At 43.9% G+C, this 72,089-nt stretch overlaps 1 protein-coding gene and 1 pseudogene across 1 annotated transcript; one reads left to right on the top strand and one right to left on the bottom strand.

Moving 5' to 3' along the window:
* Window positions 1-16,948: 16,948 nt before the first annotated feature.
* LOC129641153 (PI-PLC X domain-containing protein 1-like) lies at window positions 16,949-25,776 on the bottom strand (annotated as a pseudogene).
* A 23,558-nt stretch (window positions 25,777-49,334) lies between these two features.
* On the top strand, window positions 49,335-49,946 carry CLDN34 (claudin 34). Its single transcript, XM_055565929.1, has one exon. The coding sequence runs from the start codon at window positions 49,335-49,337 to the stop codon at window positions 49,944-49,946; it is 612 nt and encodes a 203-aa protein (XP_055421904.1).
* Window positions 49,947-72,089: the final 22,143 nt, after the last annotated feature.

The raw sequence follows: 72,089 nt of genomic DNA, 5'->3' as shown, positions 1-72,089 counted from the left end.
ATGAAGAAAAGTGAAAGGCAAAGGAGAAAAGAAAAGATGTACACATTTGAATGCAGAGTTTCAAAGAATAGCAAGGAGAGATAAGAAAGACTTCCTCAGTGATCAATGCATAGAAATAGAGGAAAACAATATAATAAGAAAGACTAGAGATCTCTTCAAGAAAATTAGAGATACCAAGGGACATTTTATGCAAAGATGGGCATAATAAAAGACATAAATTGTATGGACTTAACAGAATCAGAAGATATCGATAGTGGTCTTTTTGATTTCTCAGTAGTGATATCCCCTTGCAGTTTAATTTTTCATATCACTGACAAAAAAACCAAATGAGGCACATTTCCAGACGCATCTTTCTTCATTGAATTGCCGTTACCTGTTGATGTTTCCTTCCTGATCGTATGGTTTGTTCTCGTTTTTATTTCGGTGTGCAAACCCTGGCCATTTTGTAAGGGTAGGTGTCATTTATTGCCCGGCCACCTCGTGAATAGGCAGTGTCCATCAGCCCAAGGTTTAAGGTTGCCGTTCCCGAATACGGCCACAAGGTAGCAGCATTTCTTTGGATTCTCCTCTTGTTATCATGGGAATTGCATCTTTAGAGGTATTCGCCATTTCTGATTGTAAATGAGAGTAGAATGAGTTAGAGGAAGCCCCCGAAAGCTTGTGTCTCCTTCCTTCTCAGTTTTATTGTAGTTGATATTTCTTGTTTGACAAAGCTGATGTACAGAATTGCCTTTGTTGTAGCTATACCTATTCTTACTCCCTTACATGGATGAACAGAGGCATTCAGGAGCAGTTTATTTCCTCTGACCTGCTCTCAGAAAGTGTGTAGTACATCAGTCTTGCTAAGTCGGTCCCTGTGGATTATGTATTTGACAGGTATTTCTGGGAATCCATGATTTTCAGACTTCCAATGTAAGCCTTCTTCTCACCCATCCCCTTTGTTAAGCATCAGCGTGTTCCCAGCACTGGGTGTCCATTTCACTTTGGATAGAGAAAAATTCAGAGATCATCACACTGAGTGAAGGAGGGTCGATTCAAGTTACATCATGGGATGTAACGGAGAGGTGGGGTACAAAAATCCACAGCAGTGAGCACCCAGACAAAGGTTAAATGGATATCCAACCTGGCAAGAAACTTATGGGAAACAGAGGACCCTGGTGGATGGAGGGGATATGTATGGAGCCTGGAGTTAATTTCTTCCCAAAGATACGTATAAAATATGGAATCCACGTTAAACTTACTTCAACAAGAGGAGCAGTTGAAATAATTTCTAATCTCATGTAGGTGAAAACAAGCACAGCTGAATAGATCTGGTACTCTCAGTGCCATGGAACAAGAATCTGTACACATAAGACAAAAGCATCCTTGCCAGTCAACTTAAATAGAATAGAAACTTTGAGTTAAAATAAAATCCAAGAGTGAGGAGACACCAGGTTTGGTGGCATTCTCTGGCTCATTCTATTCTAATGTATAACAAGGCTTGACAAAAGCTCCAAGGTGGCAGAGGCCAACCTAAAAGAGGACGGAATAAGGAAACTTTGCAGCATGGAGGCTGTTCTCTGTAACCACAGCCTGAAACTTATCACTGATGGACATCTGATATTCACAAGGATGCTGGACTGGACATGACACCTGTCCTTGAACATGTCAGGAGTCACACATCGAAAAGTGAATAAGTAAATAAAAGATAATAAAAAAAAAAAACGGAAACTCAGAAGAAAACATCAACAGGTAAATATAACTCAAAATGCTTTCCAAAAGCCAAAAGCCCATCAACAGTGCTCCATAGGATTTCTTATCAGAGATACAAAAGCTAAACGGCCATGAGCCATCAACTCTTAGCACTGGAAAAGGCCACCATGGACAACACTCCAGACCAGAAATGGTAGGTTGACATTGGTCAGGGGGATCATTTTATAGTAGTGGGGGGAATATCAGTGGGAGGAGCCAGTATAAGAATCACTGTCCAAGTGCCTTTATAGATAAAAAGAGACAGAAAGTATGACATGGCCTCTCCATTCCAAAGACATCTCAGAAATACACAGATTTTTAAAACCACACGCCCCAGAACATGCACTGCAGGGGCATTCCCATTGATAAGAGATTAAAGTAAAGAAAATACACAGGGACAGAGAGATCAGTGGATCAAGAAATGGGACACAGGTTCACGATGGAATATGACTCAGGTATTGAAACAAGGAAATAATGTCATTGTCAGAGGTACAGACAAGTGTAGTGATAATCAGAGTCAGTGAAGAAGGGCAGATTAGAGCTATGTCATAGGATTTACCGTTCAAACGGGAAAGACAATACTGCTGGCAGTGAGTACCCTGACAGAGGTGAGATGGACACCCAGTGCTGGGAACGCTCTGATGCTTAGCAAAGGGGATGGGTGAGAGGAAGGCTTACATTGGAAGGCTGAAATTCACGGATTCCCACAAATGCCTGTCAAATACATAATCCACAGGGACTGACATAGCAAGAATGATATACTACACACTTTTTGAGAGCAGGTCGGAGGAAATAAACACTGCTGAATGCCTCTGTGTATCCATGTAAGGGAGCAAGAATTGGTAGAGCTACAACAAAGGCAACTCTGTACATCAGCTTCGTCAAAGAAGAAATATGAACTACAATAAAACTGAGAAGGAAGGAGACTCAAGCTTCCATGGGCTTCCTCTAGCTCATTCTACTCTCATTTTCAAGCGGAAATATCACATACCTCTAAAGATGCAGTTACCATGGTAACAGGAGGAGAGCCTAAAGAAGTGCTGCCGCCTGTTGGTCGCTCTCAGGAATAGCAACATTAAACCTTGTGCTGATGGACACTGAAGATTCACAAGGCAGGCAGGCTCTAAATGACACCTACCTTTATAAAATGGCCAGGGGTCATACACTGAAATAAAAACGAGAACAAACTACACGATCAGGAAGGAAACTTCCACAGGTAAATGCAATTTAATGCTCAGAAAGAAAGCTCTGGAAATGTGACTCATTTACTTTCTCATCAGTGATATGAAATTTTAAACAGCAAGGCGATATCAATACTGAAACCAAAAAGGCCACTATCCAAAACTATACAGACAAGAAGGAGTAGTGCAGTATTAGTAAATGGGACCCTTATATTCTACTTGTGGGAGGTAAGCAGTCAGAGCCTTTATGAGCATGACTGTCAAAGGGCCTGGGAATCAAAAATGAGACAGATGATGTCATATGTCAGTGCTATTCCTAGATTATTTGAGAAATCAACAGATCATGGAAAACACAGGCCACCCCCACAAACATGCACTGCAGCAGCATTCACATCGCCTAAGAGATGAAAGGAAAGAGAATTGTTGAGTGCAGACAAAAAGAGAAAGAAATGAGACAGAGATACCCAATGAAATATGACTCCAACCTTATGAAAATGCAAAAAAATGCCATTTTTTCCTAAATGAAATTTAGAGCAAAGCCCAGTAAGCAAAGAAGTGTGGATTAAAGAGATATCACATCATGTACCTTCCAGGGGGGATTAAAAAAAAAATTGATGGCGATGAATACCTAAACAAAAGTGAAATGTACTTACACTCCTGGTAGGAAAATTACGGTTAGCAAAGGGAGTCTGTGGGTGAGAGGCCTAAAGGTGAAAGCTGGAATAAAGCTATATCCACAAATACCTGTGCAATTCATAATCCAGAGGACCTCCTGTATCAAGAGGCATGTGCTTAACAGATTCTGGAACCATTGCTGTGACGGTAACAACAGCTGAATACCTCCAGTTATGTGTGGAACGGAAGGAGAAACTGTCTCCCTGCAAAAACTACAACAGTGTAAATAGTCTTAAATAAAAAACAAAATATCGTTTGTAGACTTAAGGAAGCAACCTAGATGTCCATTGGCAGACAACTGGATAAGAAAGCTGTGGTACATGCACACAATGGAATATTACTCAGCTATTAAAAAGAATGCATGTGAAGCAGTTCTAATGAGGTGGATGAAACTGGAGCCTATTATACAGAGCAAAGTAAGTCAGAAAGAAAAACACCAATACAGTATCTTAACGCATATATATGGAATTTAGAAAGATGGTAACGATGACCCTATGTGCGAGACCGCAAAAGAGACACAGATGTACAGAACAGTCTTTTGGACTCTGTGGGAGAAGGCGAGGGTGGGATGATCTGAGAGAATAGCATTGAAACATGTATATTATCATATGTGAAACAGATCACCAGTCCAGGTTACATGCATGAGACAGGGTGCTCAGGGCTGGTGCAGTGGGATGACCCTGACGGATGGGATGGGGAGGGAGATGGGAGGGAGGGTCAAGATGGGGACACATGTACACCCATGGCTGATTCATGTCAATGGATGGCAAAACCACTACAATATTGTAAAGTAATTCGCCTCCAATTAAAATAAATTTTAAGAAATAAAAGAATATATATCACTTAAAGAAAAGCCTCAAAGAATACAGAGACAAAAGTTTTTGGCGACTTCTTGTGTATCATTTTACTCTCATTTACAACCAGGCCCTGGATAATCACCCAGGTTGCTTTTACCATAGCCACAAGAGGAGGGAATGAAGAAATGCTGCCGCCCTGTGGACATTTTCTCTAACAGCAACCTTAAAATGCCTGCTGATGGACACACTATTCACAGAGGTGCTGTGAATAGTGTGAACCCTTAACGAATTGCCAGGGCTCATATGGGGGAAAAAACTCAAGTAAACACAGGGGAAGCTAACAGGAAGAGGATATGAACAGGTAAACACAATTACGTGTTTCTTTAAAAAAACACATGACAATTTACACATAGGGTGAATTCGAAGATACAAACATGTAAGCTGCAAGGACATTATCACCTCTGCCTGAGCATGAAAAAGGCCACTGTTGAAAGCTGGACCTGGCATCAATGGTAGAGTAACGTTAGTACAGTGGATGCATTAGGGTACTGATGGGATGGACCTGGTAAGAGCCACTATGAGCATGACTAGAAAAGTGCACTCCCATGAGAGATAAATAAATAATTGAAGAGGTAGAGACAGTATGATAAATCAGGTCCTCTCCTGGAATATTTCAGAAATGAACAGATTTCAAACACCACACACCCCAAACCGGGTCCCACAGCAACGTTCAGAACATCGAAGAGATGAAAGTAAAGACAGCATACCTAGACAGAGGAATGGATAGAGAAATGTGATACAGGTCTAGAATGAATTATGAATCAAGGGTTGAAATATGAAAGTGGCAGTCTTCAGAGATAGAGATAAATGTACTGGTCATCATACTGAGTGAAGGAGGGTCAACTCAAGAAATATCATGGGATGCAATCAAGAGGTGGGATACAAAAAGACACAGCAGCGAGCACCCACGCAAAGGTGAAGTGGACATCCAACCTGGCAAGAAACTTATGGGTAGAAGAAGACCCTGATGGATGGGATGGAAGTATTGTAAAATAGTTACAGTAGAATCTAGGTGGGAAGTCTTTGTGTATTAGGTAGAAAATATGTTCAACCTCGTTGTATGTTTGGAAAATTTTATAATAAAGTGTTGCAGAATGTACAGAGCAGAGAACAATGAAAACCAAAATGCACATGAAGCATAATTTCATATTTAAAAATATGAGCTGAAAAAAGATGCCGAGGAGATAGGGTAAAATATTGTGTGCTCAGTCACTCAGTCATGTCTGATTTTTTGCAACCCCATAGACTGTAGTCCACCAGGTTCCTATGTCCATGGGATACTCCAGGCAAGAATACTGGAGTGGGTTACCAATCCCTTCTCCAGGGGATCTTTCTGACCCAGGTTTCTAATTCCTGACTCCTGCATTGGCAGGCGGGTTCTTTACCAGTGAGCCACCAAGGAAGCCCCAAAATATGAACCGTAGTGAGATTAAACATGGTTTTTATTTACTTTTTCACACTCCATGCCCTGACCAAGTTCTTTTCCCAATATCCACAGACTACATTTTCAATAATAAAAGTAGCATCACTTTGCCTCTGGCCCAATGGTGACAGGCCTCCTGGGCAGCATCATCGCTCTGCTTGTGCTCCCCTCCTGGTGATCTTGGCTTTGAGCACCTGTTGGGGATCACAGGGTCCTCCAATCACAGCTCTAGAGACGTGTCCCCACTGGCTTCACAGGTCTGACCAAACCTATGGCTGACTCCTATGTTTGGGACACCAAGGTGCGGCCCCACCCGTCCTGGCTTCATCTTGGCCCATCATGGCGCTAACCACTTCCACTTCATTTTTTCTCTTTATATATGTGTGTGTGTGTGTGTGTGTGTGTGTGTGTGTGTTTCAGGGTAAAGCAAATAGTTCATTGAAAAGTACATATGGAAAGGCATACAGATAAACCCAGAGAGAGTTGCCCCGCCTCCCTGCAATCTTTCAACATACACCCTCTAGTTCCCTGGAGTTTTTCTCAGTTATTTAAATTTCTTAATTCAACTGATCTTTGTCCAATAGCTAAAAAGGGAAAATTAACACTTTGCAGAAAAATTCCTGCATGGGTAAATAATTAATAAACAAGGAATTATAAAATGGCAATTGAGAAATATTTGGAAGAGAGCTGACAAAGGGCACATTTACCTAATTTATGCAGAGTTCAAAAGTTAAAATAAGAAAAGAAGATGAAAAACCCAATAGAAGACAAACACGAAGTAAACAAAGGGAAGAAAGAAATGCAAATTACTCAGAAGAAAAATAAAGATTACCAGAAAACAGGAGAAAATGTTGAACCTAATTTGTAATAAAAGAAATGCGAACCAAAACGATAATGGAATACGACTTCTCACCATGAAAACTGACAAAAGTTCAATGAAAGCATTGAGTAATACCAAATGTTTCCTCTAAATTGAGGATGAGAGGTTGGAAAATGAGTGCTCATGTGTTGTTGTGAAAGCATAAAGTGATGCAACTTTCTGAAGGACAATTTGACAGTATCTAGTAAATTTATCTGGAGAAGGCAATGGCACCCCACTCCAGTACTTTTGCCTAGAAAATCCCATGGACGGAGGAGCCTGGTAGGCTGCAGTTCATGGGGTCGCTAGAGTCAGACACGACTGAGTGACTTCACTTTCACTTTTCACTTTCATGCATTGGAGAAGGAAATGGCAACCCACTCCAGTGTTCTTGCCTGGAGTATCCCAGGGACGGGGAAGCCTGGTGGGCTGCCATCTATGAGGTCGCACAGTCGGAAACGACTGAAGCGACTAAGCAGCAGCAGCAGCAGCAGTACATTTATCAACGCATGGAGCCAATTAGCAAGACCTTGTTTGGAAGTTACATTGCAGAAGTATTTATGCAATTTCACGAAGATTATATATATGATGTTCACTACAATATTTTTTCCCACCATCCTAGAAAAACTCTTGGGCCCCTTCCCCACACTCCCCTTCCCCGATGCAACCCCTGTTCTCAGTTCTATCAGTAAACATTAGCTTTGCCTCGTCTAGAACTTCCTGTAAATGGAGCCTACAGTATGTACACATGTAGTTGCTTTACAGTGTTGTGTTACTTACTGCTGTACAGCAAAGTAAATCAGTTGCATGTATGCGTGTATTTGTATATATATGTATGCATCGTCCCTTTTCAGTTTCCTTCCCATTTAGGTCACCACATAGCACTGAGGACAGTTATCTGTGCTATACAGAGAGTTCTCATCAGTTATCATGGCATTACTCTCCAAAATATACAAACAGCACATGTAGCCCAGGATTAGGAAAAAAAAACACTCAATAAATGGGCAGATCTAAATAGACATTTTTCCAAAGAAGTCATACAGATGGCCAAAAAACACTTGAAAAGATGCTCAACATCACTAGTTATCAGAGAAATGCAAATCAAATCTACAATGAGGTATTACTTCACACCAGTCCAAATAGCCCTCATCAAAAACTCTACAAACAATAATTTGGAGAGGGCGTTGAGAACAGGGAACCCTCTTGCATTGTCAGAGGGCATCTAAATTGGTACCACCGATATGGTGAACTCTATGGCAGCTCCTTAGAAAACAAAAAGTACGATGACCATATGGCCCACTCCGGGGCATTTTCCTGGAGAAAACCTTAATTCAAAAAGATGCATGCACCCCAATGTTCACTGCATCACTATTTACCATAGCCATGACATGCAACATTTTTTTAATTATAGCCAAAATGGGAAAAACAAAACAACCTTGAAGCAAACAGTCTCTAAACAGGGAGTCAAATTTCTAGGTCTTTGTAAAAGCAGAGACTTAAAGATAATAAACAAAGCAAGAATCACGTATCAAAACCAAGTTCTATGTTAACATTCTAATAGCAGAAAAGATGATTTTATAATAAAAGAACTAGCACACCCTCATCTTTTTATCTCCCTGTCCCAGGAACTCAGAATTCTGAGCCAATGTTAAATGAGATCATGGGTGATTTTGTTCTTTCTTTGTACTTTTCTACCAACTTTATATTTTCTGTTATGAGCATATATTAATTTTTAACAAAGTTATACAGTATCATTTTCAACATGTAAAGAATACATCTGGATTTTATACATTCACAATCATTCTTCTATTTCTCCACGAGATGGCAGCATAAGCACAATAAATATTTATTCATACACACAGAGAGGGCAATTGCAACTCATTCCAGTACTCTTGCCTGGAAAAATCCCATGGACGGAGGAGCCTGGTAGGCTGCAGTCCATGGGGTCGCGAAGAGTCGGACATGTCTGAGTGACTTCACTTTCATGCATTGGAAAAGGAAATGGCAACCCACTCCAGTGTTCTTGCCTGGAGAATCCCAGGGACAGGGGAGCCTGGTGGGCTGCCGTCTATGGGGTCGCACAGAGTCAGATATGAATGAAGTGACTTAGCAGCAGCATACATATGAGCTATTTCAAATCCTGAAAGATGATGCCGTGAAAGTGCTGCACTCAATATGCCAGCAAATTTGGAAAACTCAACAGTGGCCACAGGACTGGAAAAGGTCAGTTTTCATTCCAATCCCAAAGAAAGGCAATGCCAAAGAATGCTCAAACTACCGCACAATTGCACTCATCTCACATGCTAGTAAAGTTATGCTCAAAACTCTCCAAGCCAGATTTCAGCAATACATGAACCATGAATTTCCTGATGTTCAAGCTGGTTTTAGAAAAGGCAGAGGAACCAGAGATCAAATTGCTAACATCCACTGGATCATGGAAAAAACAAGAGAGTTCCAGAAAAACATCTATTTCTGCTTTATTGACTATGCCAAAGCCTTTGACTGTGTGGATCACAATAAACTGTGGAATATTCTGAGAGATGGGAATACCAGACCACCTGACCTGCCTCTTGAGAAATCTGTATGCAGGTCAGGAAGCAACAGTTAGAACTGGACATGGAACAACAGACTGGTTCTAAATAGGAAAAGGAGTTCGTCAAGGCTGTATACCATCACCCTGCTTATTTATCTTATATATAGAGTACATCATGAGAAACGCTGGACTGGAAGAAGCACAAGCTGGAATAAAGATTGCTCGGAGAAATATCAATAACCTCAGAAACGCAGATGAAACAACCCTTATGGCAGAAAGTGAAGAGGAACTAAAAAGCCTCTTGATGAAAGTGAAAGTGGAGAGTGAAAAAATTGGCTTAAAGCTCAACATTCAGAAAACAAAGATCATGCCATCCAGGCCCATCACTTCATGGGAAATAGATGGGGAAACAGTGGAAACAGTGTCAGACATTTTTTTGGGCTCCAAAATCACTGCAGATGGTGACTGCAGCCATAAATTTAAAAGACACTTCCTCCTTGGAAGGATAGTTGTGACCAACCTAGATAGTACATTCAAAAGCAGAGACATTACGTTGCCAACAAAGGTCCGTCTTGTCAAGGCTATGGTTTTTCCAGTGGTCATGTATGGATGTGAGAGTTGGACTGTGAAGAAGGCTAAGTGCCGAAGAATTGATGCTTTTGAACTGTGGTGTTGGAGAAGACTCTTGAGAGTCCCTTGGACTGCAAGGAGATCCAACCAGCCCATTCTGAAGGAGATGAGCCCTGGGATTTCTTTGGAAGGAATGATGCTAAAGCTGAAACTCCAGTACTTTTGCCAACTCATGCAAAGAGTTGACTCATTGGAAAAGACTCTGATGCTGGGAGGGATTGGGGGCAGGAGGAGAAGGGGATGACAGAGGATGAGATGGCTGGATGGCATCACTGACTCTATGGACGTGAGTCTGAGTGAACTCTGGGAGTTGGTGATGGACAGGGAGGCCTGGCGTGCTGCAATTCATGGGGTCGCAGAGTCAAACATGACTAAGTGACTGAACTGAACTGATACATATGGGAGAATACATTCAGATTTTATGAAGTAAATTCATAAGCATCCTTCTATTTCTCAATGAGAGGGCAGCTAAAGTACAGTAAATATTTATTCATACCCACACACTTTCGCCACCTGATGTGAAGAACTGACTCATTGGAAAAGTCCTTGATGCTGGGAAAGATTGAACACCAGAGGAGAAGGGGATGACAGATGATGAGGTGGTTGGATGCCATCATGGACTCGATGGACATGAGTTTGAGTAAGCTCCAGGAGTTGGTGATGGATAGGGAAGCCTGGTGTGCTGCAGTCCATGGGGTCACAAAGAGACAGACACGGCTGAGCAACTAACATATACATATGGACTGACATACAGATATGAGAGAACACATCTGGATTTTATAAATTACATTCATAAGCATTCTTCACGAAAGGGCAGCATAAACACCGTAATTATTTATTCATACACACATGTACATATGAGAGAATACATCTGGATTTTATGTTACATTCATTAGCATTCTTCTATTTCTCCATGAGAGGGCAGCATAAGCACAACAAATATTGATTCATACACATATATACTCTGCAGAGTCCCTTGATCTGCAAGGAAATCAAACCAATCAATCCTAAGAGAAATCAGTCCTGAATATACATTGGAAAGATTGATGCTGAAGCTGAAAATCCAATGCTTTGGCCACCTGATGCAAAGAACTGACTAGTTCTTTGACTGAATGCAAACTAGTGCAGCCACTCCAGAGAACAGTGTGGAGATTCCTAAAAAAAAAACTGGAAATAGAATTGCCATATGACATGAACACCGAGGAAACTAGAATTGAAACAGACATGTGCACCTCATTGTTAATCGAAGCATTGTTTACAATAGTCAGGACATGGAAGCAACCTAGATGTCCTTTGGCAGACAAATGGATAAGAAAGCTGAGGTAAATATACACAATAAAATATTACTCAGCAAATAAAAAGAATGCATTTGAATTAGTTCTAATGAGGTGGATGAAACTGGAGCCTATTTTACAGAGTGAAGTAAGTCAGAAAGAAAAACACCAATAGAGTATATTAATGCATATATATGGGAAAAATGGCAACGATGACCATATATGCGAGACAGCAAAACAGACACATAGAAACAGACTTTTGGACTCTGTGGGAGAAGGCCAGGGTGAGATGACTTGAGAGACTAGCACTGAAACATGCATATTACGATATGTGAAATAGATCACCCATCCAACTTTGATACATGACATAGGGCACACAAAGCTGGTGCACTGGGAAAACCCTGAGGGATGGGATGGGGAGAGAAGTGGTCGGGGTTTCAATATGGGGAAGACATATACACCCATGGCTGATTCAACTCAATATATGGCAAAACCCACCACAATGCTGCAAAGTAAGTAGCCTCCAATTAAAATAAATATATTAATTTAAAAGAAAAAGACCCATGTACATGCTGTCTACAAGAAACCCACTTCAGACCTAAAGACACATATAGACTGAAAGTGACAGGATGGAAAAATATATGCCATGCAAATGGGAATCAAAAGAAAGATGGAATAGCTATCCTCATATCATACCTTAAACTAAAGAAGATTACAATAGTTAAAGGACACTACATCGTGACGAAGGGATCAATACAAGATGAAGACATAGCAATTGTAAACATCTATGCCCCCAACACAGGAGCACCTCAATACATAAGACAAAAACTAACAGACATTAAAGGAGAAACTGACAGTAAAACAATCATAGTTGACTTTAACACCCCATTCATACCAGTGGACAGGTAATCGAAACAGAAAATTAATACAGAAACACATCTCTTAAATGACACATGAGATGAGATGAATCTCATTGATATCTTGAGGACATGCCATCCAAATGGAGAAGAATACACCTTCTTCTCAAGTGCACATGGAACATTCTCCAGGATAGACCACATCTTGGGTCCCAAATCAAACCTCAGTAAAATTAACAAAATTGAACTTGTATCAAGCATCTTCTCTGACCACAACACTATGAGACTAGATATCAAGTAGAAGAAAAAAAAAACTGTAAGACACACAAACACGTGGAGATTAAACAACATGTTTCTAAATAATCAACAGGTTACTGAAGAAATAAAAATGGAAATCGAAAACTTTCTAGGAAAAAATGACAATGAAAACACGACAACTGAAAACCTATGGGATGCAGGAAAAGCAGTTCTAAGAGGGAAGTTTGTAGCAATACAATCCTAACTCAAGAAACAAGAAAAGCATCGAATAGACAACCTCAATTGACTCCTAAAACAACCGATAAAGAAGAACAACAAAAAAATAGCCAAAATTAGTACATGGAAAGAAATCATAAAGATCTGAACAGAAATAAATGAAAAATAAATGAAAGAAACAACAGCAAAGATTAATAAACTGAAAGCTGGTTCTTTGAGAAGATAAACAAAATTGATAAACCTTTAGCCAGACTCATCAAGAACAATAGAGAGATGAATCAAATCAACAAACTTAGGAATGAAAAAGGAGAGGTTACAACAGAAAATGCAGAAATACAAAGGATTATAAGAGACTATTATGAACAACTCTATGGCAATAAAATGGATAACCTGGAAGAAATGGACAGATGTTTAGAAAAGCTCAATCTTCCAAGACTGAACCAGGAAGAAATAGAAATTATGAACCACCCAATTACAAGCTCCATATCGAAGCTGTGATCGAGAAATTCCCCAAAGCCAAAAGCCTAGGACCAGGTGGCTTCACAGGTGAATTCTATCAAACATTCAGAGATGAGAAAATGCCTATCCTTCTAAAACTCTTTCAAAAAACTGCAGAGGAAGGAATACTTCCAAACTCATTCTGCAAGGCTACCATCACCCTGATATGAAAACCAGACAAAGACAAGACTAAATAAGAAAACTACAGACCAATATCACTGATGAACATGGATGCAAAAACATCCTCAGCAAAATTTTAGCAAACAGAATTCAACAACACATCAAAAACCACGATCAAGTTGGGTTTATTCCAGGGATGCAAGGATTCTTCAATATTGGCAAATCAATCAATGTGACAGACCATATTAACCAAAGGAAAGCTAAAAATCATATGATAACCTAAATAGATGCAGAAAAAGCCATTAAATTTAAAATTTTTAAATTATTAAATAAAAAATAAAGTTTAAAAAGAAATAAACTAAAAAAAGTTTAAAAAGTGTAAATAACTCAAATGTCCATCAACTGGTGATCGAATAAATAAAACATGCAATGCAAAATTATTTGGCCATCAAATGAATGGAGTTCTTATACAAGCTATTACATGCTAGCGCTCTGAAATGATTATGTTAATTAAAAGAAGCCAGGAACAAAAGGCTGTGTATTGCATTATACTGTTCATGTGAATGCATATGTCCCAGATTAGGTAATGCTCTAAAGACCGAAAACAAAGGAGTGAATGAAAGCTCCCAGATGAAGGGGCAAATGGAAAATGTCTGCCAACTGGAGAGTGTTTCCCATTGGAGGGATGAAAATATTCTAGAATGAGACTGTGGTTATGGTTATTCAACCTATGAATAAGTTACAAATCAATGAATTATACAGCTTAACTAGTAAATCCATGGTACAGGTACAACATGTCAATAAATAAAATGCTTTAAAAAAAAAAAAAAAAACTACTGAAATTAACTTCTACGTCCAGGAATATTATCCTTCAAAAACAAAGGAGAAGGAGATATTCTCATATCAACAAAAATTGGGGAATTCATTCTCAGCAGATACCTTGTCTGTAAGAAATGTTAAAAGAATTTATTTACACAGGATAAGATGATATTGAAGAGAAACTATGAGTTAAGAAAGACTGTTATGTTGAAGTTTGACAGAAAACACCAATATTCTGGAAAGCAATCATCCTTCAATGAAAAGTTAATTGAAAAAGTAAAGGAAGACAAATTGAAATGAAGGGTTTTTTTCTTATTATTAATTGATAAAAGATGAATGCTTGTTTGGGCTTCTCCATCTTTGCTTTTCGCCAATTATGAGTCTTCATAATTAAAGTGGGTTTCACGTATACATGATCTCTTTTCACTCAGTGGTAAAGAATCCGCCTGCAATGCAGGAGCCGTAGCAGGTGCGAATTCCATCTCTGGGTCAGGAAGATCCCCTGAAGGAGAGCATGGCAACCCACTGCAGTATTCTTGCCTGGAGAATCCCCATGAACACAAGAGACTGGTGGGCTTACAGTCCATGGGGTGGCAAAGAGTTGGGAGACGACTGTGCAAGGAAACAACAGCAGACGTATGCCTAACAGAGACTCTGAAGATACTAAAAATAGATGAGAAAATTCTCAGCCTAAACAAAGCAAGACAAACAAACAAAAAAACCTAGATCGTAGAGCTGAATTATGAAAGGTTTTAGGCAGTAAAATGTCTCCCAACAGTAGGGTAAGCAGTGTGTTCCACACAGGAGAGAGGAGTAATTTTTAATACTCACTTAATAGAAAAATATTCCAGTTACATTCATAAATTAAAGGAAATGAAAATGTTCAGAAAACAAACATAGTATAAAATCTACTGATGATTTTATGTCTAATTAAGACTGTAAAACTGTAAGGGAATTTTTAAGAAAAAAAAATCTGTGAAAGTTCAAGCAGCCCCCAATGAAAAGAGTTGGACACGACTGAGCGACTGAACTGAACTGAAGCAGCCCCAATGAACGTAATTTTATTTTCTTTTTTCCCATAGTCTCAAAATAATTGACAATTAACGAATTTCACTTTAAAACATTTTTCAATTTCAGCAGAATATTTCATATTCAAACATAAGATTTTTCATGATAAAAAAGTTTGTACTTTGCAGTGAATATTTTGTTTCACTGATTTAGACATAAATAAAATCACATTTTGTGTCTTTGCCTTGACCATCTTTATGGCATCACTGTGCATTTAGAATCAACTGTTTGAATGTGTGTCTCATATACAGGGTTTATTGTTACCATCTTTCTAAATTCCATATGTATGAGTGAGTATACTGTATTGGTGTTTTTCTTTCTGGCTTACTTCACTCTGTATAATAGGCTCCAGTTTCATCCACCTCAATAGAACTGATTCAAATGTATTCTTTTTAATGGCTGAGTAATACTCCATTGTGTATATGTACCACAGCTTTCTTATCCATTCATCTGCTGATGGACATCTAGGTTGCTTATTTTGATATATGGCAAAACCAATACAATATTGTAAAGTTAAAAAATTAAATTAAATAAAAAAAATGAATGTGTGGACTGTGAAGTTCTCAGGTCATATACTCTTGAAGCCTAGCTTGAAGGATTTTGAGCATTACCTTCCTAGCATGTGAAATGAGTGCAGTTGTGCAGTAGTTTGAAAATTGCCTGGCATTGCCCTTCTTTGGGATTGAAATGAAAACTGACCTTTTCCAGTCCTGTGGCCACTGCCAAGTTTTCCAAACTGGCTGGCATATTGAGTGCAGCACTTTAACAGTACCACCGTTTAGGATTTGAAAGCATTCAGCTACAATTTAATCACCTCCACTAGCTTTGCTGGTACTGCTGCTTCCTAAGGCCCACGTGTCTGCACTACAGGATGTCTGGCTCTAGGTGAGTGATCACACCATCATGGTTATCCAGGTTATTAAGATTTTTTTAACAGTTCTTCTGTGTATTCTTGCTACCTCTTCTTAATCTCTTCTGCTTTAGTTATGCCCATAACGTTTCTGTCCTTTATTGTGCCTGTCTTTGCATGGAATGTTCCCTTGGCATTTCTCATTTTCCACTGTATTGTTTTCCTCTGTTTCTTTGCTTTACTCAAATCCCTTGTGAGTATACTTTGGAAGTGACAAGTAGATTCAAGGGTTAGATCTGGCACACAGAGTACCAGAAGACCTATGGATGGAGGTTCCTAACATTGTACAGGAGGTGGTGATCAAAACCATCCACGAGAAAAAGAAATCAAAAAGGCAAAGTGGGTGTCTGAGGAGGCCTTACAAATAGATGAGAAGAGAAGAGAAAGGCAAAGGAGACACAGAAAGATATAGTGACCTGAAGGCAGAGTCCCAAAGACTACCAAGGAGAGATAAGAAGGCCTTCTTAAGTGAGCCACCAGGGAAGCCCCTTATCTAATAAAAGGGATTTCTCAGTGGGATCGCTATGCGCTCAGTCCCCTCCTATGGACACTGTCATAGTGCCTCCTCCCCTCCCCAGCTGGGGGTCACCGTCTGCTAGTCTCAGTGCCCAGGGGGAGGCGGCCACCCCAGCCTCTCCCATGGGGAAGCCACAGACCCGAGAGCCAACAAACCCGTTGGCCCAGATGAATTTGCCTGTGACGGTGTTGGTACGGCCGGTGGCTGACCCTGGGCACTGGCCCCGCACCCATGCGCAAAAGTAGGGGAGCCCCCACTGGGTCAGCTTCTCCAGGGACTAGGCCGGGTGGACGCGGACAAACTCCAGGTTCTCTGAGTACACTCACCTTTAATCAACACCTCACACCCTGCAGTCACCGAGAGACACACGGAGGACCGAGGAGACCATGGACCCTGCCACCTGGCCCACCTCGGCAGTCACCCACATTCAGTGGACGCGCGGACGGAGGACAAGCCCCAAAGGACAGGGCTGAGAATGGCCTCCACAATGCCCAGCTCCTCAACGTGTCAACGGACAGCCCCGAGGCACTTCCGGTTCAGGCCGGTGACGTCACAGGACGTGACTGAGACGCAGCCTCCATGATACCCAGCTCTACCCATGTGCCGTCCCTCAGCCCCGAAGCAGCTTTCGGTTCAGCCCAGTGACATCACAGGATGTGAACGAGGAGCTGCCTCCGCAAGGCCCAGCTCCTCGGTGCGCCATCCCTCAGCCCCGAGGCGGCTTCCGGTTAAGGCCTGTAACGTCGCAGGACATGACTGAGACGCAGCCTCTGTGATGCCCAGCTCCACACATGCACAGTACGTCAGCCCGAAGCAGCTTCCAGTTCAACCCGATGATGTCGCCAACCCGTCGGCCCAGATGAATTCGCCTGCGACGGTGTTGGTACGGCCGGTGGCCAACCCCGGGCACTGGCCCCACACCCATGCACAAAGGTAGGGGAGCCCCCACTGGGTCAGCTTCTCCAGGGACCAGGCTGGGTGGATGCAGACAAACTCCAGGTTCTCTGAGAGGTTGATGCCGGCCACCATCAGCCTGCCTGGGACAAGAGAGGGGCTGCTGTTCATGGTGCCAGCTGTGGGGTCAGCTGCCCACGTGTGCAGCCACTAACCCATGGAGTCATGTGGCCAACCAAACCGTGTGGGCACCGACTCACGTGGTCACCCACCCATGGGGTCACTACCCCATGCAGTGATCCCTCCACTGGCCACCAAGCCCCGTGGGCACCCACCCATGTGGTCACTAACCTGCGAGGACATGCGCTCACCTGTCCACATGATGACCCACTCACACCGTCACCCGCCCATGGGGTCACCCACTCTCCGGGTCAGCAACTCACATGGTAACCCACCCTGCACTCAGCAACTCAAACTGGTCACCCACCCACACAGTCACCCACCCACGCAGTCTTCAACCAACATGGTCTCCTGCCCATGTGACCAGTAACCCATGGGGTCACCCACCCACACAGTCACCCACCCATGCGACCCCTAACCCATGGGGTCACCTGCCCACGCAGTCACCAAGCTGTGCCATCACTCACCCAGATTCTGGCCTCCGCAGAGGTCAGAGATTCAGATGTCCGACAGAGACCAAAGTTCAGACAGCAGGGGCTCACAGGGGTGTTGATTCATGAATTTCTCCTGTTACAAAGGGCAGGTGGGCTGGACAGTGACCCCAAAGATGTCCATGTCCTGGCCCCGTGTGGTGGACACAATAATGTCCACATGGATGTCCACATCCTGCCTACATCCTGACCCCCTGTGGTGGACACAGTAACGTCCCCAAGGATGTCCATGCTCTGGTCCCCATGTGCTGAACAGAATAACGTCCCCTAATACATCCTGTTCCATTTCTCCACGTGAACCCAAAGCCATCCCCATGCGCTAGGACATGCATGTGGCCAGGTGTCCCGGTTTGAAAGCAGCACTCCCCTGGGTGGCTTCAGCTCTTCATGAGCTCCAGGTACTGGACGAGGTCTCAGGGCTTCACCTGGTTCCCCCACCAATAGGGGATACCGGGCCACAGTTCTGCATGCTGACTCATGGATGCCTCGTCCTTGTACGACAGGATGACCTGCTGGCCGTGGGACCACAGCTGGTGCAGAGTCAGCACCTCCTAGGGGGAGAATCATCCGGGTGCCCATGAGACATGTGCACAGGGGTTATTGGGTGCCCTGTGACACAATGTGTCAGTTATTGGGGGTGTCCGAGAAGCTACAGTGATGTGTGGATTATTAGGGTGTCTATGAGCAGTGGTGGGCTGGTTATTGGGTTCTCTGTGAGAAGAGACAGTCATGGGTGGGTTATTGGCATGTCTGAGTAGAGACACTAGTGGGTCGATTACTAGGGTGTCTGAGTGGAGATGGTGATAGGTGGGTTATTGGGGTGTCTTGAGCAGTGATTGGTAGATTTTGGGGGTGTTTGAGTGGAGACAGTGGTGGGTAGATTACTTGGGTGTCTTGAGCAGTGATGGGTTGATTATTGGGGTGCCTGAGTGGAAACAGAGGTGGATGGATTATTGGGGTTTTTGATAGAAAACAGCAGGTGGATTACTGGGGCATCATGAGGCATGATTGATGGATTTTGGGGGTGTCTGAATAGAGACCAGGCAGGGTGGATTATTGGGGGTGCCTGTGACCAGTGATGGGCTGGTCATTGGGGTGTTTGAGTGAAGACAGTGGTGGGTGGATTACTGGGGTTCCATGAGCAGCATCACCTGGTGCCTGAATCAGCCTCACACAGCGAGCAGATAGTCTGATTACAGTGAGGCCTAGTGCTCCCACCACCCCCGCTTCCAAGAGCATGGGGAGCCTGTGGCCCCTGCTCACACCCCACGGGGACACAGCATGTTCCCAAAGATGTTCTTGATGCAGCCCATCAGGTACTCGTGCAGGTCCTGTATCATGCCCTCGAAGTTCCTGCATGCCAGGATAACCACTTCCTGGGGGTGGTTCTCCAGCCACTCAGATCTCCATGATCATGTCCTGGGTGGGGTGGGGTGAAGGGCCTTGTAGTGAGAAACAGAGGGTCATGGGTGGGGAATTCCCCAAGCACAGCCACTCTACAGACGGGTTGGGGTGTCCTGACACACAAAGACATAAAGCATGTCTTTATGTCATGCTCCCAAGGGACCCAGCCTCTCCTGAGTGGCAGTGGGGAGCCGTGGCATTGCTCTGGTGTGCTGGTGTGTGTGTGTGTGTGTGTACACACTCCAGTAGGTACAGGTGCACACACAGGTGTGCATGTGTTCAGGGTCTGTGTGTGCACGGATATGCATGTGTGTGTGCATGCACAGCAGCAGAGAGCATTGCTTATCATACTGTGTGAAGTCTGTACTCCAGGGAGCGTACGAGGCCAGGAGGGTACATGTACACTGAGGCCCAGGACAGAACCTCCAGACCCCAAGGGTCTTTAGGTTCTGTGGTGGGGGCACTGGGGTCTGAGGCCAGAGTGAGACATTGAGTGATTTGGCCAGCAGCCGAGAGAATGGACTGGACACTCCAAAACTGGACACAGGAAAAGACGTGTCAGGGACCTGGATAGCCAAATTCTGGGAAACACCCCAGAGGCCAGGGGTGCAGTTGTGAGTTCAGAAACGCACGTTGGTCGGGAATTCTGAGTGACTGATGCCAGAGGTCAGCCCTTTCATGCCTGGAGTGGACATGTGTCTGTCCCATTAGAGGTTGTCCCCTTAGAGGTCAGCCTCTCCTGTCTGAAGTGACTGTGTGTCCATCTGAGTGGACGTGTGTCCGTCTGAGTGGATGTGTGTCCGTCCCCTTAGAAGTCAGCATCTTCTAACTGGAGTGGACCTGTGTTGTCCCCTTAGAGGTCAGTGTCTTCTTACTGGAGTAGACCTGTGTTGTCCCCTTAGAGGTCAGCCTCTCCTGCCTGGAGTGACCACATGTCCACCTGAGTGGACGTGTGCCCATCCCCTCAGAGGCCCTCCCCCTCCTGCCTGGACCAGACGTGGGTGTCCCTGGCTGGCGGACCCCCCCCCCCGTCCGTACCCCTGCCCCCACCCCCACCTCCATGATGGCCGTCATGTACACCATGTGGCCAGAGTGCAGGTTCCTCTTGGTAGCCTCCTCCATGTGCGGCATCTGCAGGTCCTCACGCCAGCATCCAGGTGCTTCATGATGCTCAGCACCTGCACACAGAGGTTGGTCATCTGTGCTGGGCACAGAGGGCAGCCCCCAACTCAGGGGCTGGGCATGCACTGAGGATGCCCAACTGAGGGCCACATCGGCCACTGTGAAATCAACCGTGTTGGTGCTGCTGGGGTTGAGGCACTGCTTCTGGGAACAGGGTCCCCAGGGTCAATGGTCATGTGGAGCACAGAGCCCGGGTCGAGATTGTGGTCTTGGGGGGGGGGGTGTTCCTGCAGAGTCCAGCCTCACACTCCTTCAGGCAGTCCCTGGGTGGAAGCTCCCTGTGGGCTCAACGCCAAGGTTCCATGACACCCAAGCTGGACCCTTGGACATGAGGATACACTAGACCCACAGAGATCTGTGCCCACCCCCACAAACAGCACTAGGAAAGGCAAAAAGGAATCAAGGGAAGAGAACAAAAGGACAAAACATCTGTCCATGACACAAATAAGACAGGAAAAAGCAAAAAATAACTTTAACGTACATTGAAAATTGAAAGTTGCTCAGTTGTTTCCAAGTCATTTTGATCCGGTGGACTGTAGCCCACCAGACCCCTCTGTCCATGGAATTATCCAGGCAAGATTACTGGAGTGGGTTGCCTTTCCCTTCTCCAGATCTTCCCAACCCAGGATCGAACCCACATCACCCTCATTGCAAGCAGATTCTTTACCAACTAGCCACCAGGGAAGCCCTAATATAAATTTGTAACAGAAAATGTACTGTGTCCTCTACGAGGAGTCATAATGGAAAAAGAAAAAAAAAAAAACACATAAGGATAAAAAAGTGGGGAAGAAAATAATAGATTCTCTCTATCCAAAATAAAAGAAAAAGCAAAAACTAATATTAACATAAACTAGTAGCAGAAAATGGTACTGTATTCTCTACACAGAGTCATAATAGAAAAAGAAAAAGATATAAGGATAAAAAATGGGAAAGGATGTCACAGCCCCACCCCCAATCCAAATTAAAAGAAAAAACAAAGACTCATATGAATATTGTCAGCTATTGTCAGGCACTTGCCATCCACTACAAGGATTAAATGCAGTGCTGCTGCAGCCGCTGATCTTAAACACCCCCTGAAAGACCACCACCTGTGCCCCCCACCCCGCACACACCCAGGTCTCTTTGGGAGCCATACCACTTGAGACCATGGCACTGAGGTCCCACAGTATGGAGGGGACCCTGCCCTGGAGGGATGCAGAAGAGAGGGACCCAGCACCAAGGGGCCCTCCGAGCAGAGGGACCCCAGTCCTGCAGGACTCCTGGGCTCTGGTGGACCCCCTGCTGCTCGCTCCCTTCTCTGGGTGTGAGCTCTTAAGGCCAGGCTTAGGCACCTGATGCAAGCAAGAATGTAGTTGTTCCCATTCCAGCCCTGGCTCTCTGCCAATCAGATCCCCTGAGGAGGATTCCAGCAACCGGGGACCTCCCAGGAGGAAGCAATCACACAGGTAAGAGCTGTGCTTGACAGCCTCTTGTCCTCTTGGGAGGACCAGCCCAGGAGCAGAAAAACCAGGAATATGAGTGCCCCTCAAGTGCGGGTACAGGAAGGCAGGGGCCATCTGTCCTGCCCAGGTGGGCCCCTGCTCCTGAGGGCTCCTGAGCCCAGATGGGTTTTCTACCCCATCCTGCATCCACCCCCTGGGCAATGTGTGTGCCAGTGACAGGACCACTGTCAATTGGGTGCCCCCTCCGCACAGACAGGGCCCCCGCCATTGACTCCTCTCCATCCTCTACAATGACTGCCTCCCACCCTGGCTTCTCTGTACCCCATAAAACCCCCGATCCACCCAGGAGAAGCACTACAGGGGAGGGGTGTGAATGCGTGCATGTGTTCTCAGTCACTTCAGTCGTCTCGACTCTCTGTGACCCCATGGACTCTAGCCTTCCAGGCTCCTCTGTCCATGGGACTTCCCATGTGAGAATACTACAGTGGGGTGCCATTTTCTCCTCCATGGGATCTTCCCGATCCAGGGATCTAGCCCAGGTCCCATGCATTGCAGGCTGATTCTTTACCATCTGCACCAGCAAGAAAGTCTCCCTGGAGGGGGTGCTGGGGTGCAAACGTAAACCCACCTCAGAGGACATGGAAACTCAGCTATTGCTTATCTGGGACCAGGAAGGAGCTCTAGTGTCAGCTCAGCTGCACAAAGGGTGGGACCCAGCCTCCCCCTTCCCCTCCCAGCTCCCCCGGCCTCTGTGACTTCAGAGGGTGATGCTGTTAGTCCATGGGTCCCTGTTCTGGCTTCAGGCTGGTTCTACAGTAAAGCTGTGTCCTTTCCTACCTTTCTGGGAGGCTCTCTGGGTTGGAAGATCTCCTGCAGGAGGGCATGGAAACACATTCCAGTGTTCTTGCCTGCAGAATCCCATGAACAGAGGAGCCTGGCAGACCACAGTCCATGGGGTCGCAATGAGTCAGACATGACTGAGTGACTAAACAGCAATTCTGCTTTACAGCAGGTTTGTTCTCAATCCCATTTCCCCAAGAGGGATAAGGAAACCGCCCCCTGTGGGGGACACTAGCGGCTGGAGCTGGGTCCAGGGCCCGGGAGTGCCCGCAGACCCTCACCTGGGTGGTGGACCTCTTGAACACCACGGGCAAGGTGACACATGGCAGCACTTTGCCCAGAAGCTGCAGCAGCCTCGACTCCTTGTGAGAGATGGGTGACTTCTTGTTCAGGCAGTAGGTCATTATGCTGTGGCTCCCTGCAGGCAAACCAGGTGGGGGACACATCACCCCCTGAGCCTGTCCTCTGTGCCCCCAAGCTGCCCTAAGGATGCACAGCTATAGCACCGCGGGGTATGGCAGAGTCCCGAAAGTCATATCCACTGAGTCCTGGGAACTGAATCTTGTCTCGAAATGGGGGTCTCTGCAGAAGTGTGAAAGTGAAAGTCAATTTATTTAAGGAATCCCGTTTTGGGACAGGAAAGCCTTAAGATGGCTTTTGATTTTATGGTTTGTTGTTTCCCAGGTGGTGCTCGTGGCAAAGAGCCTACTTGCCAAAGCAGGAGGCATAAAAGATGCAGGGGAGATCCCTGGGTTGGGAAGATCCCCTGGGAAGGGAATGACAACCTACTCCATTATTCTTGCTTGGAGAATCCCATGGACAGAGGAGCCTGGCGGGTACAGTCTATGGGGCTGCAAAGAGTCAGACACAACTGAGCACAGACAGACCCTCTCTAGTTACAAGTGCTTTGAAATTATTCATAGTATTTTCAGGCTCTTTATGACGCCAATGTTGTGGTCATTTATGTGTGGTTTTACTTATTCTTTTCCCTTTTAAATCTGTGTGATCTGTTTCAGAGACAGTGTGGAGAGGTTCATACTTTAGCAGTCACCTGGGGACAATCCAGAAATCTTCCCTTCTGTCTCTGAACATAGGTTTGGACTAGCTTTATTTCTTTCTCTTTTTTTCTTTTCTTATTTATTCTCAGGGTCAAGGGATGGGAAGGAGGATTTACAAGTTCATAATATAATTTGATTTGATGATGTTATGGAAGAGTGGATGGATGGGTGGATAGATAAGTGGATGGATGGATGAATGGATGGTGAGTGGGTGGATGGATCAATCAGTGGATGGGTGGATGATGGATTGGTTTGTGGATGGATGGATGGATGGATGCTGGATGGGTGGATTTATGGATGGATGAGTGGGTGGTTGGATGGATGAGTGGATGGATAGGTGAGTGGGTGGATGGACAGATAGATGAGTGGATGGATGGGTGGATGGATGGATGGGTGGGTCAGCAGCATGTGGTCCATGCACACAGTGGTGTATGAGTCACCATGAAAAGGAGTGAAGTTCTGACACAGGCTACATCGTGGATGGACCTTGAACACACGATGGTCAGTGAGAGAAGCAGACACAGAAGGACACATTTTACCTGTCCATTTATAAGAGATGTCCAGAACAGGCAAATTTACAAAGACAGAAGCAGATGAGTGGTGCCCGGGCTTGGGGGAGAGGCATCATGAGTTATTTTGTAAGGGGTACGGGAAGGAGAGCAGCCAAGGGCCCCTCTGTGGTCCTGAAGACTCGGAAGCCTCCTCCTTGTGGGGCCCCCACAGCTTTCCCCACGGGGAAGCACCCGGAAGGGCCGAGAGACTGGGTCCACGGTTCCCTGTCTGCTCCACACTCTCAAGGGAAGAGCCGTGTGGGGTCCCTCCTCCCAGGCAGGGTGGGGTGGCCGGCATAGAACCCCACAGCTGTCAAGAGGGTGAGAAAGAGTCTAAAGCTGCCTTCCATAGAAAACAGCACTTCCTGTTTGTCCAACTGTCCATGTGCGCTCCCAGCGGGCAGTGTCCAGTGTCACAGAGCCAGGGCAGGGCCCAGTGTCTGCACGGCCAGAGGAGTGCCGGTGGAGAATGGGGCACGTTTGCACCTTGAGGAGGTGAGCAGGGTGCTGTCTGGCAGGGACCCTCCCCTCCCAGGCCACGGTGTCTGGTGGCCACCCCTCAGATGGCCTGAGCACAGCAGTGTCACCCTGGAAGTGCCCGCCACCCTGGTCACCACTGGCCATCCCCAAATCCAGATGCCCGCCTATAGCTGAGCTTTGCAGCACTTTTTGCAACCAAACTGGCTGGAGTCAGAGGTTCCTCATTTTAATTAGGTAGTTCTGGTATCACTTATCGAGTTGTTTTGGGGGCGGGTGGCCCCCTTAAACTTTGGGTCCTCCAGCCTCAAGTGCAGAAGGTGCTGCACAAGCTCTGATGGAAAACGTGGGTGGAAAGGTGAGGGGTCCCCAGGAGTAGGACAGAGTGGCTGAGAAAACACAATCCCGCCCCCCAGGGAGGCCGGCATGTGTCCTGAAGGCAGGCTCTCAGGGGTTCTCGTACCTTCCGGGTTGAATGGGATAAAGTGGACAGACAAGGGAAGGTGCTGGTGTGTGTATGTGTGTGTGTGCAGTATGTGTGCATGTGTGTTTGGTGTGTGTGTGCATGTGTGTTTGGTGTGTGTGTGTGCATGCGTGTGTGTTCAGTGTGCCTGTGTGTGCCTGCATGTGTGCATGTTTGGCTCTGAGGCTTCCCACACTTGAACCCGTCTCGCAGCTGCATCCCCTCTGAGCCGAGCATGCGGGGCCTCACCTGGGATGGAGAGGTGGTGCGGGGGCATGTCCCAGAGCCGAGAACTCAGTGCCGACATCCAGTCTGCGTTCACCTTGGTGGCACAGGAAGGATCCGGGCAAGCTCACCTGCCAGCCCATCGGAGGCCCAGCCTGGGCAATCTGGGGGAGGAAATGGGGTGTTGCATAATTAAAACAGGACATACAGAAGACCCGGTGCTGGTGGCGTGGAGGCGTGGCTCTGAGAAACTTCTCTCTTGGACTTCTCTCCAAGAGAAAGGAGGATGGGGTGGTGGAGAGGGGAGAAGTGCTCTAGAGACAGAGAAACAGACACAGAGAGAAATGGACAGAGACATGAAGAGAGACAGACAGTAGGGCGAGGGGGCAGAGAGACACAGGAGGTTAAGTGGGGGTTTGAGGAGGAGCAAGGGAGCGGGGAAACAGGGACCAACAGACAGACCCCAGCAGCTCAAGTCTGCTCTCCCTGAGGCTAGAGCTGGCGACCCCATCCAGAGGGTCTCCCTTTCTGTCACTGTGCACCAGCCCCCTCCTCTTGGGGCTGAGAGGGGCCCAGTCGAGCCTGTGGGCTCCAGGTATGGGGGCTTCCATCCTAGGTGCAATGGAGCCCAGGCACAAGGTCACACGCCCTTCACTCCCCAGAGGCGGTCTCTCCATCTGGTGGCTGTTGCTGCAGTAAAAGTGACTGCACAGGCTCCCAGGATGAAGCACCCACCTGAGCAGCTAAGAAGCTGGGAATGCCTCCAGTTAGGGTCTGAGTGTCCCCTCTCTCCTGTTATGAGTGGGTGTTCTGTTGGTCTGCATGCCATCAGGACTCCTTTCATGGCAAACACAGGCCTGGACCTTTGTATTTGTGTTTACTGCTCTCCATGGACAGGGGTTGTCTCTATTCTTAGGGTCCCCTCTCTATAGTAATAGTCCCCTTCTGTTGTCATAGTCCCCCCTCTACAGTAATACTCCCCTTCTATTGTCGTACTCTCCCCTGTACAGTGATAGTTCCCCTTCTATAGTAACAGCCCCCTCTAATATCATAGTTGGAGAAAGGCATGGCAACCCACTCCAGTATTCTTAGCTGGAGAATCCCATGGACAGAGGAGCTTGGTGGGCTCCGTGCGGTCAGTCCATGGAGTCACAAAGAGTCGGACACGACTGAACGACCAACACTAATGTCATAGGGTTTAGAGTAATAGCCCTCTATTCTCAAAACTTCACTTCTACAGTAACTGTGCTCCGCTACTGTCGTAGTCGCCCCTCTGTAATAATAGTCCCCCTTCATTGTATTACTCCTCTTCTATTGTCATAGCCCCCCTACAGTAATGGTTCCTCTTCTACAGTGTTAGCTCCTCTCTATTGTCATAGTAACAGTTCTCCCTATAGGGTAACAGTTCTCTATTCGAGATCTAATAGAGTAATGAAAGTGAAAGAGAAATTGCTCAGTCATGTCTGACTCTTTGCGACCCCATGGATTGTAACCTACCAGGCTCTATGGCAACCCACTCCAGTGTTCTTGCCTGGAGAATCCCAGGGACGGGGGAGCCTGGTGGGCTGCCATCTATGGGGTCGCACAGAGTCGGACATGACTGAAGCGACTTAGCAGTAGCAGCAGGCTCTTCCATCCACGGGATTCTCCAGGCAAGAGTACTGGAGTGGGTTGCCATTTCCTTCTCCAGGGGATCTTCCTGACCCAGGGATCAAACCCGGGTCTCCCACATTGTAGGCAGATGCTTTTAGTGCCTGAGCCACCAGGGAAGGCAAGAGTAATAGAGTAATAGTTCTCCTTTACTGTCATAGTCCTCCACCCCATACACTAATAGTCCTGTCTCTATTGTCATACTTCACTTTCTGTTGTAATAGTCCCCTCTCTGCAGTTAAAGTATCTCCTCTACTGAAATAGCCCCCCCTCTAATGTCATAGTCCTACTATATAGTGATAGTCCCCCCTCTATTGTCAAAGTTCCCCTTCTAGTACTGTCATAGTCCCCTCTCTGGAATAATAGTCCTCCTTGATTGTGGTAGTTCCCTTAAACTATAATAGTCTGCCTCTAATATCCCCCTTCTAGAGTAAAAGTCCTCCGTTGCTATAAGCTGCCTCTACATAAACGTCCCCCTCTACTGTCATAGTCCACTCCCTATTGTAATAAGTCTGTCTCTGTGGTAATAGAGTAATCTATTCTAGTAATCTCCCTCCATCTAGTAATCTCCCTCTGTTGTCAGTATTCCCCTTCCATAGTCAAGTCCCCCTTCTACTGTAACAGTCCTGCCTCTATTGTCATAGTTTCCCCTCTCCACTAATAGTCCCCTTCTGCTGTCCCTAGTGTATATTAATAGTCCCTTTTCTATCTTAGTAGTCCCCACTCTATAGTAATAGTCTTCCTCAATTTCAGTAGTCCCTTTCTATTGTAATAGTCCCTGTCTGCAGCAATAGACGCCCATTTATTATAATAGTCCCCCCTAAGGTAATAGTCCTCTTTCTGTTATAATAGTCCCTCTCTCTTTGTCGTAGTCCCCTCTGTTCAGTAATAGCTCCCCTACAATGATAGACCACTCTTTACTGTAATAGTCTCATATATGCTATAATAGTCCTCTCTCAACAGTGAGAGTCCTCCTCTATTGTAATAGCCTCCCTCTATGGTAAGAGTCTTCCCTTCATAAACAGTTTTACCTCTTCTGTAATACAGCAAAGCAGAGACATTACTTTGTCAACAAAGGTCTGTCTAGTCAAGGCTATGGTTTTTCCAGTGGTCATGTATGGATGTAAGGGTTGGACTATAAAGAAAGCTGAGCGCTGAAGAATTGATGCTTTTGAACTGTGGTGTTGGAGAAGACTCTTGAGAGTCCCTTGGAGTGCAAGGAGATCCAACCAGTCCATTCTAAAGGAGATCAGTCCTGGGTGTTCATTGGAAGGACTGATGCTAAAGCTGAAACTCCAGTACTTTGGCCACCTGATGCGAAGAGCTGACTCATTTGAAAAGATCCTGATGTAGGGAAAGATTGAGGTCAGGAGGAGAAGGGGACGACAGAGGATGAGATGGTTGGATGGCATCACCAACTCAATGAACATGGGTTTGAGTGGGCTCTGGGAGTTGGTAATGGACAGGGAGGCCTGGCGTACTGCGGTTCATGGGGTGGCAAAGAGTCAGACACGACTGAGCGACTGAACTGAACTGAACTGAACTTCTGTAATAGTCCCCCTCTACAGAATGGTCCCCCTCTATTGTAATAGTTCCCTTTATTATGATAGTTCTCTGTATTGTCATAGCCCCTCCCCTGTGTAAGAGCCCCCATGGTATCAGAGTCCCTCTATTATAAATTTTCCCCCTCCACAGTAATAGTCTCCCACTACAGTAAGGGTCCTCCTTTATTATGAGTCCCCTCTCCATAGTAGGGCTTCCCTGGTGGCTCAGCTGGTAAAGAATCCACCTGCATTGCGGGAGACCTGGGTTCGCTCCCTGGGTTAGGAAGATCCCCTGGAGAAGGGAAAGGCTACCCACTCCAGTATTCTGGCCTGGAGAATTCCATGGCCTGTATAGAGTCAGATACGAATGAATGACTTTCACTTTCTCCACAGTAACATCCCCCCTACATGGTCATAGCCCCATTTATTGTTGTATCTCCCCTCTATCATATTAGTCACCTCTCTACAGTAATATTGCCCCTACCTTTATGTAAGCATGCCCTCTCTAGAGTAGTAGTCCTCCCTGAAGGACTCTTATCCTCCTGTAATAGTCCCCTTTCCTCTTCACAATAACCCTTCAGAATAAAAGTCTCTTTCTAATCCAACTATTCAATGAGATGCAAGTAGAACACGCAGCAAAACAGTATGTCAGAACCCTGAACACGGCACCATGGGGAGAACCTGTGGGTGTGTGTGCCCCGTCACGTAGGGCTCCTTTGGTGCGTCTGTGTCACCATCCTGGGGACACCTGTGGGTGTGTGTCTGTCTTCCCCTCACAGAGGAGACCTCCCCACAATACAGGTCACCTGCCCACTGGGTGTCCTGTCCACAACTCTCCCCATAACACGGGTCACCTGCCCACTCCTGAGCCCTCTTGTCTCCACATCCCTGGACCTCTGTTCCATCAGAATCCAGGTCAGTGTGCCACAAGCCCTTCATCCTCCCATTTGCGCTGGCCTGAGATGGTGGTGGGTTCACTGTGATGGGAGGAATAACGTCCCATCACCTGTGGACACCAGTCCTGTACTTGCAAGACACTCTCCCTTCCCCCAGGTACATAGGTGTGGGTCACCCACCCTCTTTTCCTTGTCTGTGAACCCAGCTGCCTGGTTTCCAAGTGCAGATTCAGGAGTGCTCGGCAGGAGTGCCACCCAGCCCTGGGGCCTCGGAAAGCACCCCAGGGAGCAAGCCGGGTGCACCTGAACACCCTGGTGGCTTCCGCTCTGCGGGGCACTTCCTCCTGTGGGTCTGCCGCGCCCTCTGTGTTCTCAATGCACTCAGGTGAGCAGGTGGGGTGCATGCCAGTGAGGTCAGGTTCTGCCCCCGTGGGCCCACAGTGAGACACTGGAGGAGGTTCCGTGTCGCCTCACACACATCTGTGGGTGGGGATTGGCACAGAGGAGCTCAGGGAATCATTCTCAGGTGAACGAATGGATGGAGCCATGCAGGGCCACTTCACGAACACCAGGCTCCTAGACCTTTGCTCAGGCCCCCAAACTCACCAGCCCCCTGAAATGCTCACCGGGTCCCCTAAACTCACTGGCCCCCTGAAATGCTCACTGAGTCCCCCAGATACTCATTAGCCCCTGAAACACTTACTGGGTCCCCCAACACTCACCAACCCCCTGAAACACTCACTGGGTCCCCCAAGCACTTTCCGGGCTCCCAAAATGTCCATCCACTCCGACAAGCCCATGGTCCTACCCCGTAAATATAAGGGCAGGACACAAGGCCTGGGTCATCAGGTGTCCTCCCCCAGTGGCACTGGCCAGTACAGGGTCAGCACCAGCTCAGGACTCGTGAGGGGCTTGTCACTGTGCCCGGTGAGCCGCAGTCCAGGGGCTCCCTCAGGGTCCGTGCTCTGACCCAGAAGGACTCAACTTCCACGTGGAGATGCCGAGTGGCCACCTCCCTTCCCCTAGGTGGTCCCGGCCCTCCAGCCCCTTCTATGCACAAACACACACACGCATACATATATGATGCTGGGAAAGATTGAGGTCAGGAGGACAAGGGGTGGGTGACAGAGAATGAGATGGTTGGATTGCATCACCGACTCCATGGACATGAGTTTGGGTAAACTCCAGGAGTCAGTGATCAATAGGGAGGCCTGGACTGCTGCAGTCCATGGGGTCATGAAGAGTCAGACATGACTGAGCAACTGGACTGAACTGAACACAGCTTTTAGAGTTGCTGTTAACAAAAAAATGGCCACAAGGAGTCAGCATTGCTTTTGTGTCACACTCCACTTCTAAATTTCTTTTTATTAAATTAATTAATTTATTTTAATGGGAGGCTGATTACTTTACAATATTGTAGTGTTTTTTGCCATACATTGACATGAATCAACCATGGGTGTTCATGTGTTCCCCATCCTGAACCTCCCACCCACCTCCCTCCCCATCCCATCCCTAAGGGTCATCCTAGTACACCAGCCCTGAGCACCCTGTCTCATGCATCAAACCTGGACTGCAATCTATTTCATATATGGTAATGTACATGTTTCAATGCTATTCTCTCTAATCATCCCACTCTCGCCTCCTCCCACAGAGTCCAAAAGTCTGTTCTTTACATCTGTGTCTCTTTTGCTGTCTCACATACAGGGTCATTGTTGCCTTCTTTCTAAATTCCATATATATGTGTTAGTATGCTGTATTGGTGTTTTTCTCTCTGACTTACTTCACTCTATACAATGGGCTCCAGTTTCATCCACCTCATTAGAACTGATTCAAATGCATTCTTTTTAATAGCGGAATAATATTCCATTGTGTATGTCTACCAGAGCTTTCTTATCCATTCATCTGCTGATGGGCATCTCGGTTGCTTCCATGTCCTGGCGATTATAAGCAGTGCTGCAGTGAACATTGGGGTTCTCATGTCTCTTTCAATTCTGGTTTCCTTGGTGTGTATGCCCAGTGGGATTGCTGGGTTGTATGGCAATTCTATTTCCAGTTTTTTAAGGAATCTCCACCCTGTTCTCCATAGTGGCCTTACTAGTTTGCATTCTCACCAACAATGTAAGAGAGTTCCATTTTCTCCGCACCCTCTCCAGCATTTATTGCTTGTAAACTTTTTGATAGCAGCTATCCTGAGTGGAGTGAGATGGTAGCTCATTGTGGTTTTGATTTGCATTTCTCTGATAATGAGTGATGTTGAGCATCTTTTCATGTGCTTGTTTGCCATATGTATGTCTTCTTTGGAGAAATGTCTGTTTAGATCTTTGGCCCATTTTTTTGATTGGGTCGTTTATTTTTCTGGAATTGAGCTGTAGGAGCTGCTTCTATATCTTTGAGATTAATTCTTTGTCAGTTGCTTCGTTTGCTGTTTTTTTCTCCCATTCTGAAGGCTGTCTTTTCACCTTGCTTATACTTTTCTTCGTTGTGCAAAAGCTTTTAAGTTTAATTAGGTCCCATTTTTTATTTTTGCTTTTATTTCTATGACTCTGGGGGGTGGGTCATAGAGGATCCTGCTGTAAATTTCTTTTTTTGTGCATTCATTGTTGTTTTATTTTGAAGTAGGGTTGATTTCTGTCTGTCCAGCAATCCCTGCTGGAGAAGCAGCATGTACTGATCCAGCAGCACAAGGATGCCAGGGAGCTGAAGAAGAACCTGAACCGCTGGGAGGGCATCGTCTTTGACAACCTTCCTGGCCAGCTACCTGGGTCCTGAGAGCCTGGCAGACTATGAGCACGTCAAGGTGAAGTCAGTGCTCATCATCGAGCAGCACGAGCTGGAAGACAAAATAAACCTGGGTGAGGAGCAGCTGAAGTGCCTGTTGGACAGCCTGCAGCCCGAGAGAGGCAAATGAGGGCACACCCACCCCCCACCCCACCCGGCCTTCCCTGGAGGAGAAGGAAGATGCAGATGGGGTTGGCGGAGTCATCAGCTCCAGTCCTGTGGATGCAGCTGAAACCCGCAGCCTATATTTACCTCCTGTCAATGGGGATCGGGGGATGGGGGTGGGATCCTCTCACGGCCAGGTGGTGGTCAGCAAAGCAATAACTTCCATGTGTGCATTTGGGATGAGTTATTTAATTCTTAGGTTCCCTTTTGAAATGCTGAGCAGAGCGGCTCCCCTTGCCCCTTCCCCGGTGTGGCCCTGAAGCATCCCCACGTGGTGTGAGGGCTCAGGTGTGCCCTGCGTGCCTGCACACCAGGGTCACCCCTGTGGTCTCTGCCGGCCCTTCATCCAGGCACAGAACCCCGTCCTCCGCGCGGGAAGGAACCAGCGCGTCTCTAAGAAGGTGCATGTGGGTTGGGGGCAGGGTGGGGAGGGGTCTCCTGGTGCACACGAGCTGTCCCGTGAATCACGGGAGGCGCCGGGCAGCTGTTCTTTGGTGTGTCCGGAAGTGTTGCGCCGTTCGTTGTGTCTGTCCTGTAAGGATGACCCCTGACCCAGCAAAAAAATCCTGGGGATGAGCATTATTTGAAGTCGCTCAGTCGTGTCCGACTCTTAGCGACCCCATGGACTGCAGCCTACCAGGCTCTGTCGTCCACGGGATTTTCCAGGCAAGAGTACTGGAGTGGGGTGCCATTGCCTTCTCCGATTAGTGTGTTAGAAGGGAGAATAGTTGTCCCTGCGGTTTAAAGACCAGCGGTGAAATGACGAGCATTCAGCGGGCTGGGCTCACTCATGGTGAAATCCCCACTTGCACAGTGTGCATGCTTTAAGGCACAGGCAGAAGGGACATACTGGCTTCTGTTTTTCTGGGATGACACCCGCGTGCAAATGGTATTTTTCCTGCAAAGTGAGATTACCTGATTGAAAGTGTGTCCGGAGGGTATGTGCTTGCGAGGTTGTTTTTTTTTTTCTTTTTCTTAAGGCCCCTGAGATATTTTCCTCATTTACTTTCCCCTCCGCCCCCCACCCCAGAGCATTTCTTTGTGCCCTGATTGTATTTCTGTGTTTATATGATTGTGGATTATAATTGGCAGCTCCTGTCTTGTTGCTTCTCTGGATTAGTTATGGCAGTGTTAAGGCCACGTTTCCTCTAAGAACCCGTGGTTCTGGCTTTCCAGAGGTCCCAGTGGACCACACAACTCCCAGACCTGGTCTTTATCTGCCACAGAGTTGACCACTGTCTGTTCCCTGTTTTATCATTTGATGTTGCAAGGTGGTCCAGAGAGTCTGTTCACTAAAGAAAACACTGTCGAGCTGTTGTTTTCCAGTGCCCGAGTCATGACTAGGAGAAGATAACTTGCAGATCCGGTGTGCTGCATTTGCATCCAGAACATATAAACAACTTTCCAAGTTAACAGTATGAAAACAGACAGCCCAGTTAAAACATGAGCCAGAGATTTAAGTAGACACCTCACGAAAGAGGCTATATGCATGTCAGTAGGCACAATAGATGTTCAGCCCCTCGTGGCTTGGTTCTCATGGTCTGATTTTTAACCTGATCATCTGTGTTCCGTCCCAGTTGGGTGAGATGCCTGCATAATGGCGGGAGAAGTCCTAAGATAACTTCATGTCAGGGTGATATTTGGAGGCCAGATCATGTTACTCCTTGTCTCCTTTTATGTCTGTGAAAGGAGTTTTCCGACAGGTAGGGAGATAGCCCTTTGTCACCAGTGGCCGGCACCTTCCCAAAGGCAGAAGGACACAATGTCTTATTAAAGGACACTACTCCACACGGAGCCAGAAGGACAAGCTGGACTGGCCACGGTGATATCTCTGCAGCCCTGGGGGGAACCGACCTGGCAGGCTTCATTGATTCTGGCAGTAAACATTCCTTTGGCAGCCCACCCATGGCAAAGAGAAAAGCCTTTTCCCCACACTTTTTACTCTTCTTAAATTAATCTGTTCCTGACTTGAAAAACCCCTCTTCTGCCAGTGAAGTGTTGTCCTCCTCCCCATGCTCTATGGTCACTTGCTGTGAAAATGGGTCATGGCAGAAAAGATAAAGCTGCCTGTCCACGGACCGCCCCCCTCCACCACCTTCCTACCTTGGGGAGATAACCACAGTGATGTCAGTGTGTTTTGATTTTCACAAAGCTTTCATCTGTGATTCTTGCCCTTGTCATACAGTATTGTGATCATTTTGATGATACGTCTGTAAAATGTGAAAATAGAGTTTTTGCCTGTAGCCAGCTTTTCAGTGTCTTTTGAGAATGTTGTCTTCTACATAGCAATACACAGGGCACTGGTGTCCTTTAAATGAAGCCCATAGAATCACAACGGTCCTGTCTATTTCCCCATCTGCCTCATAAATGTCTGGTGGTGGGGACATAGAGATTGCAGTGAGTCAGTGTGCACAACTTTGTGTATAGCTATATTACAGCATATGCAAACAATCTGGTGCTAACGTTTCTCCCGTGGCATTCCTGGGTGGTGGCTGATGGCTCACCCCGGGTCATTGCTCAGCTGAGAAGTGCTCTCTGTATCTCGAGGTTGCAGTCAGGGACCTTGCCGCAGACTTTGATCATGCCGCCCACCATGGAAGATGTGTACCAATTTCATGCTCAACACTTAACATTTACCTCTCAACAGATCATCCTGCTTGACCTTAATAAAATAAATGGTGTATTTCAGTGAATGGAGCGTGTCTTTGTTTTTCATATTTTTTAAGAATTGGAACTTCTTTCCCGTGTGTCAGATCCTTCAGCTACTGATAAATCATGGGGTTGAATCTGTGTATGCAGGTGTTTGACTGTTTCTGCCTGTTGAGTTCAGGCCAGTCAGTCTGCAGCCGGGAAAACATCAGGGACACAGGTTGTATCAGTCAGCTGTTGCCACAGCCATGTTGTGTAACAACCACTATAAAATCGCGGCAGGGTGCATGGAGGAGTACTCCTTTAGAGTAGGAATTTGTAGATCATTCTGCCCCTCGTGCCTGTCATCTGCTCTTCGGGACCCATGCCTTTGGCTGGGGCACATTGATGGCCAACGACCAGAGAACAAGCCCAGTCACAATGGTGCTTGCCCTGGGTGTGGTTACGGCGCACCTACTCACCTTCCATTGCTGCACGTGCTAATTTCCATTGCTGCGGCAAGTCCTGCAGCCCAACCCGGAATCCAGAAGGTGTGGCGTGTGCTCCACCCCATGACTGCAGGGAGCTGTGAAGCATTGGAGCCATTGGTGGAGCCCTGTCATCTCCCAGGCCAGTTGCTGATATGGAGTAGCACCATGCAGTCCAGGACCTGAAGCCAAGTTCCTGGATCAAAGCCACCTCTGTCACTTGAAGGTCGTATGGCTGTGAGCAGTCGCTGGCCTCTGCACCCCTCAGCTTCCTCCTTCCCAGCCCTTGGGAGAGCAAGTGAGCTGATAACATCAACGTGCGTGGAACCCACGCCGGGTCAGAAGAGTGCCACATGGAGGGAGGTGTTCACACCTCTGGTGCTGTCACTGCAGCCTGGGTCTGGAGGAAAAGCGTTCTCTGCACCGGGATGCCCCTGTTGGAACCAATGGAGGACAGATGACAGCTGCTCCTGGTCAGCAGTGGACAGATGGAGGTCTTGCTGCTCGGGCTTTTCTCTAGATGTGCTGTGTGGGCTTCTGGCACGTGGGCTTCAGTAGTTGTGGCGCATGGGCTTAGTTGCTCTGTGGCATGTGGCATCTTCCCAGATCAGGGGGTGAACTGTTTGTCTCCTGTATCGGTGGATTCTTTACCACAAAGCCACCAGGGAAGCCCGAGAGAGTCTTCTTAGTAAGAACTACTCAAACGTAGTAGGTGAATTTTTATTTGGGATGGGGGAAAAAACATTGTCACAAACTTAGGGACTTTAAGAAGTACACAAATGCTACATTCATTATCATTATTATTATTATTATGCTTCTACAGGGTCACCCCCACTTGTCTTGTGAGTTCTGAAAGGATGGAGGGATTCGTCCATGAGGGTGGTGGAGGTGCAGTTGTAGGCTGGGGTGGTGGTGGTGTGGCTGTGGGAGCCAGTGGTCCTCATGCTCTGAGGACTGAGATACTCAGACTTCTGTTTCTTCAAGGCGAGCCACCTTGGGCACGCTGAATCAGTCTCAGGCACGGGGGCACTGGACATGCTATCTGAGTCCTCACACCTGTTGGCTTGACCACAGCAGGACTACTGCACTCTGCAAGCCCAGGCATTCAGGGGTGGGGTGTTTTCTGCATTTCCCATCAAAAGAAAAGAACCTTGCATGTCATGTGTGTACACGTATAGGCTGTGCACTGAGTCACACTGAGCCAGGTAAAACATCCCACTAAACCCTACCCGTGTCATTCCCCCGGTCCACCAGATACCCAAAATGCCTGTGATGACTCTGGTGCCCTCCCCCTCTGTGAAACCTAGGAAGTGAGGTGCAGAGGAAGGCAAAGAGAAAAGGCCCTTAACCGGTGGCAGTGAACCCTCCTTTCTCATCTCAGCAAAGCCTAGGGCAGAGGAACATCGCTGGAAGCCCCGTCTCTTACCCCCCATCTTGGAAGGGTCATGCAGGGGGAGGCCTGCCCCTTTCAGCTCAAGGTCAGCATGTTTCTAGTTTATACCCACTTAGGAAACTCAAGTGTGAGGCCTACCTGATAGTGTCATGCAAGCAGGACAAGACCCTGTGGGCAGGGGCCCTCCATGCACAACAGTCCACGGCCCGGGCAGCAAGCCTGGACACTGTACACAGGATGTGCCAAGGGAGGACACTGTCTCCCTTTGGAGGTGTCCTCTCTAAAATATATCAGACAAACCCAAAGTGGTGGCAAAGTAATGTCTCTGCTTTTTAATATGCTGTCTAGATTGGTCATAACTTTCCTTCCAAGCATCGTTTAATTTCATGGCTGTAGTCACCATCTGCAGTGATTTTGGACCCCCCCCCAAATAAAGTCTGCCACTGTTTCCACTGTTTCCCCATCTCTCTCTCTCTCTCTCTCTCTCTCTCTCTCTCTCTCTCAGAGAGAGAGATGGGGAAAGAGTCAGACACTACTGAGCGACTGAACTGAACTGATATATATATATGTATATATATATATATATATATATATATATAAAGTTCCCAATCTTTCCCTCCCCTCCCCCTTGGGAACCACAAGTCTGATTTCTGAGTCTGTTTTCCTTCATACATATGTTGATTTCTGTTGTATTTTAGATTCCACATCTAAGTGATATCATATGGTATTTGTCTTTCTGCTGCTGACTTGCTTTTTGTTGACTTAGTATGATCAGACCCATCCCTGTGGCTGCAGACTGCATTCTTTTGGGTTTTTTTAATTTATGGTTGAGTAATACTTTCTCTGTATATATGTACCACATCTTCTTCATCCATTCATCTGCTGCTGGACATTTTGTTTGATTCCATGGCTTGGCTATTGTGAATAGTGCTATGAACATGGGAATGCATGTATCTTTTTGAATTAGTGTTGTCTGGATATACATCCAAGGATGGGATTGCTGGGTCATATGGTAGCTCTACTTTCAGTTTTTTAAGGAACCTTCCTACTCTTCTCCATAATGACTGCACCAATTTACATTCCTACTAACCATGTAGAAGGGTTCCCTTTTCTCCACACCTTCTCCAGCATTGTTTGTACATTTTTTAAGGACTGCCATTCTAACCAGTATGGGCGGTACCTCATTACAGTGTTGATTTGCATTTCTTTAATAATTAGCAGTAGTCGAGGTGAATTCCTTGATTCCCAGGGTCATGCTATGGTGACTGGTGTCATTTTCACTTGGTTAATCTTTGGTGAAGAATGTGATGCTGTTGTTGTGCTTAGTCACTCAGTCATGTCCGACTCTTTTCCACCCCGTGGACTGTAGCCTGCCAGGCTCCTCTGTCCATGGGGTTTCCCATGCAAGAATACTGGAATGGGTTGCCATGCCCTCCTCCAGTGGATCTTCCCAACCTGGGGAATTGAACTCAGGTCTCCCACATTACTGGTGGATTCTTTACCACCTGAGCCACCAGGGAAGCCCAGAGAATACTGGAGTGGGTAGCCTATCCCTTCTTCAGGGAAACTTCCCAAAACAGGAATCGAACTGAGGTCTCCTGCAAGAATGTGTGGAGATGTGCTATTTGCATCTCTCTCTCTCTCTCTTTTTTTTTTTTTTTTCCAGAGACTAAAAGTTTTTTTAGATGGAAAAGGTGCTCAACAGGTTGCTTTCCACAATTTCAAAGGAGGATTTCCTTCTGTACCTCCTCACTCCAGCACTTTCTTCCAGTGTGTGAGGGGAGCTTTAAAGCTGAGTTGGGAATAGTTCTTCATAACAGGAAGGCCAGCGTGGAGCTGGGGCCCTAGGACCTCTTGGGTTTTCAGAAGACTCCTGCTTTAAACCGTCAGTAAGTACTGGGGAGGGTGCTTATCTGTGCTTGTCCAGGTGGGTAGCTGATGTGGACAGGAGCAGTGAGCGTGGGCAGCCAGGCCATGGGGGCCAGGGGACAAGGGTGGGGTGGGGTGTGGAAAGCCAGGCCCTGAGAGGCAGGGCGCCCACACCAGGATACCAACGCCATCCCCTGAGTGTTCAGAAGCCAGACTTCAGCACTGGGGAAAAGGAACACAGGATTGCTGGCCCCTCAGTGGCAGAGGTTCAGTTCTTTCACCACCCCAGGTCTGTGCTGGGGGGGCAGGAGGTGTGTCGTAGTGGGCGTGCATGTCCAGGTTTGCGCTCAGGCAGACCTGGTGGTACTACCCTCAGCCTTGAGGTGAGAAAGGGGTAGAGCTCCGACCCCGGGGGGGGTGGGGGTGGGGGGCAGCAGCCTGGGAAGGGAGGCCAGTATTTCATGGTTTCACAAACCCCTGGATCTCGGGCTGCACGTGGGGAGTATGGTTCCGCATGGAAGACCGTGATGCGCTCGAGCTGGCGCGCAAACACCCTGCACTCTGAGCGTGGAACGCTTCCCAGCAATCCTGCACTGAGGCACCAGATTTTAACTTTCCGATAGGGGTTTTCCCAAAGGCATGTGTGCCTGGACTGCCGCTGCACCCCCCACCCCCGCCTGCCCTGTCCCGCCCTGCACCGCGTGATTAAACACTGAGTGCGGATCAGAACTCTCCCATGGCTCCAGAGGCACCGTTCCAGGGGAATTGCAATTCCAGGTTGCCATTGCGGGACTCTTTTGAATGTTGGATACAAGGGCCTCCAGGCCCCTGAGGGTGGAGCTGGGGCGGGGGGTCGGGGGGAAGGGTCCTGTGACATCTCGGTATGAGACCCTGGTCTCATGTGATTTGTGTGTACATTCGTGCCCAGGTATGTGGTTTTGTTTTTTTGTTTTTTTTTTTTCCTGGCATGAAAGAAGATAGGGGAAACATACACACATAAACAGACAGTGATGCAAGTGTGTGGATGGCATTAGCTGACAGCTTTACAGCAATACTGGGGCTCCGCGTGCATGCATACTCGCCCGCCTTCTCATCTGGATGAAGAACCATCTTCCAGTACTGACAGGCCAGCCGCAGACCACGGTTTCTCCGGGGGACCGCCCCGTATCCCTTAAGGCCTCTCCTCAGAGCTCTCTCTCCCTGTGGTTTGCCAGCTGCCCTGGGAGCAGCGCCAGGATCTACTCAAGTGAGCTGAGGTTCCTTTAGGCCCTTCACAGGTACTCCTTTCTCCTGTTTCTGTGCCCGAGTCCTTCCTTCCCTGTACAGGACAGGATGCCAAGGCTCTCAGGGACCTACGGTGCCAAGTCAGGTAAGGTGTTGGTGTATCCCATCCCTCCCCTCACATCTCTCCATTTTCTTTCTTTCTTTTTTTTTTTTTTTAAGAAACAAGATTCTTAACTACATACTTTTGTCTTTTTTTTAAGTTGAAGACTAGTTGCTTTAAAATGTGGTGCCCTTCTCTGCTGTACAGAAAACTGACTCAGTGATTCACACAAAGACATTCTTGTTTTATAGCTTTTTACACTTTGTCACAGGATACTGAATATAGCTCCATGCATTCTGCAGTAGGACCTTGTTGTTTATTCTAAATGTAGTAGTTTGTATCTACCAAATCCCTACACACAGTCCATCCTTCCACTCTCCCCCTTGGCAAACACAAGTCTGTTCTGTATGAGTCTTCTGTTTGTTTTACAGGTATGATCATTTGTGCCATATTCTGGCTTCCACCCCAGGCTTCCCTGGTGGCTCAGATGGAAAAGCATCTGTCTGCAATGCAGGAGACCCGGGTTCGATTCCTGTGTCAGGAAGATCCCCTGGAGAAGGAAATGGCAATCCATTCCAGCACTCTTGCCTGGAAAATCCCATGGACAGAGGAGCCTGATAGGCTACAGTCCATGGGGTCGAAAAGAGTCGGACACGACTGAGCAACTTCACTTTCACTTTTCCTGGCTTCCACCCCAGACATGCAGATGACACCACCCTTATGGGAGAAAGTGAAGAGGAACTAAAGAGCCTCTTGATGGAAATGAAAGAGGAGAGTGAAAAGGCTGGCTTAAAACTCAACATTAAGATCATGGCATCTGGTCCTATCACTTCATGGCAAATAGTTGGGGAAACAATGGAAACAGTGAGAAACTTAATTTTCCTGGGCTCCAAAATCACTGCAGATGGTGACTGCAGCCATGAAATCAAAAGATGCTTGCTCCTTGGAAGAAAAGCTATCATCAACCTAGACAGCATATTAAAAAGCAGAGACATTACTTTGCCGACAAAGGTCCATCTAGTCAAAGCTGTGGTTTTTCCAGTAGTTATGTACGGATGGGAGAAGGCAATGGCAACCCACTCCGGTGCTCTTGCCTGGAAAATCCCATGGATGGAGGAGCCTGGTAGGCTGCAGTCCATGGGGTCCCGAAGAGTCTGACATGACTGAGTGACTTCACTTTCACTTTTCACTTTCATGCATTGGAGAAGGAAGTGGCAACCCACTCCAGTGTTCTTGCCTGGAGAATCCCAGGGATGGTGGAGCCTGGTGGGCTGCAGTCTATGGGGTCGCACAGAGTAGGACATGACTGAAGCAACTTAGCCACAGCAGCATGTACAGATGTGAGAGTTGGAGTGTAAAGAAAGCTGAGCACCGAAGAATTGATGTTTTTGAACTATGGTGTTGGAGAAGACTCTTGAGAGTCTCTTGGAATGGAAGGAGATCAAATCAGGAGAATAAGGCAGGAGGAAAAGGGCGCAACAGAGGATGAGATGGTTGGATAGCATCACCAACTCAATGAACATTAGTTTGAGCAAGCTCCGGGAGTTGTTGATGGAAAGGGAAGCCTAGCATGCTGCGGTCCATTGGATCGTGAAGAGTCAGACACAACTAGTGACTGAACTGACCTGGCTTCCACATATAAGTGATAGCGTATGGTATTTGTCTTTTTCTGTCTGACTTATTCCACTTAGTATGATAGTCTCTTTGTTGTTGCGTAGTCACTGAGTCATGTCCGACTCTTTTGCAGTCCCATGCCCTGTAGCCCACTGGGCTTCTCTGTCCATGGGCTTTCCCAGGCAAGAATCCTGGAGTAAGTAGCCAGTCCTTTCTCCAGGGGATCTTCTCAACCCAGGGATCAAACCTGGGTCTCCTGCATTGCAGGCAGATTCTTTACCACTGAGCCACCTGGGAAGCCCATGATAATCTCTAGGTCCATCCACACTGGTGCATTGTTTCATTCTTTTCTTTGTGGCTGGGTGGTATTCCATTAAATAGGCATTATGTCATCTTTGTCCATTCACCTCTCGCTGGACTTTAGGTTGTTTCCATGTCTTGGCTCTTGTGTGTAGTGCTGCTGGGAACATAGGGGTGTATGTACGTTTTTGAATTACAGTTTTGTCTGGGTATGTTCCCAGGAGTGAGATGCTAGATCATATAGTAATTCTGTATTTAGTTTTTTGAGAAACCTCTTTACTGTTCTCCATAGTGGCTGCACAAATTTACATTTCCACCAACAGGGTTGGAGGATACCCTTTTCTCCACATCCTCTCCAGCATTTTTTTTTTTTTTTTTACTTTACAATATTGTATTGGTTTTGCCATACATCAACATGCATCCACCACGGGTGTACATGTGTTCCCAATCCTGAACCCCCCTCCCACCTCCCTCCTCATACCATCCCTCTGGGTCTTCCCAGTGCACCAGCCCCAAGCTTCCTGTATCCTGCATCGAACCTGGACTGGCGATTCGTTTCTTATATGATATTATACATGTTTTAATGCCATTCTCCCAAATCAATCAGCTTTTTATTTAGCAGTACTAGGAGGATTTTTCTTCTTTATTCTTCATAATGTGGAATTGTGTTATATCCCATTGTAAGTTTATAAAATGGTTTACTGTACATATTCTCTGCCTGGGTTTTCTTCTCCCTATTTGTCCCGATTGTAAGTTCAGTCATAAAGCTCATTGGGTATGTGTGTTTCACTGACATGTTTGAAATTTCCTTGGGATAAATTTGTTACAGAAAAGTTGTACACAGAGGATTCCAGTGGCATTTAGACTTGTATGTGAAATGCAGTCCTCACTACAATGAGTCATGGCTCATTGACATGATGTCTCATTTCTTACAGAAGTCTCATCTGAAGCTCTCCCCTATCTTAGCAGCTACCTTATCTAGTCTGTACCGCATACTCCCATGGACCATCTGTGATCCAAGTCTCAACAGGAAGGGGGTGTTTCCCATGAACTAAAAGTATGTTTCCTAATGTGTTTCTTGTCGTTGGTCTGTCTCAACTCAGTCTCCCCGATGTGGGCACCACTGCTGCTAACACCTCCATGTATAGGTTGCCATCGCTTTAAGAAAAAATGCCATTAACTCCAAGTGAGATGGGTTAGGTACCATGTCTGGGGGACAAGAGAAAGGGATGAGGGGACATACCTGAAGCAGTCACACAGATCTTAAAATTGAACTGTTAGGGTCTTTGGAGGAAATGTACTCCCCTCTGGCATAGGGCTGGGAGACAAAGAGGAGACCAGGTGAAGAGGGAATGCCACCATCAGCAACAGAAATGCCACCATGGTGTCTGTGACCTAGCAACTGAGAATGCTGGAGGTGTGTACAGTGGAAACAGAATGCGGTGACTGCACAAGTCCAAGGAGAGAGCCTTGGCCTTACAGGCCAGACTAACTCACAGTGGGGCCAAAAGCTGTTCTGTGCTCAGAGTGAGGAGCCCAGGAGCAGAGAGCAGAGTGTGTAAGTGGGGGACATCTGCCCATAGGGAGGAGCTGCCCTTTGAACTAGCCACCTTCCTCACTAAATGCTGATTTCCTTGGAGACTGGTTAGTAGGTGCTCTGGCTTCGTTATTGTGTATGTTTTGGTGTGGTAAAATAGACAAGATACATATTTTTTTAACATCTATAAGTATACTGTTCTGTGGCGTTAAGGATATTAACACTTGTGCAACCATATCACCAGCAATCTTCAGAACTTTTTCATCTCCTCAGACTGAAGCTAACTGAAACTCACCATTGAACAAGTTCCCCCCCGCCCCGCCCCACCCAGCCCTGGTCACAGCTTTTTTATTTTCTGTGTCTGTGAATTGGACTAGTCTGGGTCCTAGGAAAAGTGAAATCGTTCAGTATTTGTCTCTCTCTAACTGGCTTATTTCTCTCAGCATAATTAGTCCTCAAGGTTCATCCTTTTTGTAACATTTGTCCAAGTTTCCTTACATTCAAAAACTGAGAAATTCCCTGTTATATGGATGGACCACATGTTGTCTATCCATTCATCCGTGGGTGCAGAATTGGGTCACTTGCACATCTTAGCTATTGTGAATAATGCTATTAAAACACAAGTATACCACTATCTGAATCCCTCCTTTTACTTTGGGATATGCTGTAAAGATTGGAGGCAAAAGGAAAAGGGGGTGACAGAGGATGAAATGGTTAGACAGCATCAACAGCTCAATGGACATGAGTTTAAGTAAACTCAGGGAGGTAGAAAATGATAGAGGAGCCTGGTGTGCTGCAGTCTGGAGTCACAAGGAGTCAGACTTGACTTACTGACTGAACAACAACAAATATGTCTATCCAGAAAAGAAATTCCTGAATCACGTGGTAAGTCTTTGTTTTAAGGAAACAATGTGCCATTTTTTAACAGCAGTTGTACCAGCTTATAGTCCTACCAGAAAAGCACAAAGGTTCTGCTTTCTCCACATTGTGGCCAACAGTTTTCTGTTTGTGTAACAGCAATTCTGTTGAGTGTGAAGGAGCATTTCATTGAATGTAAGACCTTTTAAGCAGGTCGAGTTAAGTAATAAGCAGGAGACTCTGATACAGATATGGAAGATAGAAAGATATATTCAGTAGTTAATATAACTAGAACTTAACTTGTAAAAAGCATCCTTTGTGTCCCTCTTGTTTGACTTTTCATTCTACAAATATTGATTAAGCAGCTTCTCTGGCCCAGGCTTGAGTTTTGAGGGCATGTCTTTCTGTCTTAATCTTTGGATCAGATTGTTTGAGAAAAACAAAGAGTCCTCTAAACATTTCTGGGAGCGGACAGATTTCAGGTTCTTGATGTATTATTGTACTGAAGAGATAGTGAAGTTGAAATGATCGAAGGGAAAATACAAGGGGAGTATTTGTATCCTGTAGATGGTGTGTGATGCATAAAGACTCCAACTTTCTGCTTGCCTACTCACAGTGTCATCCTTCAGTATTGTGGTAATAGCTGACTGATGTCTTGTGAATATGATGGGGACTTGGAGCTGAATCTATAACCGGAGATAAAAGCTTTCATTTCTATAACTTTGCCACATTCCCATTATGTGACAGTCACCTTGAGAGCTGGCCTTGTTGGTCTCCCAAAAAGAGACACGCACAGCCTGATTACCACTAGTTCTGGTGGCCTTTCCTAGGATGAGCACATCCATCCTAAAGAGTGACCAGGTCATTCTCAGTTTGGCTGATGCCATAGTGGATGGTACTTTGTCTCCCCATTGCACCCATTGCAAGAGTCTCTGATGACATCCCTCACTCCAGCAAAAGGCACCTTGAGATCACATTTCTTTCACCATCACTTTGTTTCTCAAAAGGTCTTTCTTTTACCTTATTCAGTAGTTCTCACACCCTAGTTGCACACTGGAACCATCCTGGAGCTTTCAAAATCTCTGCCCTTTTCACTTACCCTGAGCAATGGACTGAATCTGTAGTTGGGAAGTGTTGCCCCAGTTTCCTCCTCTTCCTGGATGCTTTTCCTTTTCCAGATAGCTCTTTGAGCTTCCTGCCATTTTGCCCCTAAAAGGTGAAGTAGGATGATGTACTCTGAAGCCACTTCCCATGTAACTTTAGGCAAGTTCTCAGCCTCTGTTCTGAGTGCTTCCATCTATAAAATGAGGATAAGAATACTTAGTAGTTCTTTAGAAAGGTAAATGGAGTCAATAAATATAAACCCTACAGAAGTGAAACTTTTCAAGACTATCCAGTGTGTAGGTGGATTCCACAAGTGCAAAACTATTTTTTTTTTTAATACTTACCATGGTGATACTAAAACACTATGTACCTTGCTCACTCTTACTCTCTCACAAGTATACAGTGGAGTCTTTCTCATTCTTTTGTTTTTCCTCTACCTATTTGCACTGATCACTGAGGAAGACTTTCTTATCTCTCCTTGCTATTCTTTGGAACTCTGCATTCAGATGAATATATCTTTCGTTTTCTCCTCTGCCTTTAGCTTCTCTTCTTTTCTCAGCTATTTGTTAGGCCTTCTCAGACAGCCATTTTACCTTTTTGCATTTCTTTTTCTTGGGGATGGTCTTGATCACCACCTCCTGTATAAGAGGTTCCGTGAGATTTGATGCTAAAAACAATGCCTTCTAAATTTTGTTTTGGGAAATAGTTAACTCTGTATAAAAATCCCTATGTTAACATGAGGTAGTGTATTATATGAATTAATAATTTAAAATTTCTCAATTTTAATCTCTAATAAATAACAAAAGATTCAACCTGCCTTAACAGAATCTCCTTGAGGGTCTCAATAATTTTCTTTTCTCTTACTGTGGTAAATATACATAAGATAAAAGCTGACCATTTTAACCATTTTTAAGTGTACAGTTCAGTGGCATTAACTACCTTTTTAATATTGTGCAACCATTACAAAATCCCCCTGCTCTTCCAACTTCTCATTTAATGGCTCCCTCTTCTTCTGTTCTGCCAGGAATTACCAGTTGACTGCTCAACTCAGAGATGTTGTAACTTTCTGCTGCTCTGTTTCTCTCTCTGTTTTCAATTAATTGATGGATTAACTTTGCTGTAAGACTTGGAACTCAAACTGGGGTTCTGTAATAACCTAGAGGGGTGGGACTGGGTGGTAGGTGGGAGGGAGATTCAAGAGGGAGGGGACATATGTACACCCATGGTTAACTCATGTTAATTTAATTCATATTGATGTATGACAGAAATCAAAGTAATATTGTAAACCAATCATCAATCAATTAAGAAAAGTAATGGATGTTTTGGACAAAAAGTTAAAGTTGTGGAAAGGAAGATGTTGTGTGTGATGGGAATGTTGAAAACAGAGAGAGAAAAGTATGCACTTGTAAGGAAAGCTATTCAAAATACCTTGCTGAAAAACACATAAGTTGCAGATGTTAGTGTAGAAATGTTCATACTTCTGTGAAAATTAAGAAAGATATTTCCCTTTATATATTTGTAAACAGAATATATATCAAAACTCCAAAGATATTTGCATAGCAAACAGAAGCCCATGACTTATCTCTCATTAATATTCATGTCCTTCGAAGCATTATTCTCTTGAATGTACTGTGGGTGCCAGGGGGGCTTTGGTTGCCCTGGGACAGCAGTCTGAGCCAACTTCTAAGTCTGGAAGCTGAGGTGGCATGCCATCTCCTTACTGTACTTGAATGTTTTCTGTTTAAAATGTTCAATTATCTGAACATTCAAATCCTTCCTAGCAGCCTGCCTGCTCCAGCAACCAGTAGTGAGTTAAGTGCACCCAGCTCAATTGTCTCGGTTCTTTGGCCATATGCCTCGTGGCCAAAATACCCAGAACATAAGCAGTATTATATTTAATAAAGGCTTTTGAAACCAGCACACAATCAAAAAAAGAAAAAAAAATCTTAAGCAATTTAAATGGAACATTAGCAGAAATCAATGAGGCAGGAGCAAGGATTCAATGGAAGGGCATTAACGGGGTCCTAGGTGGGAGAGAGGAACAGGGTGAGAGATTCTGCCAGGTTGATACCAGCAGTCCCCTGTTATGAGCAGAATGCTCCTGATGGATGTGCGTTCATAAAGAACATTCATTTTTTTTTTTTTTTAAATAATCGTCTATATATCAAATTGAAGAAACAATTTAGGGAGTTCCCTGGTGGTCCTGTGGTTAGGACTTTGCCTTCCAGTGCAGTACTGTGTGGGTGTGGGCCCCTTCATAACTCATTGAGTTCTGCATTAGATTATGTACTCCTTCCTACATGCAACTGATTGTTCACAATACGAATAGCTTTCAGAATGCCTAACCCCTCTAACTCAGTTAAAGCAACCAAGTACTCGTACATGTTACAACATGGATGAACCTTGAGAAGAGTCAAAACACAAAATATTGCCCCTCATACAAGTCTAGTCTACTCTGAATGCTGCCATATAGGCCTCTTGCATGGATGTGCATAAATTACTTAACCAAGCCCTCTTGTTGCCCCTGAAATTTTTCCCACTTTTCAATATTACAAAGAGGCTGTGTTGACTATTTTTTTTTTTTGACTAAATGTTTGTGATCAATCTTAAATTACATCTTTGGGCAAATGCTCCGAAGTAGAATTGTCTGTTTGAAAATTTGCACATTTTAAGTCTTTTAGTAAATATTTCCAGATGGCCCTTCAGAAAATTTGCTTGTTACCATCTTTCTAAATTCCATATATATGCATTAGTATACTGTATTGGTGTTTTTCTTTCTGGCTTACTTCACTCTGTATAATAGGCTCCAGTTTCATCCACCTCATTAGAACTGATTCAAATGTATTCTTTTTAATGGCTGAGTAATACTCCATTGTGTCTATGTACCACAGCTTTCTTATCCATTCATCTGCTGATGGACATCTAGGTTGCTTCCATGTCCTGGCTATTATAAACAGTGCTGCGATGAACATTGGGGTACACGTGTCTCTTTCCCTTCTGGTTTCCTCAGTGTGTATGCCCAGCAGTGGGAGAGGGAGAGGGTGGGGAGATTTGGGAGAATGGCATTGAAACATGTATAATATCATGTATGAAACGAGTCACCAGTCCGGGTTTGATGCACGATACTGGATGCTTGGGGCTGGTGCACTGGGACGACTCAGAGGGAGGGTATGGGGAGGGAGGAGGGAAGAGGGTTCAGGATGGGGAACACAGGTATACCTGTGGCAGATTCATTTCGATATTTGGCAAAACTAATACAATATTGTAAAGTTTAAAAATAAAATAAAATTAAACTAGAACAATAAATAAATAAAACAAGAAAGAAAAAGAAAATATGCTTGGCCTGTGCTCCCCAGTGCAGAGCTTGAGGGTCAAATGTCTCTGGTGAGAAATAATAGTACTTAAATCTCAAATACAGTACTGCTTATCCACAGCAGTGTAAACGTAGGGGAGGAGAATGGAGATAGCGGCTTGAGTGTGTTGTTCTAGGCCAAATTTTCCAAACTCATGATGTCCTATATTTGTTTGCAGTTCACTTGGGTACACATCTACCATGTCCTTGCTCATCAATAGTGCCAATTGCCAAATAGTAGGTTTTGCAGTAGCCACTATTGGATGGATCCTCGGCACCACTGCCATGGGCTTCGTGGAGTGGCGAGTATGGTATCTAGATAACGCCTCACAATTCTCTGGTCTGGCCTGCCTGGGAATGTGGAGAGTCTGTGTCTTCCATCAAACCAACATCACCACAGCTACCTCATGTCACAGTTACAGCTACCATGATACTTACCTGCCTCTTGATATCCGTGTTTCTCAACACCTCTTACTGATGGCCAGCATTCTAGGACTCTTGGGGAAAGCCTCTGTTACTTTTGCACTTAAAAATGTGTCCACGGGAATTCTTGAGACTACTACTACCTACAAAGCATTTGTCATTTCAGGAATTCTCCACATAGCTGCTGGTATCTGTATCTCAGTTGCTGTCATCTGGAATTACCACTCTGTGATGACTGAAGAGGGTATTGTCTTCCCACCATCTTTCAATATACCCTTCAAGCCATATGCTCAGAAATTTGGCAACACTGTTATAGTGGCATGTCTAGCTGCCTTTGCGCTGTTCTTAAGTGGGTGGTTTTTTTCTCTCTTACAAATTACCCCTGGATAACCAGGTGCATCCTGAAGTATCAGGAATGTAGATTCCTGTTTGCATTGACCTTACAAAAACAAACATTACTAAAAGTTTGTCGGAAATCTTACCATGATGCTTAATCAAATTTCCAAGGACTCGAGACCATGGCAATAAAGCTTTTGGCAGAAAGTAGTAAACCATTTACTTCAGTTGTAATCTGTGTCTGATTTGATTCATTGATTCAGTTAAGGAATTTCATTTTAAAAATCTTTCCAATCTGCCAGTTTTTATTTTAATTATTGCCTAATCACAATACTATAAATCTAGTGTATTGGAAATAACAGTTTCTGAGATTCTTTTATTTCCCGCCTCAATGATTGCTAAAAGCTGATTTATTTTCTATGTCTGGTATTATACATCTGTCATATAAAAATTTCCATTATATGGAGAAGTAGAGATGGTAAAGGACAGGGAAGCCTGGCATGCTGCGGTCCATGGTGTTGCAGTCAGACACAACTGAGCAACAACAACAATGAGAAAATGAGGAATTCATTCCACTATATTACTGGAAACCAGAATTAGTGAAATTGCTCTGTATATTACTGGAAACCAGAATTTGTGAAATTGCTCTGTATAAGGTTTATGTATCCTTTCTTTCCCCCTTTTAAATCTTTTTAAATGGTTATAAAGGAACCTCTTGTCCCTTTATCCTAACAAAATGATTCCCTTGCTTAAAGAATATTAACAGTTATTCCTTGTTGTCACTGAATATTACAATTTTTAAATGCCTCAAAATAAATTCTTCAGATTTGCTTTTTTTTTCTACACAAAGTACTCACAATGACAAAAGTCTGAAACTAAAGCATCTCTCCTACCAACCTATCCTATCTGCCCTTTAAGAAAATTTTTAGATTTTTTAAATTTGTTGTTGATGTTCAGTTGCTGAGTTGTGTCCAACATTTTGCAACCCCATGGGCTGAAGCACACAAGGTTTCCCTGCCCTTCACCATCTCCCGGAGCTTGCTCAAACTCATGTCCATTGACTCGGTGATGCCATACAACCATCTTGTCCCCTGTCGTCCCCTCCTCCCGCCTTCAGTCTTTCCCAGCATCAAGAGTCTTTTCTAATGAGTCAGCTCTTTGCATCAGGTAGCCAAATTATTGGAGCTTCAGCTTTAGCATCAGTCTTTCTAATGAATATTCAAGACTGATTCCTTTAGGACTGACTGATTTGATATCCTTGCAGTCCAAAAGACTCTCTCAAAGAGTCCTCTCCAACACCACAGTTCAAAAACTTCTGTTCTTTGGCACTGTGCTTTCTTTATGGTCCAGCTCTCATATTCATACACAACTACTGGAAAAAACATTGCTTTGACGAGATGGACCTTTGTCAGCAAAGTAATGTCTCTGCTTTTTAATATGCTGTCTAGCTTGATCATAGCTTTTCTTTCAAAGAGCAAGCATCTTTTAATTTCATGGCTGCAGTCACGATCTGCAGTAATTTGGAGCCCAAGAAAATAAAGTTTCTCACTGTTTCCATTGTTTCCACTTCTATTTGCCATGAAGTGATGGGACAAGATGCCATTATCTTTGTTTTTTGAATTTTGAGTTTTAAGCCAACTTTTTCACTCTCTTTCAATTCTTCAAGAGGCTCTTTACGTCTTCACTTTCTGCCATAAGCATGGTGTCATCTGCATATCTGAGGTTATTGATATTTCTCCTGCAATCTTTATTTCAGCTTGTGCTTCATCTAACTTGGCATTTTACATGATATACTCTGCAAATAATAAATAGGCAGGGTGACAATATAGAGCCTTGATGTGCTCTTTTCTCAATTTGGAATCAGTCTGTTGTTCCACGTTTGGTTCTAACCGTTGCTTCCTGACCTGCATACAGATTTCTCAGGAAGTAGTTAAGGTACTCTGATATTCCCATCTCTTTAAGAATTTTCCAGTTTGTTGTGATCCACACAGTCAAAGACTTTGGCTGTCCTATTGAAAGGCTGTTGCTGAGCCATGAAAGACTCTGGGATTCTTGGCCTCCAAAGGAGATGAATCCAATTTGGGGCCAGTGACAAGGCTTGATCACTCAGAGCTTTTGGGTAATAAAGTTTTATTAAAGTATAAAAGAGATAGAGAAAGCTTCTGATATAGGCATCAGAAGGGGGCAGAAAGAGTGCCCCCTCCCCGCCCCCGCTAGTCTTTAACTGGATGTTATATAGCTACTAGCAGTCTGCTAACTGGAGAAAAGAAATGTCTCAAAACTCAGAGACTGGCGACAGGCCCCTCACTCACAACATGCATTGAGATTACATTGGCACAAAGTGAGTCACCCTGGGCCATAAAATGATTTATATGAATCTTGAAGAAAGGCAGGCTTCTAAGCAAATATAGTCTCACTAACATAGCTTAAGAAAACATTTACATGGGTAAAACATAGTGGTTTGTCAAGTCCTTCTGAGTCTTAGTCAGAACCAACTTGAAGACAGAATCTAGGGTTCGTTAACATAGCTTAAGGTAAATATACAGTAGAAGTGAGAAATAGATTTAAGGGCCTAGATCTGATAGAGTTCCTGATGACCTATGGACTGAGGTTCGTGACATTGTACAGGAGACAGGGATCAAGACCATCCCCAAGAAAAAGAAATGCAAAAAAGCAAAATGGCTGTCTGGGGAGGCCTTACAAAAAACTGTGAAAAGAAGAGAAGCAAAAAGCAAAGGAGAAAAGGAAAGATATAAGCATCTGAATGCAGAGTTCCAAAGAATAGCAAGGAGAGATAAGAAAGCCTTCTTCAGCAATCAGTCCAAAGAAATAGAGGAAAACAACAGAATGGGAAAGACTAGAGATCTTTTCAAGAAAATTAGAGATACCAAGGGAATATTTCATGCAAAGTTGGGCTCGATAAAGGACAGAAATGGTATGGACCTGACAGAAGCCGAAGATATTAAGAAGCGATGGCAAGAACAACAGAAGAACTGTACAAAAAAGATCTTCATGACCCAGATAATCACGATGGTGTGATCACTCACCTAGAGCCAGACATCCTGGAATGTGAAGTCAAGTGGGTGTTAGAAAGCATCACTACGAACAAAGCTAGTGGAGGTGATGGAATTCCAGTTGAGCTATTTCAACTCCTGAAAGATGATGCTGTGAAAGTGCTGCACTCAATATGCCAGCAAATTTGGAAAACTCAGCAGTGGCCACAGGACTGGAAAAGGTCAGTTTTCATTCCAATCTCAAAGAAAGGCAATGCCAAAGAATGCTCAAACTACCACACAATTGCACTCATCTCACACGCTAGTAAAGTAATGCTCAAAATTCTCCAAGCCAGGCTTCAGCAATATATGAACCATGAACTTCCTGATGTTCAAGCTGGTTTGAGAAAAGGCAGAGGAACCAGAGATCAAATTGCCAACATCTGCTGGATCATGGAAAAAGCAAGAGAGTTCCAGAAAAACATCTATTTCTGCTTTATTGACTATGCCAAAGCCTTTGACTGTGTGGATCACAGTAAACTGTGGAAAATTCTTCAAGAGATGGGAATACCAGACCACCTGATCTGCCTCTTGAGAAATTTGTATGCAGGTCAGGAAGCAACAGTTAGAACTGGACATGGAACAACAAACTGATTCCAAATAGGAAAAGGAGTACGTCAAGGCTGTATACCCTCACCCTGTTTATTTAACTTATATGCAGAGTACATCATGAGAAATGCTGGACTGGAAGAAACACAAACTGGAATCAAGATTGCTGGGAGAAATATCAATAACCTCAGATATGCAGATGACACCACCCTTATGGCAGAAAGTGAAGAGGAACTCAAAAGCCTCTTTATGAAAGTGAAAGTGGAGAGTGAAAAAGTTGGCTGAAAGCTCAACATTCAGAAAACGAAGATCATGGCATCCAGTCCCATCACTTCATGGGAAATAGATGGGGAAACAGTGGAAACAGTGTCAGAATTTATTTTGGGGGGGCTCCAAAATCACTGCAGATGGTGACTGCAGCCATGAAATTAAAAGACGCTTACTCCTCGGAAGGAAAGTTATGACCAACCTAGATAGCATATTCAAAAGCAGAGACATTACTTTGCCAACAAAGGTCTGGCTAGTCAAGGCTATGGTTTTTCCTGTGGTCATGTATGGATGTGAGGGTTGGACTGTGAAGAAAACTAGTGCCAAAGAATTGATGCTTTTGAACTGTGGTGTTGGAGAAGACTCTTGAGAGTCCCTTGGACTGCAAGGAGATCCAACCAGCCCACTCTGAAGGAGATGAGCCCTGGGATTTCTTTGGAAGGAATGATACTAAAGCTGAAAGTCCAGTACTTTGGCCACCTCATGCGAAGAGTTGACTCATTGGAAAAGACTCTGATGCTGGGAGGGATTGGGGGCAGGAGGAGAAGGGGACTACAGAGGATGAGATGGCTGGATGGCATCACTAACTCGATAGACGTGAGTCTGAGTGAACTCCGGGAGTTGGTGATGGAGAGGGAGGCTTGGCGTGCTGCGGTTCATTGGGTCGCAAAGAGTTGGACACGACTGAGCGACTGAACTGAAGTGAACTGAAGGTAAATATTTCTATAAGCAAAATGCATTGGTTAGCTCAGGAATTGAGATGAGTTAAGTTCAGGTGGAACCAGGTGTCATCATGGCAACAAAGAATTTTAAGAGAAACCTCTTTTTAAATTTGTATCGAGAAGGGGAAATAATCTAACACTTGTTTGTTTTCTCCTGCCACTTAAAAGAGAGGTAAAAATGTCTGACACTTGCAATCTATTTCTTCCGTTTGGAGACCCCTCGCCTTCCTACCTGTTACCCTCTCATTCCTCCATTTTCTTTTAGTAGAATTATGTTGCCTAGGGAAAGGGACATTGTTCTCATTCTGTAACTGCTTCCAAGCTGATAAGGAGCATCGTCTCTAAATTGGTGAGGCAACATATTCTCCTAACCCTCATATTGAGGGTCTCTGATCCAGGGGCCCCAAGTAGTAGTTGGAGGAAGCTGGAAAATCCCATGAGCTGAGGAGCCTGGTAGGCTGCAGTCCATGGGGTCGCTAAGAGTCAGACACGACTGAGCGACTTCCCTTTCACTTTTCACTTTCATGCATTGGAGAAGGAAATGGCAACCCACTCCAGTGTTCTTGCCTGGAGAATCCCAGGGACAGGGGAGCCTGGTGGGCTGCCATCTATGGGATCGCACAGAGTCGGACACGACTGAAGCGACTTAGCAGCAGCAGCAGCAGCAGCCACAGTTGCAGAAGTTTGAGCAACCATTTGTAACTTAAAAGCCTTCATGCGACTGGAAACAAATCCAGCTACACAGTTACAGATGCAGGGAGCAAACAGAAAAAACAACCAGAATTATTGCAATTAAGATAGTTCCCCATGGGAAACTAGTTAACATCTCCAAAAGTGAGGCTTCAGGACTATCCATAGCCTGAATCATCTTGTTCACAAGTTTAGTAAAATGAGCAACATTAATGCTCATATCAGGTATATATGTACAGCAATGGGTATGAATAATGGCACAAGTTCCTCCTTGTGCAGCTGTCAGAATATCTAAGGTCAATCTGTTTTGTAAAACCACCTTTCTAATTTGTATTTGTTCAGCATTAAGAGCTGAAATAGCTTTTTGAGAATCTTAGAAATCCCATTGAATAAAATTTGTCAAAGCATCCACTCGTAGCATAACATCTGTAGTTCCCAGAGAGGGAACAGCAGTGCAGCCAAATAATCATACCAGTGAAATACAGACCTTGCCCACCAAGTTTTAAGGTCTAGTAAATTAGCAGGTTTTTCTGGAAGCTCTGAGAGCATGAAGCCATGAGTAAAAGCTAGACCTAGGGTGCATCTCCCTATCCAGCTAGGGGAAAGCCAAGCAAATACGTAAGGGCCACATATCCAATAGGTCCCGTTTGGATCAAGCCAGAGTGACTGAGATATCCAGTCCCAATCAGTGCCTGGCCAGGCAAAGGGAGGACCTGAACTGGGGTTGGAAAACACGGGAATGATTACGCTAATTTCATAGTGTTGTGGTCGGAGAAGATGCTTCATATGATTTCAATTTTCTTAAATTTACTGAGGTTTGATTTGTAGCCAAGGTGTGGTCTATCCTAGAAAATGTTCCATGTGTACTTGAGAAGAAGGTGTATTCTTCTGCATTTGCATGGCATGTCCTGAGGATATCAATGAGATCCATCTCATCTCATTTATCATTTAGGACATGTGTTTCCTTATTAATTTTCTGTTTGATGATTTGTCCATTGGTGTGAGTGGGGTGTTAAAGTCTCCTACTTTGACTGTGTTGATGTCAGTTTCTCCTTTTATGTGTGTTAGTATTTGTCTTATGTACTGAGGTGCTCCTATGTTGGGTGCATAGATATTTACAATTGTTATGTCTTCCTCTTAGATTGATCCCTTGATCATTATGTAGTGTCCTTCCTTGTCCCTGGTAGTACTCTTATTTTAAGGTCTATGTCGTCTTATATAAGGATTGCTACTCCAGCTTTCTTTTGCTTCCCATTTGCATGGAATATATTTTTCCATCCTCTCACTTTCAGTCTATATGTGTCTTTAGGTGTGAAGTGGGTTTCTTGTAGACAACATATATATGGGTCTTGTTTTTTTATTCATTCAGCCTGTCTGTGTCTTTTGGTTGGGGCATTTAATCCATTTATATTTAAGGTAATTATTGATATATATGTTCCTAGTATCATTTTCATAATTGACTGGGGTTGATTTTGTAGATCTTTTTTCTTCTTTTGTATTTCTTGACTATATAAGTCTAACATTTGTTGTAATGCTGCTTTGGTGGTACTGAATTGTCTTACCTTTTGCTTGTCTGAACAGATTTTGATTTCTCCATCAATTTTGAATGAGATCCTTGCTGGGTACAGTAATCTTGGTTGTAGATTTTTCCCTTTCGGGACTTTAAATATATTCTGCCATTCCCTACTGGCCTTCAGAGTTTCTGCTGAAAGAACAACTCTTACTGGTATAGGGTTTAACTTGTATGTTACTTGTTGCTTCTCCCTTGCTGCTTTCAATATTATTTCTTTGTGTTTAGTCTTTGTTAGTTTGGTTAGTATGTGTCTTGCTGGGTTTCTCCTTTGGATTATCCTGTATGGGGCTCTTTGTGCCTGTTGGACTTGATCGACTATTTCCTTTTCCATGTTGGGGAAATTATCAACTATAATGTCTTCAAAAGATTTCTCATCCCCTTTCTTTTTCTCTCTTCTTCTGGGACCCCTAATATTCGAATATTGGTGCATTTAATATGGTCCCAGAGGTCTCTGAGACTATCCATTATTCTTTTCATTGTTTTTACTTTATTTTGACCTTAAGTGGTTTTATCCACCATTTTATCTTCCAGCTCACTGATACGTTCTTCTGCTTCAGATATTCTATTGGTTCATATTAAAGTATTTTAAATTGGAGTAATTGTGTTGTTTGTCCCTGTATGTTCATTCTTTAATTTGTCTAGGTCTTTGTTCATTGATTCTTGCATTTTCCCCATTCTGTTCTCAAGGTTTTTGATCGACTTTATTATCATTATTCTGAATTCTTTTTCAGACAGGTTGCCTATTTCCTCTTCATTTATTTGGACTTCTGTATTTCTAGCTTGTTCCTTCATTTGTGTAGTCTTTCTCTGCCTTTTCATTTTTAAAAATGTATTATGTTCAAGGTCTCCTTCTCCCAGGCTTCAAGGTTGAATTCTTTCTTCCTTTTGGTTTATGCCCTCCTAAGAAAGTGAAGAGGAACTAAAAAGCCTCTTGATGAAAGTGAAAGAGGAGAGTGAAAAAGTTGGCTTAAAGCTCAACATTCAGAAAACGAAGATCATGGCATCCGGTCCCATCACTTCATGGGAAATAGATGGGGAAACAGTGGAAGCAGTGTCAGAATTTATTTTTGGGGGCTCCAAAATCACTGCAGATGGTGATTGCAGCCATGAAATTAAAAGACGCTTGCTCCTTGGAAGAAAAGTTATGACCAACCTAGATAGCATATTCAAAAGCAGAGACATTACTTTGCCAACAAAGGTCCGGCTAGTCAAGGCTATGGTTTTTCCTGTGGTCATGTATGGATGTGAGAGTTGGACTGTGAAGAAGGCTGAGCACCGAAGAATTGATGCTTTTGAACTGTGGTGTTGGAGAAGACTCTTGAGAGTCCCTTGGACTGCAAGGAGATCCAAACAGTCCATTCTAAAGGAGATCAGTCCTGGGTGTTCTTTGGAAGGAATGATGCTAAAGCTGAAACTCTAGCACTTTGGCCACCTCCTGCAAAGAGCTGATTCATTGGAAAAGACTCTGATGCTGGGAGGGATTGGGGGCAGGAGGAGAAGGGGACGACAGAGGATGGGATGGCTGGATGGCATCACCGACTCGATGGACATGAGTTTGTGTGAATTCCGGGAACTGGTGATGGAGAGGGAGGCCTGGTGTGCTGCAATTCATGGGGTCACAAAGAATTGGACATGCCTGAGCGACTGAAGAGAACTGAACTAACTGAAGGTTGGTCCAGGGGTTTGTGTATGGTTCCTACAGGGTGAGATTTGTGCTGAGTTTTGTTTCTTTGTTTGTTTTTCCTCTGATTGGCAAGGGTGAGTGAGATGGTAATCCTGTCTGTTGATGATTGGGTTTTATTTTTGTTTTGTTTGTTTTTTTGGATAAGGTATTCTGCACAGGGTGCTACTGTTGGTTGGGTGATGCAGGATCTTGTATTGAAGTGGTTACCTTTGTGTGAGTTCTTACTATTTGAGAGTCACTAGGGTCAGTTCTCTGGTAGTCTAAGATCTTTGAGTTCCAAGTGGAGCAAGAGCAAGTGTATTCAGTGCAGTCTCACAGCCTGAAGCAGGGGATTCAGACTGGAAACTAGAAAACTGAGGAGAGCTACATGGACACTGAGAAAAGGAGATAGGATGGAAAATATTTCTGGTAAGTGGCCCAGAAATAAATCGTCTTCAAGGTGCATTAAGAGCACCTGTAGGAGGAAAGTGGAAGGATTCTCATTTCCACAGCCTAATTTTCATGGATGGATTTTAGGCAAGATATTAAAACTACATAATTGTGAAACATAAGAGAGAACAGAATGAAATCCCAAATAATGTGGCTGTGAGGCAAGGTTGAAGGAGACACACTCTCCCTGCAATGTGGCCCATCTGAGTTAACTTAGAGTCTAGATGAGGATGGCAGGTGAGTTTGGAAGGCTATGTAGGGATATTAAAAATGCTCATTTCTCCCACCAACACATCTGAGTTGCTCCCCATCCTCTGCTAGAGGTGTCAGGATGGGGCTTTGTGATGTCAAGGCTCACCCAGGGCCACCATTGACAGGAGAAGTGACTTGCTGACCTCATAAAGCATAAGGGTGTGGCCCCTGGGGAGGGGTATATATGGGGTGCTCAGGAGCTCTGGAGCAGACCACTGGAAGTCTTCAAAATGACTAAGGTACTGGGAAGCCACAAGGCTCTAGAGCTGTTAGGGAACAGATGATTCCAGATGCCCAGGAGGGAAATAGGAAGACCTCTTATCAACTGAGGTCCAAAAGAAGTGTCAAGGTGAGCTAAACCCACCCAAGCTCCTCTTGCATGTTGACACCACCCCATAAGACCCGCCTCCCCTGTCTTTGCCTGGCCCATACCTCTTCTCTACCCAAATCTCTTCTCCTCAAGCCTTCAATTCCATCCATCATCACCCTCTTCCCCAAACCAGTGCTGTTCTTTGCTCCTTCTCTTATTTTCTCCAGTCGGCCAGGGTAACCGTGAGGATGAATAAGCAAATTCAACCAAAGCTGACCCAAAAAAGCTTCTCAGAAAACTCCCACCTCAGAGAAACTTTAAAAAATCAGAGGCTCAAAGCTCTGTAGCCAGTGTTCCAAGGTGAATGAAGAGCTGAATTAGAATGAACTGGAGGAGGTCGCAGAGACTGTGGAGACCCCTGCCATTCCAGCTGGACCAGTGGGCAGCCAGTCACTTCAGAGCATGGCTAGAGAGCTCAGAAATCTTCAGGGGTCTCGCTGCTAAGAAATGTCCAACAGTACAGATGTTGAATCTTATACCAACAGCACACATTAATAATGAAAATTCACTTCAGTTCATTCACTCAGTCTTGTCCGACTCTTTGCAACCCCATGAACCGCAGCACGCCAGGCCTCCCTGTCCATCACCAACTCCTGGAGTCCACCCAAACCCACGTCCACTGAGTTGGTGATGCCGTCCAACCATCTCATCCTCTTTCATCCCCTTCTCCTCGGGCCCTCAATCTTTCCCAGCATCAGGGTCTTTTCCAATGAGTCAGCACTCTGCATCAGGTGGCCAAAGTACTGGAGTTTCAGCTTCAATATCAATCCTTCCAATGAACACACAGGACTGATCTCCTTTAGGATGGACTGGTCGGATCGCCTTGCAGTCCAAGGGACTCTCAAGAGCTTCTCCAACACCACAGTTCAAAACTATCAATTCTTATGCACTCAGCTTTCTTTATAGTCCAACTCTCACATCCATACATGACCACTGGAAAAACCATAGCCTTGACTAGACAGGCCATTGTTGGCAAAGTAATGTCTCTGCTTTTTAATATGCTATTTCGCTTGGTCATAACTTTCCTTCCAAGGAGCAAGTGTCTTTTAATTTCATGGCTGCAATCACCATCTGCAATGATTTTGGAGCCCCCCAAAAATAAAGTCAGCCACTGGCTCTACTGTTTCCCCATCTATTTGCCATGAAGTGATGGGACTGGATGCTATGATCTTAGTTTTCTGAATGTTGAGCTTTAAACCAACTTTTTCCACTCTCTTCTTTCACTTACATCAAGAGGCTCTTTAGTTCCTCTTCACTTTCTGCCATAAGGGTGGTGTCATCTGCATATCTGAGGTTATTGATATTTCTCCCAGCAATCTTGATTCAATCTTGTGTTTCCTCCAACCCAGCATTTCTCATGATGTACTCTGCATATAAGTTAAATAAGCAGGGTGACAATATACAGCCTTGATGTACTCCTTTTCCTATTTGGAACCAGTCTGTTGTTCTATGTCCAGTTCTAACTGTTGCTTCCTGACCTTCACAGATTTCTCAAGAGGCAGATCAGGTGGTCTGTTATTCCCATCTCTTTCAGAATTTTCCACAGTTTATTGTGATCCACACAGTCAAAGGCTTTGGCATAGTCAATAAAGCAGAAATAGATGTGTTTCTGGAACTCTCTTGCTTTTTCGATGATCCAGCAGATGTTTTATTGAATTGTTATGGAATTATGTGTCTCTGAGCTCTCTCATAGATAGTGGGGGGCAGAGACGGCAGGGAATGGATAAGTGTGTGAAGAGGGAGCCAGATGTGTCCTGGGGAATTGATGAGACCAGAAGGTTCAGGTAGCCAGAAAGTAGGGGGAAGATCTGGGTCCAGACTGAGCCCCAAAGATACACTTCCCATGGGAGATGAGGAAGAGGACTTGGTGCTTCTGTGTGTGACTGCAGAGGTGGGAACTTAGCTGGGGAGCCATGTCATGTGTGGGATGGCAGTGCCATTAGCTAAAAAGGCATACAATGTAGTTGCCCCTAGGGCACCTACCTCAAAGTAGTGTTTATTACCCCTCAAAATAGGATGTCAGCAACTAACAGCATCAAAAACTCAATCTTCCCTTCTAAAAGGTAGTCTGTAGGAGTGAAATAATGGTGGTTTTCAGTATGGAGATTTCTCAAAAAGCTAAAAGTGGAACAACACATGACCTAGCAGTTTCATTACTGGATATATATTAAAACACACACACACACACACACACATACACGCACATATATATATATATATATATATATATATACACACACACTCAATGTATATATACACGTAAATGTGTATAACGTAATCACTTTGGTGTAAGGTAGAAATTAACACATTGTTAACCAACTGTACTTCACTTGTACCCCACTTCATGACTGGGAAAAAAGATTGGTATATTTCATTGTATGTAAAGTTTATATCCAAAGAAAATTGCTGCAAACAAACACAGCTCACTACTTACTGGCAGGTTTGCTGAAATACTTAAGGAGATATATATGTATGTCTACAATTTACCGCAAAATGCACCAAGGAAAAAGATTAATTGATGATTGAATAGAGGGATGGACAAATGGATAGATAGGTGGCAAAGGGAGTATTGTAAAATGGTTTCAAAACCAGACCGCTATATATATACTGTCTACAAGAGACCCACCTCAAACCAAGGGACACATACAAACTGAAAGTGAAGGGTTGGAAAAAGGTATTTCATGCAAATGGAGACCAGAAGAAAGTAGGAGTAGCAATACTCATATCAGATAAAATAGACTTTGAAATAAAGGCCATGAAAAGAGACAAGGACACTACATAATGATCAAAGGATCAATCCAAGAAGAAGATATAACAATTATAGATACATATGGACCCAACATAGGAGCACCTCAATATGTAAGGCAAATGCTAACAAGTATGAAAGGGGAAATTAACAATAACACAATAATAGTGGGAGACTTTATACCCCACTCACACCTATGGATAGATCAACCAAACAGAAAACTAGCAAGGAAACACACACTTCAAATGATACAATGGATCAGGTAGACCTAATTGATATTCATAGGACATTTCACCCCCAAAACAATGAATTTCACCTTTTTCTCAAGTACACACGGAACTTTCTCCACGATAGATAACATCCTGGGCCATAAATCTACCTTGAAAAGTGAAAGTGAAAGTGAAGTCACTCAGTCGTGTCCGACTCTTTGCGACCCCATGGACTGTAGCCTACTATGCTCCTCCGTCCGTGGGATTCTCCAGGAAAGAATACTGGAGTGGGTTGCCATTTCCTTCTCCAGGAGATCTACCTTGGTAAATTCAAAAAATCGAAAACATTTCAAGCATCATTTTTGATCACAGTGCGGTAAGATTTGATGTCAACTACAGGCAAAAAACCATTAAAAATGAAAACACATGGATGCTAAACAATACACTTCGGAATAACCAACAAATCACAGAAGAAATCAAAAAAGAAATTAAAATATGCATAGAAATGAATGAAAATGAAAACACGACAACCCAAAACCTATGGGATTCAGTAAAAGCAGTGCTTAAGAAGGTTCATAGCAATACAAGCTTACCTCAAGAAAAAAGAGAAACATCAAATAAATGACCTAACTTTACACCTAAAGCAACTAGAAAAAGAAGAAATGGAGAACCCTTGGGTTAGTAGAAGGAAAGAATTCATAAAACTTAGGGCAGAAATATAAATGAAAAAGAAACAAAGAACACTACAGCAAAAATCAACAAAACTAAAAGCTGGTTCTTTGAGAAGTTAAGTAAAATAGACAAACCATTAGCCAGACTCATCAAGAAAAAAAAAAGTAGAAGAATCAAATCAACAAAATTAGAAACGAAAATGGAGAAATCACAACAGACAACACAGAAATACAAAGGATCATAGAGACTGCTATGAGCAGCTATATGACAACAAAATGGACAACTTGGAGGAAATGGACAAATTCTTAGAAGAGTATAAATTTCCAAAACTGAACCAGGAAGAAATTGAAAATCTTAACAGACCCATCACAAGCACGGTCATCAAAACTGTAATCAAAAATCTTCAAACAAACAAAAGTCCAGGACCTGATGGCTTCACAGGTGAATTCTACGAAAAATTTAGAGAAGAGCTAACACCTATCCTACTCAAACTCTTTTGGAAAATTGCAGAGGAAGATAAATTCCCAAAATCAATCTATGAGGCCACCATCACCATAATACCAAAACCAGATAAAGATGCCACAAAAAGAGAAAACTACAGGTCAATATCACTGATGAACATAGATGAAACATCCTTAACAAAGTTATAGCAAACAGAATCCAAAAACATATTAAAAAGATCAGACATCATGATCAAGTGGGCTCTATCCCAGGGATGCAAGGATTCTTCAATATTTGCAAATCAATCAATGTGATACACCACATTAACAAACTGAAAGATAAAAACCATATGATTACCTCCATAGATGCAGAGAAAACCTTTGACAAAATTCAACATCCATTTATGATAAAAAAAACCCTCCAGAAAGTAGGCATAGAAGGAATACACCTCAGCATAATACCTACCATATATGATAAACCCACAGCAAACTTTATCCTCAATGGTGAAGAATTGAAAACATTTCCCTTAAAGTCGGGAATAAGGCAAGGGTGCCCACTCTCACCACTACTATTCAACATAGGTTTGGAAGTTTTAGCCACATCAGAGGAGAAAAAGAAATTAAAGTGAATCCAGATTGGAAAAGAAGAAGTAAAATTCTCACTGTTTGCAGATAACATGAACCTCTACATTGAAAACCCTAAAGACACCACCAGAAAATTACTAGAGCATATCAATGAATATAGTAAATTTTTAGGATATAAAGTTAAAATACAGAAATCCCTTGCATTCCTATACACTAATAATGAGAAATAGAGAAATCAAGGAAACAATCGCTTTCACCATTGCAATAAAAAGAATAAAATACTTAGGAATAAATCTACCTAAAGAAACAAAAGACCTATATATAGAAAACTTTAAAACACTGATGAAAGAAATCAAAGATAACACAACTAGATGGAGAAATATCCTATGTTCATGGATCGGAAGAATCAATATAGTGAGAATGAGTATACTACCCAAAGCAATCTATAGATTCAATGCAATCCCTATCAAGCTACAAATGGTATTTTTCACGAAACTAGAACAAATAATTTCACAATCTGTATGGAAATAGAAAAACCTTGAATAGCAAAAGCAATCTTGAGAAAAAAAAAAAATGGAACTGGAGGAATAAACCTGCCTGACTTCAGACAATACTACAAAGCTACAGTCATGAAGACAGTATGGTACTGGCACAGAGACAGAAATATCAGTCAGTGGAACAAAATAGAAAGCCCAGAGATAAATCCATGCACCTATGGACACCTTATCTTTGACAAAGGAGGAAAGAATATACAATGGAGAAAAGACAATCTATTTAACAAGTGGTGCTGGGGAAACTGGTGAACCACTTGTAAAAGAAAGAAACTAGAATACTTTCTAACACCATACACAAAAAGAAACTCAACATTGATTAAAGATCCAAATGGAAAACTAGAAACCATAAAATTCCTAGAGGAAGGCATAGACAAAACACTCTCTGACATAAATCACAGCAGGATCCTCTATGACCCACCTCTCAGAGTAATGGAAATAAAAGCCAAAATAAACAAACAGGACCTAATTAAAATTAAAAGCTTTTTCACAAAGAAGGAAACCATAAGCAAGGTGAAAAGACAGCCTTCAGAATGGGAGAAAATAATAGCAAACGAAGCAACTGACAAAGAATTAATCTCAAAAATATACAAGCAGCTCAACACCAGAAAAATAAACGACCCAATCAAAAAATGGGCCAAAGAACTAAGCAGACATTTCTCCAAAGAAGACATACGATGGCTAACAAACACATGAAAAGATGCTCAACATGACTCATTATCAGAGAAATGCGAAAAAAAGCATGATGAGGTACCATCTCACTTTGATCATAATGGCTGCTATCCAAAAGTCTACAAGCAATAAATGCTGGAGAGGCTGCAGAGAAAAGGGAACCCTCTGACACTGTTGGTGGGAATGCAAACTAGTATAGCCACTATGGAGAACAGTGTGGAAATTCTTTAAAAAACTGGAAACAGAATTGCCATATGAGCCAGCAATCCCACTGCTGGGCATACACACTGAGGAAACCAGAATTGAAAAAGACATGTGTACCCCAATGTTCATCGCAGCACTGTTTACAATAGCTAGGACATGGAAGCAACCTACATGTCCATCAGCAGATGAATGGATAAGAAAGCTGTGGTACATATACACAATGGAATATTACTCATTTGAATCAGTTCTAATGAGGTGGATGAGACTGGAACCTGTTATACAGAGCAGAATAAGTCAGAAAGAAAAACACCAATAGAGTATATTAACACATTTATACGAAAGTTAGAAAGATGGTAACAGTGATCCTATATGCAGGACAGCAAAAGAGACACAGAGATAAAGAATAGACTTTTGGACTCTGTGGGAGAAGGCCAGGGTGGGATGATTTGAGAGACTAGGATTCAAACATGTATGTTACCATATGTGAAATAGACCACCAGTCCAACTTCGATGCATGAAACAGGGCACTCAAAGCCAGTACACTGGGAAAACCGTGACGGATGGCATGGGGAGGGAGGTGGGATGGGGGTTCAGGATGGGGAACACATGTACACCCATGGCTGTTTCAAGTCAATGTATTCATCAGTCAGTCAGTCAGTTCACTTGCTCAGTCATGTTCGACTCTTTGCAACCCCATGAATCGAAGCATGCCAGGCCTCCCTCTCCATCACCAACTCCTGGAGTTCACTCAGACTTATGTCCATCAAGTCAGTGATGCCATTCAGCCATCTCATCCTCTGTCGTCCCCTTCTCCTCCTGCCCCCAATCCCCCCCAGCATCAGAGTCTTTTCCAATGAGTCAGCTCTTCACAAGAGGTGGCCAAAGTGCTGGAGTTTCAGCTTTAGCATCATTCCTTCCAAAGAACACCCAGGACTGATCTCCTTTAGAATGGACTGGTTGGATCTCCTTGCAGTCCAAGGGACTCTCAAGAGTCTTCTCCAACACCACTGTTCAAAACCATCAATTCTTCGGCGCTCAGCTTTCTTCACAGTCCAACTCTCACCATCCATACATGACCACTGTTAAAACCATAGCCTTGACTAGACGGACCTTTGTAGGCAAAGTAATGTCTCTGCTTTTCAATATGCTGTCTAGGTTGGTCGTAACTTTCCTTCCAAGGAGTAAACGTCTTTTAATTTCATGGCTGCAGTCACCATCTGCAGTGATTTTGGAGCCCAAAAAAATAAAGTCTGAAACTGTTTCCCCATCTATTTCCCATGAAGTGATGGGGCCGGATGCCATGATCTTTGTTTTCTGAATGTTGAGCTTTAAGCCAACTTTTTCACTCTCCTCTTTCACTTTCATCAAGAGGCTCTTTAGTTCCTCTTCATTTTCTGCCATCAGGGTGGTGTCATCTGCATATCTGAGGTTATTGATATTTCTCCCGGCAATCTTGATTCCAGCTTGTGCTTCTTCCAGCCCAGCATTTCTCATGATGTACTCTGCATATAAGTTAAATAAGCAGGGTGACAATACACAGCCTTGACGTACTCCTTTTCCTATTTGGAACCAGTCTGTTGTTTCATGTCCAGTTCTAACTGTTGCTTTCTGACCTGCATATAGGTTTCTCAAGAGGCAGGTCAGGTGGTCTGGTATTCCCATCTCTTTCAGAATTTTCTACAGTTTATTGTGATCCACACAGTCAAAGGCTTTGGCATAGTCAATAAAGCAGAAATACCCAGTTTTTGTATTGTATGCATAAACCACCACAATATTGTAAAGCAATTAGCCTCCAATTAAAATAAATTAATTTAAAAGAAAAAGATCCATATATGTGCTGTCTACAAGAAACCCACTTCAGACCTAAAGACACATATAGACTGGAAGTGAGAGGATGGAAAAATACATTCCAATGCAAATGGGAAACAAAAGAACGATGGAGTAGCAATCCTCCTATCAGACAAAATAGAACTTAAACTAAAGAGGATTACAAGATGTAAGGAAAGACACTACATAATGATCAAAGGATCAATCCAAGATGAAGACATAACGATTGTAAATATCTATGCATCCCACTTAGGAGCACCTCAATACATAAGCCAAACACCAAGAGACATAAAAAGAGAAATTGACAATAACACAATCATAGTAGAAGACTTTAACACCCCACCCACACCAATGGACAGATCATTAAAACAGAAAATTTATGAGGAAGCACAATTCTTAAATGATACATGAGATGAGATGGATCTCATTGATATTCAGGACATGCCATCCAAATGCAGAAGAATACATCTTCTTCTCAAGTGCACATGGAACATTCTCCAGGATAAACCACATCTTGGATCACAAATGAAACCTCAGTAAAATTAAGAAAACTGAAATCATATCAAGCATCTTCTCTGATCACAACACTATAAGACTAGATATCAATTACAAGGAAAAAACCTGTAAGAAACACAAACACATGGAAATTAAAGAACATGTGTCTAAATAACCAACAGGTTACTGAAGCAATCAAAAAATTTCTAGCAACAAATGACAATGAAAATACAACAAATCAAAACCTATGGGATGCAGCAAAAGCAGTTCTAAGAGGGAAGTTTATAGCAATACAATCCTAACTCAAGAAACAAGAAAAGCATTGAACAGACAATGTCAATTTACACCTAAGACAACTAAAAAAAAAAGAAGAACCAAAAAAAAAAAAAAAACCCTCCAAACATTACTAGAAGGAAAGAAATCATAAAGATCCAAGCAAAAAGAAATGAAAAAGAACTGCAAGAAACAATAGTAAAGATGAATAAAACTAAAAGGTGGTTCCTTCAGAAGATAAAATTGACAAACCTTTAGCCAGACTCATCAAGAAAAAAAGAGAAGAATCAAATCAACAAACTTAGAAATGAAAAAGGAGAGGTTACCACAGCCAATGCAGAAATACAAAGGATTATAAGAGGCTATTATGAACAACTCTATGTCAATAAAATGGATAACCTGGAAGAAATGGACAGAAAAGTTCAATCTTCCAAGACTGAACCAGGAAGAAATAGAAATTTTGAACAACCCAATTACAAGCTGTAAATAGAAGCTGTGAACAAAAATTTCACAAAAGACAAAAGCCCAGGAGCTGATGGCTTCACAGGTGAATTCTATCAAACATTTAGAGATGAGCAAATGTGTATCCTCTAAAACGCTTTCAAAATATTGTAGAGGAAGCAACACTTCCAAACTCATTCAATGAGGCTACTGTCATCCTGATACCAAAACCAGACAATGACAAGACCAAAAAAGAAAACTACCGGCCAATATCACTAATGAAAATGGATGCAAATAATCTTCAACAAAATTTTAGCAAACAGAATTCAACAACACATCAAAGAGCTCATACACCATGATCACGTTGGGTTTATTCCAGGGATGCAAGGATTCTTCAGTATATGCAAATCAATCACTGTGACAGACCATATGAACCAACTGAAAGACAAAAATCATATGATAACCTAAATAGATGCAGAAAAAGTCATTAAATTAAAAAATGTAAAATTATTAAATTAAAAATAAAATTTAAAAAGAAATAAGCTAAAAAACGGAAAAAAAAATTGAAATGACCCAAATGTCCATCAACTGGTGATCAAATAAATAAAACATGCAATGCAATGTTATTCAGCCATCAAATGAAGAGAGTTCTTATACATGTTATAACACACTGTAGCTCTGAAATGACTACATTAATGAAAAGAAACCAGGAACAAAAGGCTGCCTATTGCATTATTCCATTCATGTGAATAAATAAGTCCCATATTAGGTAATTCTCTGAAGACAGAAATTAGAGGACTGGATGCCAGATGAAGAGGGAAACGGAAAATGTCTGCCAACTGGACAATATTTTTCCATTGGAGTGATGAAAATACTCTAGAATGAGGCAGTGGCTGTGGTTATGCAACCTATGGATAAATTACAAATCAATGAATTATACAGTTTAACTGGTAAATTCATGGTACATGAACAACATGTCAATAAATAAAAAGTTTTCCTAAAAATACTACTGAACTTAACTTCTGTGTCCAGGAATATTATCCTTCAAAAATAAAGGAGAAGTAGATATTCTCAAATAAACAAAAAATTAAGGAATTTATTCTCAGCACATATCTAGTCTGTAAGAAATGCCAAAAGAAGTTATTTACACCGGGTAAGATGATATTGAAGAGAAACTATGAGTTAATAAAGAGTGTCATGTTGAAGTCTGACAGAAAACAACAAAATTCTGGAAAGCAATTATCCTTCAATGAGAAAATAAATTTAAAAATAAATGAAGGCAAGGTGAAATTAAGGGGTTTTCTTATTATTAATTGGTAAAAGACAAATGCTTGTTTGGGTTTCTCCATCTTTACTTTTCACTGATTATGAATCTTCATAATTAATGTGGATTTCATGTATACAAGATATATTTTGGCTCAGCAGTAAAGAATCCGCCTGCAATGAAGGAGCTGTAGTGGATGCAAATTCCATCTCTGGGTCAGGAAGATCCCCTGCAGGAGAGCATGGCAACCCACTCCAGCATTCTTGCCTGGAGAATCGCCATGGACAGAGGAGACTGATGCACTTACAGTCCATGAGGTGGAAAAGAGTTGGACACGAATGAGCAACTCAACAACAACAGACACACCTTCTTACTAGAAACTCTGAAGATACTAGAAATAGATGAGAAAATTCTCAGCCTAAACAAAATGAAACAAAATGCGTAGACATTAGAGCTGAATTATAAAAACCTAGACACTGGAGCTGAAGTATAAAAGATTTTAGGCAATAAAATGTCTCCCAACAGTAGTGTTAACAGTGTGTTCCACACAAGAAAGAGGAATAATTTTTAATACACACTCAATAGAACAACTTTCTAGTTACATTCATAAATTAAAGGAAATAAAAATGTCAAGAAAATATACATAGTATAACATCTATTTTTCATTTTATATGTAATTAAGACTGTAAAACTGTAAAGAAATTTTTAAGAAAAACATCTGCAAAAGATAGTTTTAGCAGCCCCAATGAACGTAATTTTATTTTGTTTTCTCCATAGTCTCAAAATGACTGACAAGTAAGAATGAATTTCACTTTAAAACATAGTTTTCAAATTCAGCAGGATATTATATGTTCAAATATAAGAAGATTTTGTAATTTTCAAGCTAAAAAAGGTATACCTTTCAGTGAATACTTTGTTTCACTGATTTAGACATAAATAAAAGCACATTGTGTGTCTTTACATTGACAATTTTTGTGGTACAACTGTGTATTTAGAATCAACTGTTTGAATGTGGGATGTGTATTAGGACGTTCCCTCAGGGACTGCAGGCTGTGCAGGAAGTGATCTCAAGGCCTTGCAAACCATTAAGGATGCTCTGTGGAACGGAGCAGTGGTAAGCATGTCAAGGCTGTATATTGTCACCCTGCTTATTTAACTTCTATGCAGAGTACATCATGAGAAATGCTGGGCTGGAGGAAGCACAAGCTGGAATTAAGATTGCTGGGAGAAATATCAATAACCTCAGATATGCAGATGACACCACCCTTATGGCAGAAAGTGAAGAAGAACTAAAGAGCCTCCTGATGAAAGTGAAAGAGGAGAGTGAAAAAGTTGGCTTAAAGCTCAACATTCAGAAAACGAAGATCATGGCATCCGGTCCCATCACTTTATGGCAAATAGACGGGGAAACAGTGGAAACAGTGGCTGACTTTATTTTGGGGGGCTCCAAAATCAATGCAGCTGGTGTTTGCAGCCATGAAATTAAAAGATGCTTACTCCTTGGAAGGAAAGTTATGACCAACCTAGATTGCATATTAAAAACCAGAGACATTACTTTGTCAACAAAGGTCCATCTAGTCAAGGCAATGTTTTTTCCAGTGGTCATGTGTGGATGTGAGAGTTGGACTGTAAAGAAAGCTGAGTGCAGAAGAATTGATGGTTTTGAACTGTGGTGTAGGAGAAGACTCTTGAGAGTCCCTTGGACTGCAAGGAGATCCAACCAGTCCATACTAAAGAAGTTCAGTCCTGGGTGTTCATTGGTAGGACTGATGTTGAAGCTGAAACTCCAATATTTTGGCCAGCTGATGCAAAGAGCTGACTCATTGGAAAAGACCCTAATTCTGGGAAAGGTTGAGGGCAGGAGCATAAGGGGACGACAGAGGATGAGATGATTGGATGGCATCACCGAGTCAAGGGACATGGGTTTGGGTGGACTCCAGGAGTTGGTGATGGCCTGGCGTGTTGCGGTTCATGGGGTCACAGAGTCGGACACGACTGAGCAACTGAACTGAACTGAAGCCTGGCACCCTGTGTTGGCAACAACTGTTTAACAGGGTCTTCTCTTAATTAACTCCCTCACAGAAGACAATTAACTTTTAAAGAGAAGTACTGAAACAGTGGCCAAATGAAATTAGTGTGCATATGTATTTATATACATATTTTAAAAGTTTGTACCTCGTGAATAATAAAAAAATATTAAAAGCTAACATAAATGACAACAAACTTTTC

Source organism: Bubalus kerabau, unplaced genomic scaffold (assembly GCF_029407905.1).
Source record: "Bubalus kerabau isolate K-KA32 ecotype Philippines breed swamp buffalo unplaced genomic scaffold, PCC_UOA_SB_1v2 scaffold_78, whole genome shotgun sequence".
Classification (NCBI taxonomy): Eukaryota; Metazoa; Chordata; class Mammalia; order Artiodactyla; family Bovidae; genus Bubalus; species Bubalus kerabau.
This window is presented reverse-complemented; position numbering and strand designations above follow the sequence as displayed.

Coding starts and splice junctions, on each gene's coding strand:
- CLDN34 (XM_055565929.1), top strand. CDS start 49,335: ATGTCCTTGCTCATCAATAGTGCCAATTGCCAAATAGTAGGTTTTGCA.